We start from the raw sequence: 71,213 nt of genomic DNA, 5'->3' as shown, positions 1-71,213 counted from the left end.
TAGTTCACTGACACATCTACTCAGAAAATATATGTGAAGGGCATGACACGTAAAGCATTGAGCAGAGGTCTGTGTATAAATACTAACAAAGTGTGGTCCCTATCATCACAGCTGGATTTATTGAACTACTTGTAGGTGTCAGCACTTGTGCATTTCATGTAATCCTTCCAAACACCGTATGCTCAGCTTCACTTTACAGATGAGCAATCAGGACCTCAGAAAATGTATAAGATTTTCCCAAGGCCCCAGTGCTAACTTTATGCCTCAGATCAGTCCAGCTTAAACCCACGCCTACCCAAAGTCCACACCCCACACCTAGGCCATACTTATTAGCTTTTCTACAGGGATTAGAGGAACTAATTAGAGGAACTCCACAAACTTTATCTTACCGACTTTGTGTCTGGGGTGCTTTCCAGGGGTCCTCGCTTCTCTGGAAGGGGGCACTGGTTTCTGAGCCTGTTTGGAGCCACTTTTCTTCAGAAATTTTGCTGCTCCCGGCAATTTCTTCAAACTAGATACCTTATTTAATGGTCCCCTGGACAACCTCTTCCATGTGAGTAAAAGACAACATGTACTTCTTTAGTTCTTTAGGACTGTATGAAGTGTTTTTACATGCATGACTTTAGTTAATACTTTGACAATTCTTGGAAATACCTGGTGGAGGGGGGCTCTGAACACTGGAGTGTAAAAAAAGGACCTAAGTGGGTAGTGAATCAAAACTAGAATTCATATCTTAAGATTCTTTCTCTTCAACTTTCTGCATAAAAGTGAGAGCAACGCAGGGAGAATAGCTTGAGGTCAGGGAAAGAAGAGGGTAAGGGCTCATAGAGAAATCCGTGAGGTTTTCTACTAATTAGTGGACCTTTGATGGAGGAGGAAGTATGGAAAATTACAGAGGGGACAAAAGGCATCTGGAAAATAAAGTGACAAAGTAGTGAGATTGAGAAGAGAAAAGATGATCTGCAGAAACACATTCAGACAATAAAGAAAATGAGCTGAAAGTTTCAGGTTGCCATGTCCTAGAGACAATGTTTGGAATTAAAGTAGCTGGCCTCATCAATTCTCCTTGAAGAAGGCTGTACGACTAGTGGGCTCTCCTAAGTTTCCTGATCTATAAATTGGTATACATGCTGATTCTTAATGTTATAGTGGACATGAAGTTTAATAACATTCAACAAATCATTGTGTGAGCTCTTTAATACAGTATGAATGTGAGTGTGCATCCCTGCCATCAATATATCCCCTTGACTGCTTCTATATTTGAAGTCTAGCTCACAAATACCACCCTCAGTATTCCTTGACCTTCTTATTCCTAGATGAATGTTTAAATGTGGAGTCACTCATTCACAAAACATTCAGAGGGCCCTTAGGGGCTTTGAGCTGGGCCTGGACATCTGAGAATTAACAGGTATGGGCTACGCTCTCAAAGCTCACAAAACAGGGGCAGGCTAAACAAATGATTCCAAACAGGAGAGTTGTCTAATCAGAGCTCAGAGGAAGGACTTGTTACTTCCTCCTACAAGAATGAGCATTTGAAATCATGTCCAGATGATGAGTTTCTACTCAAAAGCTGGTAACCTATGTGAAGCCCTTCAGTTATTTTCTTATTTGTTGTTTTTGAGTCATAAACCTGAAGCTTGTCAGAGCTGCAAGTTACTTCCTCTTATTGGAGTAGGAGTCTCTGAGGTAGGGATCATGTCACCTTCTTCATCCTGGACCGTCCACTCTACAAACTACCCAACATGTCCTTAAGCTTCCCTTAGTCGGATATCCCTCACTAGCACAGCACAAAAGAACTGAGTTTGAAAACATCTCTCAGATGAATGATATAAAGATGTATGAAGAAACTTTATAGAACTATGGAAGTTCTAACGACTTTGTAAGGGGATTAGAGAAGGGGCTTTGCATTAGATTGTACCACCAGTGATACTGTGATCCCACGAATATAATCAAACATTTTTTTTACCTCAGTTTCTTGATCTATAATGGTGATAGCTATATACCTACTTATAGGTACTGTAGGATTGTTTTAAGGTTTAAGTAAGTTTATTCACATAAAATGCTTAAAGTCTGAAATATTGTGAAAATAATGTAACAATAGAACAGCCTACTATATTTGCTGTTCTTACTAACTATAAAGACGGTAATGATATCAGACATTGTGCTAAAGATTCAGGACAGGAAGGCAGCAGTCTCCAGGATCTCTGTGTTTCCTCCTATTCTCACCTGTGACTGGATCCGTGAGGAGGATTCTTTTGTCAACAGGATTTGGGAGACACTCACCTTCTGGTGTTTACTGGGCTCCCCTCTGAAGGCCATCCCAGAAGGTTTACCTAAAAAATGATGAGAATCAGTGTTTTGGTTGGTAAATGTTTCCAAACTCTGGGCATTCTAATTAAGGACACAAAATTCTGAGCCAGAGAGTGACAAGGACAAGGATTACCAAAGGAGGAATGGAAAGTGATTTCTGTATCATCAACTCCTATGCTTCCACTGGGAGCATAATATAATTTTATTAAAATTTAAAAAATATGAAACTTCATCTGTGCTTCATCTGATGCCCGTAAAGTATCTAATAAATTTACTAGACTTTCATGACAAAAATACTTAACAAAGTAAAAATAGAAGGAAGTGACTGCAATATAATAAAGGTCATATATGAAAAGTCTATCTCTAACATCATAGTCATCAATGAAAAGCTGAAAACTTCTACGATCAAGAGAAAAAGGCAAGGATGCCCATTCTCAATACTTCTATTAAATATAATATTAGAAGTCCTAGGCAGGGCATTAGATTAGAAAAGGAAACAAAAGGCTTCCAGTTGAAAAGAAAGAAGTAAAATTATGTCTGCTCACAGAGGACATGATTTTACGTGCAGAAAAAAATTTTTTTTCAATTTTATTTTATTTTTAAACCTGAAACACTGTATTAGTTTTGCCAAACATCAAAACGAATCCGCCACAGGTATACATGTGCTCCCCATCCTGAACCCTCCTCCCTCCTCCCTCCCCACACCATCCCTCTGGGTCGTCCCAGTGCACCAGCCCCAAGCATCCAGTATCGTGCATTGAACCTGGACTGGCAACTCGTTTCATACATGATATTACACGTTTCAATGCCATTCTCCCAAATCTTCCTACCCTCTCCCTCTCCAACAGAGTCCATAAGACTGTTCTATACATCAGTGTCTCTTTTGCTGTCTCGAAAATTTTTTAAATTACACACACACACACACACACACACACACACACAAAACCTGCACAGAAAGTTACATGGTAGAAAATCAACATTCAAATATCTTTCCATGCATGAACAACAACCATTCCAAAAAGGAAAATAAGAAAACAATCCTATTTGTGTTTTGTTTTTTAAACCTATAGTCAAGAGCTAAGTGAATTTATAGTCTAGGGTATGTTTAATTGCCTTTCATTAAGGATGTTTAGCAAAAATAATTCTTTTTACAAAGAATGATAAATTTTAAACATAAAACACTGGAAAACCTATACCTTCACCTTCATTCAGGCTCATGTCAATACTCAGCCACAACCACTTTAGAATGCTGAAAATTATGTTTTCTTTGCTAATGGCTGAGATGCAGTTGAGACCTAAGCCCAGGCTGGTTTCTTGAAGACACCTCTAAATCCTTCTGGCCCCTCACCTTGTTGCCTTGGTGTCCATTCTTCATCAGAATCCTCAGTGTCATCTACCTGGGGTTTGAGGACCTGCCTGCGGTGATGCATGAAACCTGGTTGAGTGGCTCTGAAAACCTGGAAAGAAGCAAAATATATGTTCTAAGAAGGAGGCACAAAGCACAGAAGCGATGGAAAGTGTCACATAGTCAGGGAAATCAGTAGGATGGGCTGGAAGAATGTAGAACAAGGCAAGATGTGAGCTCTGCACTGACAGGGTCAACCCCACTTTGGTACAAAACAATAAAAATTCCCTTCAGGTTAGTCTCCACACAAAAGGGACTGTGAGCAGAAGAAGCCACCTAAGAGAGGGCCAAGTAAACACTAAGGGTGAAGACCTGTTTCATGTTTCCCAGGCTCACAGGCACCCAGCACTTCGTGTTACCTATAGCAATCAGCGCTTCGTAGTTCCTTTTCACATTCCTATATCGGATTTTTTCCCATTCTCCCATCTCTGCCCATTCTTCCTTGGTGAAGTATATGGAAATGTCTTTGAAAGCATCTTTGGCTTAAGGAAAATAGTAGATTCCATCAGTGACTTACTAATATATGTCAGACCTTAGAGCTGACTTCTCCTCCACCTTTTGTGCAGGGAGTAGCCTGAAGCTACTGGATGGTCTCTTTGAGACAGGGATGAAGACTTTCCTTCCTGCCTGTGTCCTGCTTAACTGAACAAACACTGAGCATTTTCCTAACTCTCCCTGGACACAGAGCAGTTGGTGATGCTAGTGTCCTGTTTTGTCCCACTCCTCCCCACCATCTCAGAGAGGACCAGGCATTCCCATCCTGTGTACATTCACAGAGAAGTTCACTCAGCTGCCCAGGCAAGCAGTTTGTGATCCTTCAGGGACCAGCGCCATGTCCTTCCTATAGAGCTGGCTTAGAGCCCAGCTTTGCCACCTCCGCCTCTCACCATGGGCTTCCACTCTGTTCTCCCAGCATCTCCCTCAGTGCTGTTCTCTGGAGACCTGTTTGGGCTCATGGCCATGGGACTGCCTCAATGCCAAGGTGCCTGTGGGAGAAGAAGATGCTGAGATGGCCCAGACCACTGTCCAGAGCCTGGTCTGTCTTCCTTGGGTGGAGTGTCCAGGGCACGAAGGTGTGGGGAAAGTCGGAGTGAGGGTGTTGGTGAGAGGGACGGATCCTGACCAGCTATGACAGGCCAGCCTAAGGTGAACTAGATTTGGTTTCTATGGTTCCCTACAATTCAGGCCCTCTGAGGAAAGGCACTGGGAGGGACGTGTCTGTGGATGACAGAGGGAGTCCTGAGGAGACTTAGAAGCCCATAACTGCTGGACTGGGGTCAGGCTGAAATCAGGGCTCTGTTCCAGTGCACGAGAGGGAATATTTCTCCAAGAAGTGTTTTGAAGATCTCCGCCTGGGAACTCGGAAAAATCTGGGCATAACATGGGTTCTACGTTTCAGAGACAAGTCGCTCTGCTTGAGGAGATCTGCGACACAGGGGCTGAAGGAACTGGGATCCTCAGACAGAGGAGACTGGGGATGTTTTGGCTGATGTAGAATGTGCAGGGTGAGAGAACTTGGGATCTTTGAGGCTGAGGAAATTGGAGGTTTCTTATTAAGGGGCTTTAGGTCTCTGACAGGCAGGACAGTGGGAGTCTTGAGGATGAAGAGTTTTAAGAGCTCCCAGGCTGAGGTATTCAGGGTCTCCGAGGTCAAGGAAATTTAGTCTCTCTGCGGGTACTATTTTGAGGGTGCCTCATCCTGAGGGGAGGAGAAGGCAATGGCACCCCACTCCAGTACTCTTGCCTGGAAAATCCCATGGACAGAGGAGCCTGGTGGGCTGCAGTCCATGGGGTCGCTAAGAGTCGGACACAACTGAGCGACTTCACTTTGACTTTTCACTTTCATGCATTGGAGAAGGAAATGGCAACCCACTACAGTGTTCTTGCCTAGAGAGTCCTAGTGACGGGGGAGCCTGGTGGGCTGCCGTCTCTGGGGTCACAAAGAGTCGGACACAACTGAGGTGACGCAACAGCAGCCTGAGGGGAACTGGGGTTACTCTAGGTATTTGAGGGTCACAGCACTAGGGGATTTGGTGTTTCTGGGGGTGAAGGGACTTGTAGTCCCTGAAGCTGACGAGATGCGAGCTCCCTTCAAGTTAGGACCCAGGTTCTTCAAAGCTGATGGGATTTGGAGCCTCTCACCCTGGAATTTGAAGCCGTCAGGGTAAGGGTTTGTGAGGGTTGTGCAGGGTGTGTTCCGGTAAGTCTCCCAGCTGTCCTGCAGCGCTGCCAACCCCGGTCCTAGGCTCGTTCAGAGCTCGATGGCATGGAGTCCTCCCTCGTTGAGGCGAAATGAAGGGCGAGCAGCCGGCCTGTACCCTGTCAGGCACAAGCAACCAATCGGCGTTGTGATGGAGGCAGTCCTGCCAATAGGTGCTGGAAGGGTGTGGAGAGAGAAGGAGGCCCCACCCAACCGCTCAGGGATTGGCTGCTCAGGGGGCGTTTCTGTCAAGAAGCCTCCAGCGCACAGGCGCATTTTGGCCATTTTCTTTGCTTGTTTTCAGGCATTGCCTCTTAGGCCTGTATCCTCAAGTGGGAGGCATGTCCTCAGGCTGGATGTTTCCTTCCAGTGCCCTCAACTAGAATCTCAGCTCCACCAGATGGCAGTCATGCTCCTGGACTTTCTCCTAGGCCCACCTGTGCCCTACCTTGTCAAATCCAGTTTTGACAAGATCTCCTATGGGGTGAGTACCGCATTATTCAGGGGAAAACGGTGTAATTAACTAAATTCTGATGAGACACAAGATAAACAACGTATGGTCAAAGATTTAAATGAAACGCATGGAATAGGTATGTTAGAAAAAACTTGGAGGATTTTTAACCTCAAAGTAGAAGTGGCACTGATGAGTAATCTGTGTATTTAATGTAGGTATCAAAAGCGTTCAGAAATGAGATATAAATAAAACCTCAAAGTCTTGCAAGTGTTTTCTGTAAAACGAGGCATCGAACTGGAGGACAATGGATCCACAGAGCTGAGTTTGCTTGACACCTACTAGCTTCACGAGATAAAATAGGGACACTGTTTCTGGCCGTTAGGTAGATTTGCTCACAGAAAAATAAGCTGATTTCCATGTATTGGAAGCAAGACGACTGACTGTAGAATTAGTATCTAGTGGTGGTTGGGACTCTGGATGGAGAAATGTTACCAGAAAAGTGAGTTTACATCTTGGTGGGTGTTGAGCCAGAAGATACAACCCAGCCAAAGCTCATGGGAAGGAAAAGTGTATTACTTGCAGAACTATGGAGAACACCATGCAGCTTTCCAGAGCAGTGTCTCTCTAAACCGCAAAGGCGGGGAAGCTTTAATGTATGGGAACAGGCATGTTCAAGCTTCCATGGTAGCTCAGACGGTAAGCAATCTGCCCACAGCAGAAGACCTGGGTTCAATCCCTAGGTGGGGAAGATCCCCAGAGGAGGGCATGGCAACGCACTCCAGTATTCTTGCCTGGAGAATCCCATAGACAGAGGAGCCTGGTGGTCCATGAGGTTGCAAAGAGTCAGACATGAGTGAGTGACTAACACTGTAAATTTACAGACATGTTCATTAAGGGTCTTGGGCTGTGGCAGACTCCAAGCTTCAGCTGATTGAAGTCTTGAGGGTCAGAACCAGCCTCCATCAGCATCCTTTACATTTCAGCTGGTCTGGTACAGATATAGATATCTATTCTTCTTCATATTCTTTCCCCTTATCAGTTCAGCTCAGTCGCTCAGTTGTGTGTGACTCTTTGTGATGCCATGTACCACAGTATGGCAGGCTTCCCTGTCCATTAATAACCGCTAGAGTTTGCTCAACTCATGTCCATCGAGTCGGTGATGCCATCCAACCATCTCATCCTCTGTCATCCCTTCTCCTCCCACCTTCAATCTTTCCCAGCATCAGGATCTTTTCCAGTGAGTCAGTTCTTCACATCAGGTGGCCAAAGTATCGGAGCTTCAGCTTCAGCATCAGTCCTTCCAATGAATCTTCAGGACTGATTTCCTTTAGAATGGATTGGTTGGATCTCCTTGCTGTCCAAGGGACTCGCAAGAGTCTTCTCCAAGACCACAGTTCAAAGGTATCAATTCTTCGGCAGCTGGCTTTCTTTATAGTCCAACTCTCACATCCATACATGACTACTGGGAAAACCCATAGCTTTGACTAGACGGACCTTTGTTGACAAAGTAATGATTCTGCTCTTTAATATGCTGTCTAGGTTGGTCAGAGCTTTTCTTCCAAGGAGTAAGCATCTTTGAATTTCATGGCTTCAGTCACCATCTGCAGTGATTTTGGAGCCCAAGAAATTAAAATCTGTTAGTTTCCATTGTTTCCCCATCTATTTCCCATGAAGTGATGGGACCAGATGCCATGATCTTCGTTTTCTGAATGTTGAGCTTTAAGCCAACTTTTTCACTCTCCACTTTCACTTTCATCAAGAGGCTTTTGAGTTCCTCTTCACTTTCTGCCATAAGGGTGGTGTCATCTGCATATCTGAGGTTATTGATATATCTATAGAGGAAGTCAAACCATAAAAATAAAACCTGTTTTTCTTCCATCACTTCTATCAGAGTCTTTTCCCTTGCTGGGTGTCACAGTCCACCTCATCTCTCTAGGATGCCCTCCAAAACTGTGCTGATCTCTGGACTTGATTTGGGGGCAGCTCAGATTCTAATCTGGTCTGACTCCTATGTCTTCTTGCCTCCAGTGTTCACAGCTATCAGAACCAGTGCATTTTCTTTTTTGGGAGCTTTCAATGTCCTTTTATATATTCCATAGACACAGAGTCTGCCTACTTGATGGTGTAGACTTAATCTGCGGGTTTTACAGGGTCTTCTTCCTTAGCAACACTGCCCCTGGGTTTCAATTGTGGTTTTATTTCCACCTCTGCATGTGGATTATCCCCTGGGTTTTTTCTCCTGAGGCTACCCTGCAGGACTTGGATTTGCCCCTGTGAGGCCAGATGTGGAGGTGCAGTTGCTTGGGTCACAGGGGTTCTGGCAGCACAAGATACTCAGGGGAGTTGGCAGCTAGGGCAGCAGGAAATATAGTGCTCTAGAAGGGTATGTCAACCAGTATTGGCCAATATGCACCAGTATTCTTGCCTGTAGAAGCCCCTTCCCTGACAGAGAAGCCAGGCAGGCCACAGTCTACAGGGTCGCAAAGTGTCGGGCACTACTGAAGTGACCCTGCCCGCATAGGCGCAAGACTTTTTTGCCTGTGGCAGCTCTGCCCTAATGAGAGTTGAGCATGAAGGTGGCGCAGCTTCTTGGCTTGTGGGTACCCTGGAGGCGCCAACTGTGCAGGGACACGGACTGCCTCTGCTGCAGGAGTTATGACCCTATCAGAGTCTTTTTTCCAGCGTCTTGTAGCTGGTGCTCAGGAGGACTCTTTGGCCAGACTTTCTCCATAGTTCTGCTCTTTCAGGCATTTAGAGGGCTCCCTTGCCTGGGGTCATTCTCTGTTATTAGGGCACCAGGCACATAGAGGGGCCACCTGGCTGGGGTCCTACTCTGTAGTCCTGTGAGTCAGGTGCTTGATGGGCCAGCCTCTCTACTGTTTAGCTGCCAATGCTGACATGTAGGGAGAAAGAGGCTATGATGATGGCTGCACCCCCTAGACCAACTCAGCAGTATCGCCTTGCTTCCATTCTGCCTGGTAATCCTCCACAGGCATTTCCCACCCTGATCTCTTCCCTCACATCCCATTAATCTGTCTCTCCACAGTCAACAGCAGCCCTCGCCCTGGGATTGTTCCACCTTCCCCAAACACCAGCTCCAAGCTGCTGTGCCTTCTAGGGGACCTGTGTCCCTGTGTCTGTGGTGTGTTTGGCTGTGGTGAGGACTGTCTTATTCTCATTCAATTTAAGCTGCCACAGATCAGCTGGTTCACTCTCAGCCTTAAATGTTTCTCCTCTGATCCAGACAGTTGCTCCCATGTCGGGATCGGACATCTACTTCAGTTCTCCCACCCACCGAGGGCAGGTCCAGTCCTACTAACACTCCTGTTTTTCCCCCTAGTTCCTTCATCCTACTGAGATTTGTGGTTTGATATATTCTTTTCCACTGATCAGGTACTCCTGTCCACACTCAACTGGTGTTCTGCAAACACTTCTGTGTCTGAAGGTGTATTCCTGATGTGTGTGGAACAAGATGTATTCCACATCCACCTACCCCTCTGCCATCTGGTTCATCTCGACTTTTTGACTATTAGAAATAAGATTGTTATGAACATTCATGTACAAGTCCTTTTTTTTTCATTCTTGTTGGTATAAATGTAGGAGTGGGATTGCTGGGTCATATGGTAACCCAATGTTTAACTTTTTAAGCAACTTTGAAAGTGTTTTCCACCAGGGCTGTCCCATTTTGTATTCCCAGAAGCAGTACCTGAAAGTTCAATTTTTTTCACATCCTTATCACACTTTTTATCTGTTCTCTCATTAGAACCATCCTTTTGGTGTGCCCTGCATGCTGAATTGCCATCTGTATATCGTTTAGTGAATTTCATGTTCAAATTTTTTGTCCATTATTTGGCCTTGTGCCTTTCATACATTTTGTCAGTTTCTTAAGTTTCTCATACTCCAATGTTACTGTTATTTTTTAAATTTAATTTTCAATTATCCATCCTGCCATATAAAAAAGCAATTAATTAAATTTTATATATCATCTGTATATCTTGCAAGATTGCCTAAATTAATTCTTAGTTTTATTTATTCTGTTGTTGCTGTAGATTTCATTGGGTATTCTACATAAATGTCACTGACAAATAAAAACAATTTAATTCTTCTTTTCCAAACTGAATAACTTCATTATCATTGTCTTATAGGACTTCACGGACAGAAATTCAATATAATGAGAGGGGACAACTTTTGCTGATTCTGATCTTAGAAGTAAAACACTCAGTGTTCTAACATAAAGGGTGATGTTAGTTATACAGTTTATTACCTTCATCAGGATAAGGAAGTTTTCTAATTTTAGTTTGCTAAGAGTTTTTTCATAGTATGTGCTCAGTCGCTCAGTTGTGTCCAGCTCTTTGCAACCCCGTGTAGTGTAAGCCAAACAGGCTCCTCTGGCCTTAGGGATTCTCCAGGCAAGAATACTGTAGTGGGTTGCAATGCCTTCTTCCAGGGGATCTTCCCAACCCAGGGATGGAACCCAGGTGTCCTGCCTGCCAGGCAGATCCTTTACCAGCTGAGACACCAGGGAAGCCCAAGAATACTGGAGTGGGTAGCCTATTTCTTCCGCAGGGGATTTCCCAACCCAGGAATAGATGTTTGATTTTATCAAATTGTTTTTCAGCATCTATCGAGATGACCCTACTGTGTTTCATTTTTAGTTCTTTAGTAAGTTGAATTACACTGATTGATTTTCAAATGTTTAACCAATGCTGGACTCATAGGGGGACAAAAATCAATAGATTATGCTGTGTCATACTTTGTATGTATTAGTGTAGTCTGTGCTTCATTCTGGACACTTTCTATTGCTACCTCTTCAAGTGCACAATTTTCTCCAGCTGCCCTGTCTAATCAGTCATTTATTCTATCCACTGTGTTTGTCATCTGACTCTATAGATTTCATGTCTATAAGATGAAAATGCTTCTATTTTATTATTTCCATATCTCTACTTAATTTTATAATATACAAAACACAACTATTCCAAGTATTTTAATGTCTCTGTCTGCAGTCTCTAAAATCTATGCCAATTCTGGGTTAGTTTGGTTTGTCATGGGAATTTTAATATGATTGTTCTTACCGTAGTGAGATTAAATATATTTTTAATGTGGTTAGGTCTAGTCCCATATTTTTCTTGTCAATTGGCTGCTCATGTCTTTTAAACATCTCTTAATAAAGTGAATGGCCAGTGCTACATCTTTCTTAAAAATGTTTGCTCGTGTCTGTTTCACATTCTCCTATCATGTTTTAGGTTCTTCTAAAAAATTTTTAAGAGCTCTTTTGGGTTTGTTCTACCTCATAAAATTTTAAGCAGTGTGATGCATCCCGGGTGAATAAGCAACCCGTGGACACCATAAAGTAAGCACTTCACAGGAAACACAGGAAGCCCCACGAAGCCAAAAACTGTGTCCCCAGGGGCACACCTTAGGCTGGATGACCCTGCTTGTCAATTCATAACACAAGGACTGCGGTGAAGCACACAACTCCTTCCTCTTTCCTCCAGTACCAACCACCTCAATGAGAGACCGTGGGAACTGGATGGACAGGACGTGATTACTCAGTGTTTCCTCCAAGAAGCTGGAAACTTGTGGTAGCTCTTCATGGAAATGAATTCCATAGTGGTCTCGACTGTGAGGTTAGCTCCAATGGAGATGCCAGCAGGAAAATAAGATGAGAAAAGAGATGTGTGAGGGCACACGTTGATAAGACCTTTGCACACCAGGCTCACACACCTCTGGGCAAGCTCCACCCCTTTCCCGGGAATACTAGTCAGTCGCAGGTGGTCATTTCCATCTTGGGATCATCCAGCCCAACCTGAAGCATGCATTTATCTGCTTCATCCCCATCATCCTCTTAAAACCAAAGCCTGGGTAGCTACACCTAGTGAGATGACCATGAATCCTAGTCTTGAAACAAGGCAGCTCCAAGTGGAGGAAGGGCAAGTGTATTCAGTGCAGTCTCACGGCCTGAAGACTGGGGTTTCAGACTGGAAACGAGAAAACTGAGGAGAGCTATGTGAACACTGAGAAAAGGAGGTGGGATGGAAAAGGTTTCTGGAAGATGGCCCAGAATTAAATGGTCTTCAAGGTGCTTTAAGACCACCTTGTAGGAGGAAAGTGGAATGATTCTGATTTCTGCAAACACTTCAATACAGCCTAATTATCATGGAGGGATTTTAAGCAAGATATTAAAAACTAGATACTGGTGAAAGGTGAGAGAGAACAGAATGAAAGCCTGAGTACTGTGGCTGTGAGGCAAGGTTTGGAGGGGATGCATGCTCCCTGTCATGTAACCCATGAGAGTTGTCTGAGAGAGATGAGGATGAGGTGAGTTTGAAGGGCTCTTAAGGGGCATTAAAAATACCTCATTTCTCTCACAAAATCATCTGAATTGCTTCGCATCCCTTCCTAATGTTGTCAGGATGGGGCTTTGTGATGTCAAGTTTCACCCAGGGCCACCATTGCCTGGGGAAGTGACATGCTGACCTCATAAAGCATAAGGATATGCCCCCCTGGGTAGGGGTATATATAAGGGTGCTTGGGGGCTCTGGAGCAGACCACTGGGTGTTTTCAAAATGACTAAGGTGACTGGGAAGCCACAAGGCTCTACAGCAGTTATGGAACAGTGGACTCCGGATACCTAGGAGGAGAAGATGAAAACCCCCTATCAGCTAAGGTCCAAAAGATGTGTCAAGGTGACCTGAACCCACCCAAGCTCCTCTTGCCCATTGACACCTCCCCATAAGAACCCCTCCCCTGTCTTTGCCTGGCATATACCTCTTCTCTGCCCACACCCCTTCTCCTGAAGCCATCATTCCCATCCATCTTCACCCTCTTCCTCAAACCAGTGCCGTTCTGTACTCACTCTCTTGTTTTCTCCAGGTGGCCTGGGTAACCGTGAGGGTAAATAAGCACATTCAACCAAAGCTGACCAAGGAATCTTCTCAGAAACACCCACCTAAAGAAACTGAAGAAAATCAAAGGCTCAAAAATCTGTAGCCAGTGTTCCAAGGTGAATGAGGAGCTGAATCAGAATAACCGGAGGAGGTCCCAGGGATCGTGGGGACCCCTGCCATTCCAGCTAGACCAGTGGGCAGCCAGTGACTTCAGAGCATGGCTAGAGGCCTCAGAAATCTTCAAGGGTCTCGCCGCTGAGAAATGGCCAACAGTACAGACGTTGAATCTTATACCAACAGCATACATTAATAATGAACTTTAAATAAAATCAACCTAATGTGGAATTATCTGTCTCTGAGCTCTCTGATAAGCAGTGGAGGGGGGGGTGCGTGGGGCAGAGAGGACAGGGAAGGGATAAATGTGTGAAGAGGGAGGGAGATGTGTCCTGTGGAGTTGGAGATGGGACCAAAAGGTCCAGTTAGCCAGAAAATAGGAGGAAGAACTGGGTCCAGACTGAGCCCGAAAGATACACTTCCCATGGGAGAAGAGGAAGAGGACTTTGTGTTTCTGTGTGTGACTGCAGAGTTGGGAGCTTAGCTGGGGAGCTGTGCCATGTGAGGGGTGGCAGTGCTATTTGATAAAAAAGGCATACAAAGTAGTTGCCCCTTTGGCACCTACCTCACAGTAGTGTTTATTACACCTCAAGGTATGATGTCAGCAACTAGCAGCCTCAAAAACTCAAACTTGCTTGCTAAAAGGTAGTTCTTAAGAGTAAAATATTTGTGGTTTTCAGTACGGAGATTGTTGGGGGCCAGCGTGAGGCACTCTACCCGTGGCAAAGGTCATGAGGAAGGAGGCTCGACATACGCAAAGGCGGGATCGAGCCTGAGGAGTCCCCCTGTAAATCCTCGAGCATCTACCCCCATAACCAGAGCCTGCCTACTTTACTACTTTGTGCTCTCACCTACACCTCTGACTTTACGGGGGGCTGTCCCCCACCACCTCTTTCGGAGAAGGAGTTAACTTAGAGCTCCAGTTAATAAAAATTCCTGGGCGTGATAGGAGTGTTTCAACCTACAAACTCCTCTGAAGGTTCTCTAGCCTGCCTGACAGGCTTGTCCGGCCACGTGTGATTGCTCACAGCCTCCCAACCGTGAGAGGCACGAGATGCTTTAAACCTTCTAAAAACAGGTTCCTTAAAGAAGTTAGAAAATTATTAGTGTAAGTATAGTGGGCTGATTAGAAATTGTATTGGTGAAGGGTTTTTCATTTGTTGAGCCAATGTTTGTTGCTAAGTCTCCACATCCCCTGCCCTTACACACATTAATGAATATATAGAAATAAGTATAAACCTTTGATATTTATCACGTTAGACTTTAGGCTAAGTAAATTCTTTCCTTAACTAAAACCCACTACACCCTCACCCTATAGCAATGTAACTTTATTTGGGTGGCGTCTGTTTTAAGAATAATCACCCCTGGAGAAATGAGTGTCCTGGTTGACTGACTGCTGTCACAAGGAGAAGGTCATAAATTGTCAGCAGACCCCCTGGCCAGAAGATGATGTAACATCCCTAAGACCTCTGTATACATTTGTATGAAGCACCTGACTTTGATAAAAGTCAGGACTGCTGACCCCACGTGACTTTTGCATAACATCTCAGTGTATAAAAGTAGACCATGGAAAATAAAGAATTGGGATAAGTTCCTCAAAAGACTGGTCTCCCCATGTCTCTCTCTCTCTCTAACTCTGGCTGAGTCTCCATCTGGAGTGCAGAACCCGCCATGCTTACTAATTATGCCTGGGCTTCTAAGATCCGACCGGGGAGGCCTCAGTGTCTCTTCTCCTTCGGGAAAACGGAAGGACGCCTGTGGCCTACGTAAGTGGTGCAAACTTCTTGTCTTGAAGTTTTATTGGTCTCCCGCGTAAACCAAGCTACTCAGCCTCTTTTCTCCACTGAATTTTCCTACTGAGCTATCCTCATTCTATTACTCTTTATATCTCTAATTAATATCTAATTGAAGCTATTGTATCCTGATCCTCGCCAACGCTGTCCCCACTTCGAACTCCCTGGATCAGCCGGGGCTGGACCCCGGCAGGAGATTTCTCAAAAATGAAATATGTACGACCCAGAGGGATGGTATGGGGAGGGAGGAGGGAGGAGGTTTCAGGATGGGGAACACATGTATACCTGTGGCGGATTCATTTTGATATTTGGCAAAACTAATACAATTATGTAAAGTTTAGAAATAAAATAAAATAAAAAAAAAAAAGAAAAATGTAACAACACATGACCTAGCAGTGTCATTCTTGTATATTAAAAAAAAAAAGCACAATGTTAATTTAAAAGACACATGTACCCCAATGTTCCTTGAAGCACACCATTCACCAAGACATGGAAGCAACTTAAATGTCCATCAGATGATAGACAGATGAATGGATAAAGATGCGGTATATATATACTATGGGACAGTCGTTGTTGTTCAGTCACTAAGGGAAATCATTAAGGGAAGTCACTCACTCGTGTCCGACTCTTTGCGACCCCATGGACTGTACCCCACCGGGCTCCTCCATCCATGGAATTTTCTAGGCAAGAGTACTGGAGTGGGTTTTCATTTCCTTCTCCAGGGGATCTTCCCAACCCACGGATCGAACCAGGGTCTCCCACATTTTGGGCAGACACTTTACCATCTGAGCCATCAGGGAATCCCTATATATATACTATGGGACACTCATTGTTCAGTCACTAAGTCATGTCCCACTCTTTGCGACCCTATGGACCCTACCCCTCCAGGCTCCTCTGTCCATGGAATTTTCCAGGCAAGAACACTCCAGTGGGTTGCCATTTCCTTTTCCAAGGGATCTTCCTTACCTAGGGGTTGAACCCATATGTCCTTCTTGACAGGCGGATTCTTTGCCCTGGAGCCACCAAGGAAGACCTATGGAATGCTGCTCAGCCATAAAAGGAATGAAATAATGCCATTTGCTGCAACATGTAAGGTATAATACTTAATAAAATAAGAAAGAAAAATACTGTATGATATCACTTCTAGAACCTTAAAATACCACAAAGTAGAGAATATAACAAAAATAGGGGCTCACAGATAGAGAGAACAATCTATTGGTTATCAGCGAGGAGGGAGGAGGGGAAGGGGCAATACAGAGTTGGAGGAGTTGGAGGTAGAAAGTTTTAGGTGTAAGATGAGCTCACGGATGTATTGTGCAACATGGGGAATATAGCCAGTATTTTGTAATAACTATAAATGGAAAGCAATCTTTAACAATTGTATAATAAGAAAGAAAAGGAAAGAAAGAGGGGGCAGGAAGGAGGGATGAAAGCAAGGGAAATAATGGTGGTTTTTGGAGGTCACAAAGCCAATAATGATTAGGACCTTTTTAGCTAAGGAATTTAGAATGTAACAGTGGCCTTCCACAGGCGGGGCAGAGGGAGTGGCCCACATCCAGTGCAGGCAATACTGGGGGGCATTGCCCATGAAGAGTTTTATTACAAGAATAAAACCAAGTAAAAGCTGGTTCTATTTTTATTACCATCTCCATACTTCAGAATTTTTAAATAGTGTCAGTAATTAAATATTTTTCCCCTGCAAAACCAAATTTTGTTGGTTTAAGTTGTAAAAGTTTGTTGTGATATATGTCAAGTTTTAATATTTTATTTATTATTCACAAGGTACAAAATTTTAGTCTATATATATACACATATGCACACACATATGTGTAGATAGGTGTGTACATATATATGTAATTTCATATGGCCACAGTTTTAGTATTTATCTTTAAAAATTCACTGTCTTCTATGAGGGGGTTAATTAAGAGAAGACTCTGTTAAACATTTGTCGCCAACACAGGCTGCCATGTTACCATTTCTCCATTCCACAGAGCATCCTTAATGGTTTGAAAGGCCTTGGGACCACTTCCTGCACAGCCTGCAGTCCCTGAAGGAATGTACTAATATACACCCCACATTCAAACAGTTGATTCTAAATACATAGTGATACCACAGACAGTCAAGGTAAAGACACACGATGTGCTTTTATTTATGTCTAAATCAGTGAAAGAAAGTATTCACTGCAATGTACAAACTTTCTTGGCTTGAAAAGTACAAAATCTTTTTTATATTTGAACATAAAATTTCCTGCTGAATTTGGAAAAATATGCTTTAAAGTGAAATTCATTCTTACTTTTCAGTTATTTTGAGACTATGGAAAAAAGAAAATAAAATTACATTCATTGGTGTTTCTAAAACTGCATATTTTGCAAATGTTTTTTCTTAAAATTTCCCTTACACTCTTACAGTCATAATTAGACATAAAATGATCAATAAATTTTATACCATGTTTATTTTCTGAGCATTTTTGTTTCCTTTAATTTCTGAATGTGACTAGAAAGTTCTGTTGAGTGGGTATTAAAAATTACTCTTCTCTGTTGTGTGGATCACACTGCTTACACTACTGTTGGGAGAGATTTTATTGTCTAAAATCTTTTGTACTTCAGCTCTACTCTCTAGGTATTTTATAATTCAGTTCTACTGTCTAAGCATTTTGTTTTGCTTTGTTTAGGCTGAGAATTTTCTCATCTATGTCTCGTATCTTCAGAGTTACTTAGGAAGGTGTGTCTGTTGTTGTTTAGTTGCTCAGTCGTTTCCAACTCTTTTCCACCCCATGGACTGTAAGCCCACCAGTCTCGTGTGTCCACGGCGATTCTCAGGCAAGAATACTGGAGTGGGTTGCCATGCTCTTCTGTAGGGAATCTTCCCGACCCAGAGATGGATCTTGTGTCTGCTATGGCTTCTGCATTGCAGGGGGATCCTATACTGCTGAGCCAAAATATGTCTTATATACATGAAACCCATTTTAATTATGAAGATTCATAATCCGTAAAAAGTAAAGATGGAGAAGCCCAAACAAGCATTTATCCTTTACCAATTAATAATAAGAAAGAAACCTTCATTCCAATTTTCCTTCATTTATGCTTCTTCTAATTCATTTTTTCATTGAAGGATAATTCCAGAATTTTGTTGTTTTCTGACAAACTTCAGCATGACACTCTTTCTTAACTCATAGTTTCTCTTCAATATTATCTTATCCTGTGTAAATAACTTCTTGTAACATTTCTTACAGACCAGATATCTGCTGAGAATAAATTCCCTAATTTTTTTCCTATGATAATATCTACTTCTCCTTTATTTTTCAAGGGTAATATTCCAGGACATAGAAGTTAAGTTCAGCAGTTTTTTTAAAAACACTTTTTATTTATTGACATGTTGTCCATGTACCATGAATTTACCAGTTAAACTGTATAATTCATTGATTTGTTATTTATTCATAGGTTGCATAACCATAATCACTGCCTCATTCTAGAATATTTTCATCACTCCAATGGGAAACACTGTCCAGTTGGTAGACATTTTCCATTTCCCCCTTCATCTGGGCCCTGGCATCCACTCCTCTATTTCCTGTCTTCAGAGAATTATCTAATCTGGGACAAATGCATTCACATGAATGGGATAAGGCAACAGGCAGCGTTTTGTTCCTGGCTTCTTTTAATTAATGTAATCTTTTTGGAGCTATAGTATGTTATAGCATGTATAAGAACTCCACGCATTTGATGAGCGAATACTATTGCATTGCATGTTTTATTTATTCGATCACCAGTTGATGGACATTTGAGTCATTTCAACTTTTTCTCTTTTTTTAGTTTTATTTGTTTTTATTTAATAATTTTAAATTTTTAAATTTAATGGCTTTCTCTGCATCTATTTAGTTTATCATACGAATTTTGTCTTTCATTTAGTGAATATGGTCTATCACATTGATTGATTTGCATATATTGAAGAATACTTGCATCTCTGGAATAAACCCAACTTGATCATGGTGTATGAGCTTTTTGATATGTTGTTGACTTCTGTTTGCTAAAATTTTGTTGAGGATTTTTTGCATCTATGTTCATCAGTGATATTGACCTGTAGTTTTCTTTTCTCATGTTGTCCTTGTCTGGTTTTGGTATCAGGGTGATGGTAGCCTCATAGAATAAATGTGAAAGTGTTCCTTCCTCTGCAATTCTTTGAACTAGTTTTAGAGGATAGGCATTTGCTCATCTGTAGATGTTTAGAATTTCCCTGTGAAGCCATCTGCTCTTGGTCTTTTGTCTTTGGGGAAATTTTTGATCACTGCCTCGGTTTGGAACTTTTAATTGGATTGTGCCTAGTTTTTTTTTTTTTCTTCCTGGTTCAGTTATGGAAGATTGAGCTTTTTAAAGAATCTGTTCACTTCTTCCATGTTATCCATTTTATTGCCATAGAGTTGTTCATAATAGTCTCTTATAATCCTTTGTATTTCAGCTTTGTCTGTTGTAACCTCTTTTTTTTAATTTCTAAGTTTGTTGATTTGATTCTTTTCTCTTTTTTTTTTCTTTTTTTTAAAATTTAAATTTATTTATTTTAATTGGAGGCTAATTAATTTACAATATTGTATTGGTTTTGCCATACATCAACATGAATCTGCCACGGGTGTACACGTGTTCCCCATCCTGAACCCCCTTCCCACCTCCCTCCCCGTACCATCCCTCTGAGTCATCCCAGTGCACCAGCCCCAAGTATCCTATATCCTGCATCGAACCTGGACTGGCGATTCGTTTCATATATGATATTATACATGTTTCAATGCTATTCTCCCAAATCATCCCACCCTCTCTCTCTCCCACAGAGTCCAAAAGACTGTTCTATACATCTGTGTCTCTTTTGCTGTCTCACATACAGGGTTATCGTTACCATCTTTCTAAATTCCATATACATGCATTAATATACTGTATTGGTGTTTTTCTTTCTGACTTACTTCTCTCCATATAATAGGCTTCAGTTTCATCCACATGATTAGTACTGATTCAAATCTGTTCTTTTTAATAGCTGAGTAATATTCCATTGTGTATATGTACCAGGGCTTTCTCATCCATTCGTCTTCTGAAGGACATCTAAGTTGCTTCCAGGTCCTAGCTATTGTAAACAATGCTGCCATGAACATTGGGGTACACATGCCTCTTTCAGTTCTGGTTTCCTCAGTGTGTATGCCCAGCAGTGGGCTTGCTGGGTCATATGCCAGTTCCATTTCCAGTTTTTTAAGGAATCTCCACACTGTTCTCCATAGTAGCTGTGCTAGTTTGCATTCCCACCAACAGTGTAAGAGGGTTCCGTTGTCTCTGCAGCCTCTCCATTTATTGATTGTAGAATTTTTGATAGCAGCCAATCTGACCGGCATGAGATGGTACCTAATTGTGGTTTTGATTTTAATTTCTCTGATAATGAGTGATGTTGAGCATTTTTTCATGTGTTTGATAACCATTTGTACATCATCTTGGAGAACTATCTGTTTAGTTCTTTGGCCCATTTTTTGATTGGGTCGTTTATTTTTCTGGTAGTGAGCTTCTTGTATATTTTTTAGATTAATTCTTTGTCAGTTGCTTCGTTTGCTATTATTTTCTCCCATTTTGAAGGCTGTCTTTTCACCCTGCTTATAGTTTCCTTCGTTGTGCAAAAGCTTTTACATTGAATTACGTCCTGTTTGTTTGTTTTTGCTTTTATTTCCATTATTCTGGGAGGCGGGTCATAGAGGATCCTGCTGTGATTTATATCAAAGAGTGTTTTGCCTATGATTTCCTCCAGGAATTTTGTAGCTTCTAGTCCTACATTTGGATCGGTAATCAATTTTGAGTTAATTTTTTGTATGGTGTTAGAAAGTGTTCTAGTTTCATTCTTTTATAAGTGGTTGGCCAGTTTTCCCAGCACCACTTGTTAAAGGGATTGTCTTTTCTCCACTGTATATTCTTGCATCCTTTGTCAAAGATAAGGTGTCCATTGGTGGGTGGATTTATCTCTGGGCTTTGTATTTTGTTCCATTGATCTATATTTCTGTCTTTGTGCCAATACCATATTGTCTTGATGGCTGTAGCTTTGTAGTTTAGTCTGAAGTCACGCAGGTTGATTCCTCCAGTTCTGTCTTCTTTCTCCAGATTGCTTTGGCTAGTGGAGGTTTTTTGTATTTCCATACACATTGTGAAATTATTTGCTCTAGTTCTCTGAAAAATACCATTGGTAGCTTCATAGGGCTTGCATTGAATCTATAAATTGCTTTGGGTAGTTCACTCATTTTCACTACATGGATTCTTCAGGTCCATAAATATGGTATATTTCTCCATAAATTTGTGTCATCTTTGATTTCTTTCATCAGTGTTTTAAAGTTTTCTATATATAGGTCTTTTGTTTCCTTAAGTAGATTTATTATTAAATATTTTATTTTTTTCATTGCAATGGTGAAAGAGATTGTGTCCTTGATTTCTCTTTCTGTTTTCTCTGTGTTAGTGTATAGGAATGCAAGGGATTTCTGTGTGTTAATTTTATATCCTGCAGATTTACTATATTCATAGATTCGGTTCATTTCAGTGGCTCAGTCATGTCCAACTCTTTGCAACACCATGAATTGCAGCACACCAGGCCTCCCTGTCCATCACCAATTCCCGGAATTCACTCAAACTCACGTCCATCGAGTCGGTGATGCCATCCAGCCATCTCATCCTCTGTCGTCCCCTTTTCCTCCTTCCCCCAGTCCCTCCCAGCATCAGAGTCTTTTCCAATGAGTCAACTCTTCGCATGAGGTGGCCAAAGTACTGGAGTTTCAGCTTTAGCATCATTCCTTCCAAAGAACACCCAGGACTGACCTCCTTTAGAATGGACTGGTTGGATCTCCTTGCAGTCCATGGGACTCTCAAGAGTCTTCTCCAACACCACAGTTCAAAAGCATCAATTCTTCCGTGCTCAGCTTTCTTCACAGTCCAACTCTCACATCCATACATGACTACTGGAAAAACCACAGCCTTGACTAGACGGGCCTTTGTTGGCAAAGTAATGTCTCTACTTTGTAATATGCTAAAGATTAGCTTTAGTTATTTTCTGGTGGTGTCTTTGGGTTTTCTATGTAGAGGATCATGTCATCTGCAAACAGTGATAGTTTTACTTCTTCTTTTCCAATCTAGATTCCATTTAATTTATTTTTCTTCTCTGATTGCTATGGCTAAACTTCCAAAATTATGTTGAGTAGTATTGGAGACAGTGGGCACCCTTGTCTTCTTCCTGACTTTAGGGGAAATGCTTTCAAATTTTTGCCATTGAGGATAATGTTTGCTGTGGGTTTATCATATATGGCTTTTATTATGTTGAGGTATGTTCCTTCTATGTCTTCTTTCTGGAGGGCTTTTAACATAAATGGATGTTGACTTTTGTCAAAGGCTTTCTCTGAATCTATGGAGATAATCATATGGGTTTTATTTTTCCATTTGTTAATGTGGTGTATTACATTCATTGATTTGCAAATATTGAAGAATCCTTGCATCCCTGGGATAAAGCCCACTTGGTCATGATGTCTGATCTTTTTAATATGTTGTTGGATTCTGTTTGCTAGAATTTTGTTGAAGATTTTTCATCTAGATTCATCAGTGATATTGGCCTATAGTTTTCTTTTTCTATAGCATCTTTGGTTTGGGGATTATGGTGATGGAGGCCTCATATTATGAGTTTGGAAGTTTACCTTCCTCTGAAATTTTCTGGAAGAGTGTGAGTAGGATAGGTGTTAGCTCTTCTCTCAATTTTTGGTAGAATTCACCTGTGAAGCCATCTGGTCCTGGGCTTTTGTTTGTTGGGAGATTTTTTATTACAGTTTTGATTTCTGTGCTTCTGATGGATCTGTTAAGATTTTCTGTTTCTTTCTGGTTCAGTTTTGGAAGGTTGTACTTTTCTGAGTGTTTGTCCATTTCCTCCAAGTTGTCCATTTTGTTGTCATATAGCTGCTGATAGTAGTCTCTTATGATCCTTTGTATTTCTGAGTTGTCGGTTTTAATTTCTCCCTTTTCATTTCTAACTTTGTTGATATGATTCTTCTCCCTTTTTTTCTTGATGAATCTGGCTAAAGGTTTGTCTGTTTTATTTATCTTCTGAAAGAACCAGCTTTTAGTTTTGTTGATTTTTGCTATAGTCCCCTTTGCTTCTTTTTTATTTACTTCTGCACTAATTTTTATGATTTCTTTCCTTCTACTAACCCAGGGGTTCTTAATTTATTTTTTCTAGTTGCTTTAAGTATAAAGTTATGTCATTTATTTGATTTTTCTCTTATTTCTTGATGTAAGCTTGTATTGCTATAAGCCTTCCCCTAAGCACTGATTTTACTGAATGCCATAGGTTTTGGGTTGTCATGTTTTCATTTTCATTCGTTTCTATGCATATTTTGATTTCTTTTGTGATTTCTTGGTTATTCAGAAGCAAATTGTTTAGACTCCATATGTTTCTATTTTTAATCTTTTTTCCTATTCAGTTCAGTTCAATTGCTCAGTCGTGTCAGACTCATTGTGACCCCATGAATCGCAGCACGCCAGGCCTCCCTGTCCATCGCCAACACGCAGAATTCACCCAAACTCATGTGCATCGAGTCAGTGATGCCATCCAGCCACATCATCCCCTTTTGTCCCCTTCTCCTCCTGCCCCCAATCCCTCCCAGAATCAGGGTCTTTTCCAATGAGTCAACACTTCTCATGAGGTGGCCAAAGTATTGGAGTTTCACCCTCAGCATCAGTGCTTCCAATGACCACCCAGGACTGATCTCCTAAAGGATGTACTCGTTGGATCTCCTTGCAGTCCAAGGGACTCTCAAGAGTCTTCTCCAACACCACAGTTCAAAACCATCAATTCTTCAGCGCTCAGCTTTCTTTATAATGCAACTCTGACATCCATACATGACCACTGGAAAAACCATAGCCTTGACTAGACGGAACTTTGTTGGCAAAGTAATGTCTCTGCTTTTGAATATGCTATCTAGGTTGGTCATAACTTTCCTTCCAAGGAGTAAGCGTCTTTTAATTTCATGGCTGCAGTCACCATCTGCAGTGATTTTGGAGCTCCAAAAAATAAAGTCTGACACTGTTTCCACTGTTTATCCATCTATTTCCCATGAAGAGATGGGACCAGATGCCATGATCTTAGTTTTCTGAATGTTGAGCTTTAAGCCAACTTTTTCACTCTCCACTTTCACTTTCCTCAAGAGGCTTTCTAGTTCCTCTTCAGTTTCTGCCATAAGGCTGGTGTCATCTGCGTATCTGAGGTTACTGATATTTCTCCTGGAAATCTTGATTCCAGCTTGTGCTTCTTCCAGCCCAGCGTTTCTCATTATGTACTCTGCATATAAATTAAATAAGCAGGTTGACAATATACAGCCTTGACGTACTCCTTTTCCTATTTGGAACCAGTCTGTTGTTCCATGTCCAGTTCTAACTGTTGCTTCCTGACCTGCCTATAGGTTTCTCAAGAGGCAGGTCAGGTGGTCTGTTATTCCCATCTCTTGAAGAAGTTTCCACAGTTTATTGTGATCCACACAGTCAAAGGCTTTGGCATAGTCAATAAAGCAGAAATAGATGTTTTTATGGAACTCTCTTGCTTTTTAGATGATCCAGCAGATGTTGGCAATTTGATCTCTGGTTCCTCTGCCTTTTCTAAAACCAGCTTGAACATCTGGAAGTTCACAGTTCACGTATTGGTGAAGCCTGGCTTGGAGAATTTTAAGCATCACTTTACTACTGTGTGAGATGAGTGCAATTGTGCGGTAGTTAGAACATTTTTTGGTATTGCCTTTCTTTGGAATTGGAATGAAAACCGACCTTTTCCAGTCCTGTGGCCACTGCTGAGTTTTCCACATTTGCTGACATATTGAGTGCAGCACTTTCACAGCATCATCTTTCAGGATTGGAATAGCTCAACTGGGATTCCATCACCTCCACTAGCTTTGTTCATAGTGATGCTTGCTAAGGCCCACTTGACTTCACATTCCAGGATGTCTGGCTCTAGGCGAGTGATCACACCATCGTGTGTGATCTGGGTCGTGATTATCTGGGTCGCGAAGATCTTTTTTGTATGGTTCTTCTGTGTATTCTTGCCATCTCTTCTTAATATCTTCTGCTTCTGTTAGGTCCATACCATTTCTGTCCTTTATTGAGCCCAATTTTTCATGAAATGTTCCCTTGGTATCTACTTTTCTTGAAGAGATGTCTAGTCTTTCCCACTCTATTGTTTTCCTCTATTTCTTTGCATTGAGCACTGAGGAAGGCTTTCTTATCTCTCCTTGCTATTCTTTGGAACTCTGCATTCAAATGGGTATATCTTTCCTTTTCTCCTTTGCTTTTCACTTCCCTTCATTTCACAGCTATTTGTAAGGCCTCCTCAGACAGCCATTTTGCTTTTTTGCAATTCTTTTTCTTGGGGATAGTCTTGATTCCTGTCTCTTGTACAATGTCACGAACCTCCATCCATAGATCATCAGGCACTCTATCACATCTAGTCCCTTAAATCTATTTCTCACTTCCACTGTATAGTCATAAGGGATTTGATTTAGGTCATACCTGAATGTGCTAGTGGTTTTCTCCACTTTCTTCAATTTCAGTCTGAATTTGGCAATAAGGAGTTCAATGAGGTTTTTTTTTGGGGGGGGGTATACTGTGCTACATGTGCTGTTTGTATATTCTGGAGAATAATGCATTGATAACTAATGAAAACTGCTTTGATATCTAATGAAAACTATCTGTTTAGCACGGGCAACAATGTTCAGTGCTCCTTGGTGACCTAAATGTGAAGGAAACTTATGCACAACTGAAATACTTTGCTGTACAGTAGGAAGTAACACAACATTGTAAAGCAACTACATGTGTACATACTCTAGGCTCCATTTATAGAAAGTTCTAAATGAGGCAAAACTAATCTTTACTGAGAGAACTGAGAACAGGGGTTACATGGGGGAAGGGTAGTGTGGGTTAGGAGCCCAAGAGATTTTCTAGGCTGATGGGAAAAAGCTATTGCAGTGAACATCATATAGACAATATTGGTGAAATTGCATAAATTCTTCTGCAATGCAAATTCCAAGCAAGGTCTTGCCAATTGGCTCCATGCATTTATAAATTTACTAGATAGTGTCAACTTGTCCTTCAGAAAGTTGCATCACTTTATGCTTTCACAACACTGCATGAGCACTCATTTTCCAACCACTCATCCTCAATTTGATGGAAACATTTTGTATCACTCGATGCTTTCGTTGAACTTTTGTCAATTTGCATGGTGAGAAACCGCCTGTTGTCCTCTCACCCTCCCCCTTTTCCCCTGGTTCATCTGTCTGTGATGCTCAAAGCTTTGCTCCTTTTTCCATCTTCCTGCTTTTATTAACATCGTCCTTTAGAGAACCAAGAAGCCACAGGACTCTGCTGTCTGGATGTCCCCAAACTGCCCAATTCAAATAGCCCCCATCTTTGCTTCAGTCTGCTGGGAAAGATTGAAGGCAGGAGGAGAAGAGGACGACAGAGGGTGAGATGATTGGATGGCATCACCGACTCAATGGACCCGAGTTTGAGCAGGTTCCAGTAGTTGGTGATGGATGGAGAAGCCTGGTGTGCTACAGCCCTTGGGGTGGCAAAGAGTCAGACACGACTTAGTGACTGAGCTGAACTGAGTAATGTATACATGTAAAATCCTAATACAACCTCAAAATGGATGTACTATGCCAAGAGTGGTATACTAAACACTTTTAATAATATATACATGAAAATAACCACAGATGAATACCTCTATGTATGGTTTAAAGGATATAAGAATCTGTACAACTACAACAATAAGGCCATTTGAGGCAAGATGAATAGACTGAGAGATGATCATACTAAGTGAAGTGAGTCAGATGGAGAAAGACAGACACCAAATATCACTTAAATGTGGAACTGAAGATATGACACAAATGAACATGTATATGGCAAAGAAACTCATTCATGGACATAGAGAACAGACTTGTGGCTTCCAAGGCAGAGAGCACTGGGGGAGGAATGGAGTAAGAGATTGGGGTTAAGAGCTATAAACTAGAGTATATGGAATGGATAGACTAGTTCCTACTGTAGAGCATAGACAACTATATTCAGTATCTGATGATAAATCATAATGGAAAAGAATATATATGGGAGTTCCCTGGTGGCCCAGTGGTTAAGACTCCACACTTCCACTGCAGGGGATTCAGGTTCCATAGCTAGTCAGGAAGTTAATCTCACATGCTGCACAGTGTAGCCAAAAAAAAAAAAAAAAGATTAAATAAATGAATCTGTATATGGATACACACACACAATGTATATTACATATATATGTGTATAACTGAATCACTTTGCTGTAAAGCAGAAAATGACACAACATTGTAAATCAACTATACTTCAACTAAAAAATAACATGACTTAGAAAAAAAGATTGGTATAATTTATTGTATGTAAACTTTATCTTTCAAAGAAAACTGCTGTAAACAAATACAGTTCACTACTTAATGGTAGGCTACCTAAAATACCTAAGGAGATACATACTGATATCTGCAATTTACCACAAAATGTACCAGGGAATAAGATCGATTGATGGATGGATAGAAGGATGGACAAATGGACAGATATGTGACAAAGGAAGTATTGCAAAATAGTTGCAGTGAAATCTAAGTGGGAAATCTTTGTGTAATAGCCAGAAAAAAAATTTCCACTTTGTTGAATGTTTGGAAATTTTTATGATAAAATGTTTGGGAAAGTACAGAGCAAAGAACAATGGAAAGCAAAATGCACATGAAGTGTAATTCTAACTTTAAAAATGTGAGTTGAAAAATTATGGGGAAGAAGTAGGCTAAAATATGAACTGTGGTGAAAGTAATCGTGGTTTTTGCTTACTTTTTCACACTCCGTGCACTGACCAAGTTCTGTTCCCAATATCCACAGAGTACATTGTCCATAATGAAAGAAGCATCACCTTCCCTCTGGCCCAAGGGAGACAGGCTTACTGGCAGCATCATCGCCCTGCTTCTGCAGCTCCTTGTGACCTTGGCTTTGAGCACGTGCTGGGGCTCCCGGAGTCCTCCAATCACAGCTCTAGAGAGGTGTCCCTGTTGGCTTCACAGGGCTGACCAAGCCTATGGCTGACTCATCTGTTTGGAGTCCCAGGTGCAGCCCCACCCGTCCTGGTTTCATCTTGACCCATCATGGCGCCACCCACCTTCACTTCATTTTCTCTCTCTCTCTCTATATATATACATATGTGTGTGTGTGTGTGTGTGTGTGTGTGTGTATTTCAGGGTAAAGTAAATAGCTAATTGTAAAGTTCACGTGAAAAGGCACACAGGTGCACTGATAGAGAATTGCAACCCCCCCGCCCCCAATTCCTTTAACCTCACCTTCTAGCCTCCTGAACAACTTCTCAGTTATTTAAATTTCCTATTTTACCATGTCCTTTGTCCAGAAGCTAAAAAGGGAAAATTTACATACCTTTCTTTGTAGTAAAATTTCTGCGTGCCTAAATAATTAATAAGCAATGAATTATAAAGTGACAATTGAAAAATATTTGGAAGGTAGCTGACAAAGAGCACATTTACCTAATTTATGAAGAGTTCAAAAGTTAAAATAAGAAAATAAGATGAAAAACTCAATAGAAAACAAACATGAAATAAACAAAGGGTACAAAGATATACAAATTACTCAGAAGAAAAAAGGAAAAACTACCAAAAAACAGGAGGAAGTGTTGAACCCAAATGGTAATAAAAGAAATGCAAACCAAAACAATAATGGAATATGATTTCTCACCAAGCACATCGCCAAAAGTTCAGTGAAAGCTTTGAATGATACCAAATGTTTCCTCCACTTTGAGGATGAGGGATTAGAAAATCAGTGCTCATGCAGAATTGTGAAAGCATAAAATGATGCAAATTTCTGAAGGACAAGTGGACAATATCTAGTAAACTTACCAATGCATGGAGCCACTTAGCAAGACCCTGTTTGGAATTTGCATTACAGAAATATTTATGCAATTCCACCAAGATTATATATATGATGTTCACTGCAATATTTTTCTTTTCCCATCATCCTAGACAATCTCTTTGGGCCCCTTCCTCACACATCCCTTCTCCCATGCACAACCTGTTCTATCAGTATACATTAATTTTGCCTCATCTCAAACTTCCTATAAATGGAGCCTACAGTATGTACACATGTAGTTGCTTTACAATGTTGTATTACTTCCTGCTGTACAGCAAAGTAAATCAGCTGTGCATATGTGGTGTGTGGTATGTATATCCTTTTTGTAATTTCTTTCCCATTTAGATCACCACAGAGCACCGAGGACAGTTCCCTGTGATGCACAGATGGTTCTCATTAGTTCAGGTCAGTTCAGTTCAGTGACTCAGTCGTGTCTGACTCTTTGCAACCCCATGGTCTGCAGCATGCCATGCCTCCCTGTCCATCACCAACTCCCGGAGCTTACTCGAACTTATTTCCATCCCGTCGGTAATGCCATCCAACCATCTCATCCTCTGTCATCCACTTCTCCTCCCGCCTTCAATCTTCCCCAGCATCAGGGTCTTTTCCAATGAGTCAGTTCTTTGCGTCACTTTTGACTTCAGAATCAGTCTTTCCAGTGAATATTCAGGACTGATTTCTTTTAGGATGCACTGGTTTGATCTCCTTGCAGTCCAAGGAACTCTCAAGAGTCTTCTTCAACACCATAATTCAAAACCATCAATTCTTCAGTGCTCAGCTTTCTTTATAGTCCAACTCTCACATCCATACATGACTACTGGAAAAGCCATAGCTTTGACTATGTGGACCATTATTGGCAAAGTAATTTCTATGCTTTTTAATATGCTGTCTAGATTGGTCATAGCTTTTCTTCCAAGGAGCAAGTGTATTTTAATTTCATGGCTGCAGTCAACATCTTCAGTGATTTTGGATCCCAAGAAAATTAAGTCTCTCACTGTTTCCATTGTTTCCCGTCTACTTGCCACAAAGTGATGGGACCAAATGCCATGATCTTAGTTTTCGGAATCCTGAGATTTAAGCCAACTTTTTCACTCTCCTCTTTCACTTTCATCAAGAGGCTCTTTGGTTCTTCTTTGCTTTCTGCCATAAGGATGATGTCATCTGCATATCTGAGGCTATTGATATTTCTGCCAGCAATCTTGATTCCAGCTTGTGCTTCATCCAGCCCAGCATTTCATGAGATGTAGAATACTTTGGCCACCTGATGTGAAGAACTGACTCATTTGAAAAGACCCTGATGTGGGAAAGATTGAAGGCAGGAGGAGAAGGGGATGACAGAAGTTGAGATGGACATGAGTTTGTGTAAACTCTGGAAACTGGTGATGGACAGGGAGGCCTGGCGTGCTGCAGTCCATGGGATAACAAAGAGCCGGACATGACTGAATGACTGAGCTGAACTGAACTCTGCATATAAGTTAAATAAGCAAGGTGACAATATACAGCCTTGATTTACTCCTTTCCTAATTTGGAACCAGTCTGTTGTTCCATGTTCAGTTCTTACTGTTGCTTCTTGACCTGCATACAGATTTCTCAGGAGGCAGGTCAGGTGGTCTGGTATTCCCATCTCTTTCAGAATTTTCCAGTTTGTTGTGATCCACACAGTCAAAGTCTTTGGCAGAGTCAATAAAGCAAAAGTAGATGTTTTTCTGAAACTCTCTTGCTTTTTTGATGATCCAACGGATGTTGGCAATTTGATCTCTGGTTCCTCTGCTTTTTCTAAATCCAGCTTGAACATCTGGAAGTTCAGGGTTCACATATTGTTGAAACCAGGCTTGGGGAATTTTGAGCATTACTTTGCTAGTGTGAGATGAGTGCAATTGTGCGATAGTTTGAGGATTCTTTGGCATTGCCTTTCTTTGGGATGGGAATGAAAACAGCTTCTCCAGTCCTGTGGCCACTGCTGAGATTTCCAGATTTGCTGGCATATAGAGTGCAGCACTTTCACAGGATCATCTTTTAGGATTTGAAATAGCTCAACTGAAATTCCAACACCTCCACTAGCTTTGTTCGTAGTGATGTTTCCTAAGGCCCACTTGACTTCGCATTCCAGGATGTCTGGCTCTAGGTGAGTTATCACACCATCGTGGTTAAATGGGTCATGAAGATCTTTTTTGTACAGTTCTTCTGTGTATTCTTGCCACCTCTTCTTAATATCTTCTGCTTCTGTTTGGTCCATTCCATTTCTGTCCTTTATTGTGCTCATCTTTGTGAGATATGTGCCCTTGGTATCTCTAATTTTCTTGAAGAAATCTCCAGTCTTTTCTATTCTATTTTTTCCTCTATTTGTTTGCTTTGATCGCTGAGGAAGGCTTTCTTATCTCTCTGCTACTCTTCAGAACTCTGCATTTAAGTGGTTATAACTTTCATTTTCTCCTTTGCCTTTTGCTTCTCTTCTTTTCTCAGCTGTTTGTAAAGCCTGATCAGACAACCATTTTGCTTTTTTGCATTTCTTTTTCTTGGGGATGGTCTTGATCACTGCTTTCTCTACAATGTCATGAACCTCATTAGCTATCAAGGCATTATTCTCCAAAATATACAAACAGGTCATGTAGTCCAGTATAAAAAAAAAAAATTCAATCAAGAAATGGGCAGATCTAAATAGACATTGTTCCAAAGAAGACATACAAATGGCCAACAAACACATGAAAAGATGCTCAACATCACTAATTATCAGAGAAATGCACATCAAAACTACAATGAGGCATTACTTCACACCAGTCCAAAGAGCCATCATCAAAAATTATACAAACAATAATTTCTGGAGAGGGTTTGGAGGAAAAGGGACCCTCTTTCACTGTCAGTGGACATGTAAATTGGTACAGCCACTATGGTGAACAGTATGGCAGCTCCTTAAAAACTATAAATAAAATTACCATATGACCCAGTAATTCCACTCCTGGGCACATTCCTGGAGAAAAACCTGAATTCCAAAAGATACATGCACTCCAATGTTCATTGCAGCATTAGGTACTGTAGACAAGACATGCAGCATTTTTCAATAAAAGCAGAAATGGAAGAAAAAAAAAAAAAAAAAACCACCTTGAAGCCAACAGTCTCTAAACAGGGGATCAAATTACTAGTTATTTGTAACGGTAAAGGCTTAAAGATAAGCAAACAAAGCAAAAATCAACTATCAAAACCAAGTTCTATGTTAGCATACAAATAGCTGAAATGATGATTTTATACTAAAAGAAGTAGCACACCATCATCGCCCCGAGCCAGGAACTCAGAATTCTGAGCCAATGGTAAAGTGAAATCATGGGTGATTTTTTTTGTTTCTTTCTATTTTTTGGAAACTTTATCTCTTCTGTTATGAGTATATATCATTTAATAAAGCAATACAGTATCTTTTCCAACATGTGAAGAATACATCTGGATTTTATAAATTGCATTCATAAGCTTTCTTCTACTTCTCCACCAGAGGGCAGCAAAAGCACAGTAAATATTTATTCATACACACATATATACGAGAGTATACATCTGAATTTTATAAATTACATTCATAAGCACAACAAATATTTATTCATATCCACATATACTCTGGAGAGTCCCAAGGAGATCAAACCAGTCAATCCTGAACGAAATCGGTCCTGAATATTCATTGGAAGGAATGATGCTGAAGCTGAAACTGCAATACTTTGGCCACCTGATGTGAAGAACTGACTCATTGGAAAAGACCCTGATGCTGGCAAAGACTGAAGGCAGGAGGAGAAGTGGACAACAGAGGATGAGGTGGTTGGATGGCATCACCCACTCAATGGACCTGAGTTTGAGCAGGCTCCGGTAGTTGGTAATGGACATGGAAACCTGGCATGCTACAGTCCATGGGGTCACAAAGAGCCAGACACGACTGAGCGACTGAACATATACATATAAAATGCCAATACAGCCTCAAAATGGATGTACTATGCCCAGAGTGGTGTACTACAGATGTTTTCATAATATATACGTGAAAATAACTGCAGATGAATACCTGTATGTATGATTAAAAGGATACAAGAGTCTGTACAGCTACAACAGTAAGGCCATTTGAGGCAACATGCATGGACCGAGAGATGATCATACTAAGTGAAGTGAGTCAGAGAAAGACAACTACCAAATGATATTACTAAAATGTGAAATCTAAGATATGACACAAATGAACATATGCCTGAAACAGAAACACACGGACATAGAGAACAGACTTGTATCTTCCAAGGCAGAGAGAACTGGGGGAGGGATGGAGTAAGAGACTGGGGTTAAGAGCTATAAACTCGAGTACATGGAATGGGTAGACAAGTTCCTACTGTAGAGCACAGAGAACTATATTCAGTATCCTATGATATATCATAATGGGAAAGAATATATATGGGACTTCCCTGGCAGTGCAGTGGTTAAGACTCCACACCTCCACACACTTCCAGCTTCAATCCCCGGTCAGGGAACTAATCCCACATGCTGCACAGTGTAGCCAAGAAAGAAAGATTAAATATAAGAATGCACACACACACAATGCATATATACACATATATGTGTATAACTGAAACAATAATTCCTATAGAGGTTGTGGAGAAAAGGGAACCCTCTTGCACTGTCAGTGGGCATGTAGATTGGTACTGCCACTGTGGTGAACAGTATGGCAGCTCCTTAAAGAACGTAAACTAGTATTACCATATGACACAGTCATGCTACTCCTGGCCATATTCCTGGGGAAAACCTTAATTCCAAAAGATACATGCACCCCAATGTTCATTGCAGCACTATTTACCATAGACAAGACATGCAAATTTTTTAAAATCTTACCAAAAGCAGAAAACAAACAAACAAACAAACAAACAAAAACAACTTGAAGCAAACAGCCTCTGAACAGGGGCTCAAATTACTAGGTATTTTAAAAAGTAGAGGCTTAATGATAAGTAAACAAAGCAAGAGTCAAGTATCAAATCCAAGTTCTATGTTAGCGTTCTAACAGCAGAAAAGGTGATTTTATTTTAAAAGGACTAACGCACCATCGTCTTTTTATCTCCCTGTCCCAGGAACTCAGAATTCTGAGGCAACGGTAAAGTGAGATCATGGGTTTTTTTTTTTTCTTTCTTTATATTATTCTGTCGATTTTACCTTTTCTCTTATGAGCATGTATTAATTTTTAAAAAGTTACGCAGTATCTTTTTCAACATGTAAAGAATGCATCTGGATTTTACAAAATTACATTCATAATCATTCTTCTATTTCTCCACAAGACGGCAACAAATGCACAGTAAATATTGATTCATACACACATATACATATAAGAGAATACATCTGAGTTTTATATATTACATTCATAAGTATTCTATTTCTCCACAAGAGTGAAGCATATGCACAAAAAATATTTATTCATACCCACATTTACTCTGGAGAGTCCCTTGGACTGCAATGAGATCAAACCCATCAATCCTAAAGGAAATCAGTCCAGAATATTTCACACTACCCCACGTCCAGGGACAGAGAAGCCCCAGCAAGACAGCAGGATGGGCAAACTGCATTTAGAATCAAACTCCATATCTGCCAGAGACACTCAGGGGGCTCAAACAAACCTTGTGTGCACTGGAACCCAGACACCCCACAGAGACTGAGACAGAAGTGTGTTTGAGTGTCTTCTGTGGAGGTATGGGTCAGCAGTGGACTACTGCGGGTGCAGGGGCTCTGCTGCAACAGAGTTGCATATGGCATAAGCCCTCTTGGAGGAGGTCACCATTAACCCCACCATAGAGCTGCCAGAACTTACACAGGACTGGGAAACAGACTCCTGGAGGGCACAAACAGAACCTTGTGCACACTAGGACCCAGGAGAAAGGAGCAGTGACCCCACAAGAGTCTGACTCAGACTTGTCTGTGAGTGTCCAGGAGTCTCTGGCAGAGGTGTGGGTCGGCGGTGGCCTGCTGTAGGGTTGGGGACGCTGAGTGTACCACTGTGTGCATGGGACCTTTGAATGAGATTGCCATTATCTTCATTACCTCCACCATAGTTTGGCCTCAGGTCAAATGACAGGGAGGGAACACAGCCCCATCCATAAACAGAAAGGTGGATTAAAGATTTACTGAGCATGGCCCTGGCCATCCGAACAACACCCAGTTTCCCCCCTCAGTCAGTCTCTCCCATTAGGAAGCTTCCATAAGCCTGTTATCATTCTCCATCAGCTGGCAGACAGATGGAAAACCACAATCACAGAAAACTAACCAATCTGATCACAAGGACCACAGTCTTGTCTACCTCAATGAAACTATGAGCCATGCCCTGCAGGGCCTCCCAAGATGGAGTGGTCATAGTGGAGAGTTCTGACAAAGCGTGTTCCACTTGAGAAGGGAATAGCCAAATCCCTTTGGTATTCTTGCTTTGAGAACCCCAGGAACAGTATGAAAAGGCACAAAGATAGGACACTGAGAGATGAACTCCCCAGGTCTGTAGGTGCCCAATATGCTACTGGAGATCAGTGGAGAAATAACACCATAAAGAATGAAGAGATGGAGCCAAAGCAAAAACAGCACTCAGTTGTGGATGTTACTGGTGATAGAAGTAAATCTGATGCTGTAAAGAGCAATAACGCATAGGAACATTTGATGTTAGGTCCATAATCAAGGCAAACTGGAAGTGGTCAAACAGGAGATGGCAAGAGTGAACATCGACATTTTAGGAATCAGGGAACTAAAATGGACTGGAATGAGTGAATTTAACTCAGATAAACATTATATCTACTACTGTGGGCAAGAATCCCTTAGAAGAAATGGAGTAACCATCATAGTTAACAAAAGAGTCTGAAATGCAGTACTTGGATGCAATCTCAGAAATGACAGAATGATCTCTGTTCGTTTCCAAGGCAAACGGTTTAATATCACAGTAATCCAAGTCTATGCCCCGACCAGTAATGCTGAAGAAGCTCAAGCTGAATGGTTTTATGTAGACCTACAAGACTTTGTAGAACTAACACCCAAAAAAGTTGTCCTTTTCATTATAGGGGGCTGGAATGCAAAAGTAGAAAGACAAGAAACACCTGGAGTAACAGGCAAATTTGACCTTGCAGTACACAATGAAGCAGGGCAAAGACTAATAGAGTTTTGCCAAGAGAACACGTTGGTCATACCAAACACCCTCTTCCAACAACACGAGAAGACTCTACAAATGGACATCACCAGGTGGTCAATAATGAAATCAGATTGATTACATTCTCTGCAGCCAAAGACAGAGAATCTCTATACAGTCAACAAAAAGAAGACCAGGAGCTGACTGTGGATCAGATCATGAACTCCTTGTTGCCAAACTGAGACATAAATTGAAGTAGGGAAAACTCCTAGACAATTCAGGTATGACCTAAATCAAATCCCTTATGATTATACCCTGGAAGTGAGAAGTAGATTCAAGGGGTTACATCTGATAGACAGAGTGTCTGAAGAACTGTGGACAGAGGTTCATGACATTGGACAGGAGGCAGTGATCAAGACCATCCCCAAGAAAAAGAAATGCAACAAGGCAAAATGGTTGTCTGAGGAGGCCTTATCAATAGCCGTAAAATGAAGAAAAGTGAAAGGCAAAGGAGAAAAGAAAAGATGTACACATTTGAATGCAGAGTTTCAAAGAATAGCAAGGAGAGATAAGAAAGACTTCCTCAGTGATCAATGCATAGAAATAGAGGAAAACAATATAATAGGAAAGACTAGAGATCTCTTCAAGAAAATTAGAGATACCAAGGGACATTTTATGCAAAGATGGGCATAATAAAAGACATAAATTGTATGGACTTAACAGAATCAGAAGATATCGATAGTGGTCTTTTTGATTTCTCAGTAGTGATATCCCCTTGCAGTTTAATTTTTCATATCACTGACAAAAAAACCAAATGAGGCACATTTCCAGACGCATCTTTCTTCATTGAATTGCCGTTACCTGTTGATGTTTCCTTCCTGATCGTGTGGTTTGTTCTCGTTTTTATTTCGGTGTGCAAACCCTGGCCATTTTGTAAGGGTAGGTGTCATTTATTGCCCGGCCACCTCGTGAATAGGCAGTGTCCATCAGCCCAAGGTTTAAGGTTGCCATTCCCGAATACGGCCACAAGGTAGCAGCATTTCTTTGGATTCTCCTCTTGTTACCATGGGAATTGCATCTTTAGAGGTATTCGCCATTTCTGATTGTAAATGAGAGCAGAATGAGTTAGAGGAAGCCCCCGAAAGCTTGTGTCTCCTTCCTTCTCAGTTTTATTGTAGTTGATATTTCTTGTTTGACAAAGCTGATGTACAGAATTGCCTTTGTTGTAGCTATACCTATTCTTACTCCCTTACATGGATGAACAGAGGCATTCAGGAGCAGTTTATTTCCTCTGACCTGCTCTCAGAAAATGTGTAGTACATCAGTCTTGCTAAGTCGGTCCCTGTGGATTATGTATTTGACAGGTATTTCTGGGAATCCATGATTTTCAGACTTCCAATGTAAGCCTTCCTCTCACCCATCCCCTTTGTTAAGCATCAGTGTGTTCCCAGCACTGGGTGTCCATTTCACTTTGGATAGAGAAAAATTCAGAGATCATCACACTGAGTGAAGGAGGGTCGATTCAAGTTACATCATGGGATGTAACGGAGAGGTGGGATACAAAAATCCACAGCAGTGAGCACCCAGACAAAGGTTAAATGGATATCCAATCTGGCAAGAAACTTATGGGAAGCAGAGGACCCTGGTGGATGGAGGGGATATGTATGGAGCCTGGAGTTAATTTCTTCCCAAAGATACGTATAAAATATGGAATCCACGTTAAACCTACTTCAACAAGAGGAGCAGTTGAAATACTTTCTAATCTCATGCAGGTGAAAACAAGCACAGCTGAATAGATCTGGTACTCTCAGTGCCATGGAACAAGAATCTGTACACATAAGACAAAAGCATCCTTGCCAGTCAACTTAAATAGAATAGAAACTTTAAGTTAAAATAAAATCCAAGAGTGAGGAGACACCAGGTTTGGTGGCATTCTCTGGCTCATTCTATTCTAATGTATAACAAGGCTTGACAAAAGCTCCAAGGTGGCAGAGGCCAACCTAAAAGAGGACGGAATAAGGAAACTGCAGCATGGAGGCTGTTCTCTGTAACCACAGCCTGAAACTTATCACTGATGGACATCTGATATTCACAAGGATGCTGGACTGGACATGACACCTATCCTTGAACATGTCAGGAGTCACACATCCAAAAGTGAATAAGTAAATTAAAAAAAAGAAAAAAAAACGGAAACTCTCAGAAGAAAACATCAACAGGTAAATACAACTCAAAATGCTTTCCAAAAGCCAAAAGCCCATCAACAGTGCTCCATAGGATTTCTTATCAGAGATACAAAAGCTAAACGGCCATGAGCCATCAACTCTTAGCACTGGAAAAGGCCACCATGGACAACACTCCAGACCAGAAATGGTAGGTTGACATTGGTCAGGGGGATCATTTTATAGTAGTGGGGGGAATATCAGTGGGAGGAGCCAGTATAAGAATCACTGTCCAAGTGCCTTTATAGATAAAAAGAGACAGAAAGTATGACATGGCCTCTCCATTCCAAAGACATCTCAGAAATACACAGATTTTTAAAACCACACGCCCCAGAACATGCACTGCAGGGGCATTCCCATTGATAAGAGATTAAAGTAAAGAAAATACACAGGGACAGAGAGATCAGTGGATCAAGAAATGGGACACAGGTTCACGATGGAATATGACTCAGGTATTGAAACAAGGAAATAATGTCATTGTCAGAGGTACAGACAAGTGTAGTGATAATCAGAGTCAGTGAAGAAGGGCAGATTAGAGCTATGTCATAGGATTTACCGTTCAAACGGGAAAGACAATACTGCTGGCAGTGAGTACCCTGACAGAGGTGAGATGGACACCCAGTGCTGGGAACGCCCTGATGCTTAGCAAAGGGGATGGGTGAGAGGAAGGCTTACATTGGAAGGCTGAAATTCACGGATTCCCACAAATGCCTGTCAAATACATAATCCACAGGGACTGACATAGCAAGAATGATGTACTACACACTTTCTGAGAGCAGGTCGGAGGAAATAAACACTGCTGAATGCCTCTGTGTATCCATGTAAGGGAGCAAGAATCGGTAGAGCTACAACAAAGGCAACTCTGTACATCAGCTTCGTCAAACAAGAAATATGAACTACAATAAAACTGAGAAGGAAGGAGACTCAAGCTTCCATGGGCTTCCCCTAGCTCATTCTACTCTCATTTTCAAGCGGAAATGTCACATGCCTCTAAAGATGCAGTTACCATGGTAACAGGAGGAGAGCCTAAAGAAGTGCTGCCACCTGTTGGTCGCTCTCGGGAACAGCAACATTAAACCTTGTGCTGATGGACACTGAAGATTCACAAGGCGGGCAGGCTCTAAATGACACCTACCTTTATAAAATGGCCAGGGGTCATACACTGAAATAAAAACGAGAACAAACTACACGATCAGGAAGGAAACTTCCACAGGTAAATGCAATTTAATGCTCAGAAAGAAAGCTCTGGAAATGTGACTCATTTACTTTCTTAACAGTGATACGAAATTTTAAACAGCAAGGCGATATCAATACTGAAACCAAAAAGGCCACTATCCAAAACTATACAGACCAAGAAGGAGTAGGGCAGTATTAGTAAATGGGACCCTTATATTCTACTGGTGGGAGGTAAGCAGTCAGAGCCTTTATGAGCATGACTGTCAAAGGGCCTGGGAATCAAAAATGAGACAAATGATGTCGTATGTCAATTCTATTCCTAGATTATTTGAGAAATCAACAGATCATGGAAAACACAGGCCACCCCCACAAACATGCACTGCAGCAGCATTCACATCGCCTAAGAGATGAAAGGAAAGAGAATTGTTGAGTGCAGACAAAAAGAGAAAGAAATGAGACAGAGATACCCAGTGAAATATGACTCCAACCTTATGAAAATGCAAAAAACTTCCATTTTTTCCTAAATGAAATTTAGAGCGAAGCCCAATAAGCAAAGAAGTGTGGATTAAAGAGATATCACATCATGTACCTTCCAGGGGGGATTAAAAAAGGAAAAAAAAAACATTGATGGCGATGAATACCTAAACAAAAGTGAAATGTACTTACACTCCTGGTAGGAAAATTACGGTTAGCAAAGGGAGTCTGTGGGTGAGAGGCCTAAAGGTGAAAGCTGGAATAAAGCTATACCCACAAATACCTGTGCAATTCATAATCCAGAGGACCTCCTGTATCAAGAGGCATGTGCTTAACAGATTCTGGAACCATTGCTGTGACGGTAACAACAGCTGAATACCTCCAGTTATGTGTGGAACGGAAGGAGAAACTGTCTCCCTGCAAAAACTACAACAGTGTAAATAGTCTTAAATAAAAAACAAAATGTCATTTGTAGACTTAAGGAAGCAACCTAGATGTCCATTGGCAGACAACTGGATAAGAAAGCTGTGGTACATGCACACAATGGAATATTACTCAGCTATTAAAAAGAATGCATGTGAAGCAGTTCTAATGAGGTGGATGAAACTGGAGCCTATTATACAGAGCAAATTAAGTCAGAAAGAAAAACACCAATACAGTATCTTAACACATATATATGGAATTTAGAAAGATGGTAACGATGACCCTATGTGCGAGACCGCAAAAGAGACACGGATGTACAGAACAGTCTTTTGGACTCTGTGGGAGAAGGCGAGGGTGGGATGATCTGAGAGAACAGCATTGAAACATGTATATTATCATATGTGAAACAGATCGCCAGTCCAGGTTACATGCATGAGACAGGGTTCTCAGGGCTGGTGCAGTGGGATGACCCTGAGGGATGGGATGGGGAGGGAGATGGGAGGGAGGGTCAAGATGGGGACACATGTACACCCATGGCTGATTCATGTCAATGGATGGCAAAACCACTACAATATTGTAAAGTAATTCCCCTCCAATTAAAATAAATTTTAAAAAATAAAAGAATATATATCACTTAAAGAAAAGCCTCAAAGAATACAGAGACAAAAGTTTTTGGCGACTTCTTGTGTATCATTTTACTCTCATTTACAACCAGGCCCTGGATAACCACCCAGGTTGCTTTTACCATAGCCACAAGAGGAGGGAATGAAGAAATGCTGCCGCCCTGTGACATTTTCTCTAACAGCAACTTTAAAATGCCTGCTGATGGACACACTATTCACAGAGGTGCTGTGAATAGTGTGAACCCTTAACGAATTGCCAGGGCTCATATGGGGGAAAAAACTCAAGTAAACACAGGGGAAGCTAACAGGAAGAGGATATGCACAGGTACACACAATTATGTGTTTCTTTAAAAAAAAACACATGACAATTTACACATAGGGTGAATTCGAAGATACAAACATGTAAGCTGCAAGGACATTATCACCTCTGCCTGAGCATGAAAAAGGCCACTGTTGAAAGCTGGACCTGGCATCAATGGTAGAGTAACATTAGTACAGTGGACGCATTAGGGTACTGATGGGATGGACCTGGTAAGAGCCACTATGAGCATGACTAGAAAAGTGCACTCCCATGAGAGATAAATAAATAATTGAAGAGGTAGAGACAGTATGATAAATCAGGTCCTCTCCTGGAATATTTCAGAAATGAACGGATTTCAAACACCACACACCCCAAACCGGGTCCCACAGCAATGTTCAGAACATCGAAGAGATGAAAGTAAAGACAGCATACCTAGACAGAGGAATGGATATAGAAATGTGATACAGGTCTAGAATGAATTATGAATCAAGGGTTGAAATATGAAAGTGGCAGTCTTCAGAGATAGAGATAAATGTACTGGTCATCATACTGAGTGAAGGAGGGTCAACTCAAGAAATATCATGGGATGCAATCAAGAGGTGGGATACAAAAAGCCACAGCAGCGAGCACCCACACAAAGGTGAAGTGGACATCCAACCTGGCAAGAAACTTATGGGTAGAAGAAGACCCTGATGGATGGGATGGAAATATTGTAAAATAGTTACAGTAGAATCTAGGTGGGAAGTCTTTGTGTATTAGGTAGAAAACATGTTCAACCTCGTTGTATGTTTGGAAAATTTTATAATAAAGTGTTGCAGAATGTACAGAGCAGAGAACAATGAAAACCAAAATGCACATGAAGCATAATTTCATATTTAAAAATATGAGCTGAAAAAAGATGCCGAGGAGATAGGGTAAAATATTGTGTGCTCAGTCACTCAGTCATGTCTGATATTTTTGCAACCCCATAGACTGTAGTCCACCAGGTTCCTATGTCCATGGGATACTCCAGGCAAGAATACTGGAGTGGGTTACCAATCCCTTCTCCAGGGGATCTTTCTGACCCAGGTTTCTAATTCCTGACTCCTGCATTGGCAGGCGGGTTCTTTACCAGTGAGCCACCAAGGAAGCCCCAAAATATGAACCGTAGTGAGAGTAAACATGGTTTTTATTTACTTTTTCACACTCCATGCCCTGACCAAGTTCTTTTCCCAATATCCACAGACTACATTTTCAATAATAAAAGTAGCATCACTTTGCCTCTGGCCCAATGGTGACAGGCCTCCTGGGCAGCATCATCGCTCTGCTTGTGCTCCCCTCCTGGTGATCTTGGCTTTGAGCACCTGCTGGGGATCACAGGGTCCTCCAATCACAGCTCTAGAGACGTGTCCCCACTGGCTTCACAGGTCTGACCAAACCTATGGCTGACTCCTATGTTTGGGACACCAAGGTGTGGCCCCTTCCGTCCTGGCTTCATCTTGGCCCATCATGGCGCTACCCACCTCCACTTCATTTTTTCTCTTTATATATGTGTGTGTGTGTGTGTGTGTGTGTGTGTGTGTGTGTGTTTCAGGGTAAAGCAAATAGTTCATTGAAAAGTACATATGGAAAGGCATACAGATAAACCCAGAGAGAGTTGCCCCACCTCCCTGCAATCTTTCAACATACACCCTCTAGTTCCCTGGAGTTTTTCTCAGTTATTTAAATTTCTTAATTCAACTGATCTTTGTCCAATAGCTAAAAAGGGAAAATTAACACTTTGCAGAAAAATTCCTGCATGTGTAAATAATTAATAAACAAGGAATTATAAAATGGCAATTGAGAAATATTTGGAAGAGAGCTGACAAAGGGCACATTTACCTAATTTATGCAGAGTTCAAAAGTTAAAATAAGAAAAGAAGATGAAAAACCCAATAGAAGACAAACACGAAGTAAACAAAGGGAAGAAAGAAATGCAAATTACTCAGAAGAAAAATAAAGATTACCAGAAAACAGGAGAAAATGTTGAACCTAATTTGTAATAAAAGAAATGCAAACCAAAACTATAATGGAATACGACTTCTCACCATGAAAACTGACAAAAGTTCAATGAAAGCATTGAGTAATACCAAATGTTTCCTCTAAATTGAGGATGAGAGGTTGGAAAATGAGTGCTCATGTGTTGTTGTGAAAGCATAAAGTGATGCAACTTTCTGAAGGACAATTTGACAGTATCTAGTAAATTTATCTGGAGAAGGCAATGGCACTCCACTCCAGTACTTTTGCCTAGAAAATCCCATGGACGGAGGAGCCTGGTAGGCTGCAGTTCATGGGGTCGCTAGAGTCAGACACGACTGAGCGACTTCACTTTCACTTTTCACTTGCATGCATTGGAGAAGGAAATGGCAACCCACTCCAGTGTTCTTGCCTGGAGAATCCCAGGGACGGGGAAGCCTGGTGGGCTGCCGTCTATGGGGTCGCACAGTCGGACACGACTGAAGCGACTAAGCAGCAGCAGCAGCAGTACATTTATCAACGCATGGAGCCAATTAGCAAGACCTTGTTTGGAATTTACATTGCAGAAGTATTTATGCAATTTCAAGAAGATTATATATATGATGTTCACTGCAATATTTTTTCCCACCATCCTAGAAAAACTCTTGGGCCCCTTCCCCACACTCCCCTTCCCCGATGCAACCCCTGTTCTCAGTTCTATCAGTAAACATGAGCTTTGCCTAGTCTAGAACTTCCTGTAAATGGAGCCTACAGTATGTACACATGTAGTTGCTTTACAGTGTTGTGTTACTTACTGCTGTACAGCAAAGTAAATCAGTTGCATGTATGCGTGTATTTGTATATATATGTATGCATCGTCCCTTTTCAGTTTCCTTCCCATTTAGGTCACCACATAGCACTGAGGACAGTTACCTGTGCTATACAGAGAGTTCTCATTAGTTATCATGGCATTACTCTCCAAAATATACAAACAGCACATGTAGCCCAGGATTAGAAAAAAAAAAACAAACACTCAATAAATGGGCAGATCTAAATAGACATTTTCCAAAGAAGTCATACAGATGGCCAACAAACACTTGTAAAGATGCTCAACATCACTAGTTATCAGAGAAATGCAAATCAAATCTGCAATGAGGTATTACTTCACACCAGTCCAAATAGCCCTCATCAAAAACTCTACAAACAATAATTTGGAGAGGGCGTTGAGAACAGGGAACCCTCTTGCATTGTCAGAGGGCATCTAAATTGGTACCACCGATATGGTGAACTCTATGGCAGCTCCTTAGAAAACAAAAAATACGATGACCATATGGCCTACTCTGGGGCATTTTCCTGGAGAAAACCTTAATTCAAAAAGATGCATGCACCCCAATGTTCACTGCATCACTATTTACCATAGCCATGACATGCAACATTTTTTTAATTATAGCCAAAATGGGAAAAACAAAACAACCTTGAAGCAAACAGTCTCTAAACAGGGAGTCAAATTACTAGGTCTTTGTAAAAGCAGAGACTTAAAGATAATAAACAAAGCAAGAATCACGTATCAAAACCAAGTTCTATGTTAACATTCTAATAGCAGAAAAGATGATTTTATAATAAAGGAACTAGCACACCCTCATCTTTTTATCTCCTTGTCCCAGGAACTCAGAATTCTGAGCCAATGTTAAATGAGATCATGGGTGATTTTGTTCTTTCTTTGTACTTTTCTACCAACTTTATATTTTCTGTTATGAGCATATATTAATTTTTAACAGTTATACAGTATCATTTTCAACATGTAAAGAATACATCTGGATTTTATACATTCACAATCATTCTTCTATTTCTCCACGAGATGGCAGCATAAGCACAATAAATATTTATTCATACACACAGAGAGGGCAATGGCAACTCATTCCAGTACTCTTGCCTGGAAAAATCCCATGGACGGAGGAGCCGGGTAGGCTGCAGTCCATGGGGTCGCGAAGAGTCGGACATGACTGAGTGACTTCACTTTCATGCATTGGAGAAGGAAATGGCAACCCACTCCAGTGTTCTTGCCTGGAGAATCCCAGGGACGGGGGAGCCTGGTGGGCTGCCGTCTATGGGGTCCCACAGAGTCAGACATGACTGAAGTGACTTAGCAGCAGCATACATATGAGCTATTTCAAATCCTGAAAGATGATGCCGTGAAAGTGCTGCACTCAATATGCCAGCAAATTTGGAAAACTCAACAGTGGCCACAGGACTGGAAAAGGTCAGTTTTCACTCCAATCCCAAAGAAAGGCAATGCCAAAGAATGCTCAAACTACTGCACAATTGCACTCATCTCACATGGTAGTAAAGCTTTGCTCAAAATTCTCCAAGCCAGATTTCAGCAATACATGAACCATGAATTTCCTGATGTTCAAGCTGGTTTTAGAAAAGGCAGAGGAACAAGAGATCAAATTGCTAATATCCGCTGGATCATGGAAAAAACAATAGAGTTCCAGAAAAACATCTATTTCTGCTTTATTGACTATGCCAAAGCCTTTGACTGTGTGGATCACAATAAACTGTGGAAAATTCTGAGAGATGGGAATAGCAGACCACCTGACCTGCCTCTTGAGAAATCTGTATGCGGGTCAGGAAGCAACAGTTAGAACTGGACATGGAACAACAGACTGGTTCTAAATAGGAAAAGGAGTTCGTCAAGGCTGTATACCGTCACCCTGCTTATTTAACTTCTATGCAGAGTACATCATGAGAAACGCTGGACTGGAAGAAGCACAAGCTGGAATCAAGATTGCCGGGAGAAATATCAATAACCTCAGAAACGCAGATGAAACAACGCTATGGCAGAAAGTGAAGAGGAACTAGAAAGCCTCTTGATAAATGTGAAAGTGGAGAGTGAAAAAATTGGCTTAAAGCTAAACATTCAGAAAACAAACATCATGCCATCCAGGCCCATCACTTCATGGGAAATAGATGGGGAAACAGTGGAAACAGTGTCAGACATTTTTTTGGGCTCCAAAATCACTGCAGATGGTGACTGCAGCCATGAATTTAAAAGACACTTCCTCCTTGGAAGGATAGTTGTGACCAACCTAGATAGTACATTCAAAAGCAGAGACATTACGTTGCCAACAAAGGTCCGTCTTGTCAAGGCTATGGTTTTTCCAGTGGTCATGTATGGATGTGAGAGTTGGACTGTGAAGAAGGCTAAGCGCCAAAGAATTGATGCTTTTGAACTGTGGTGTTGGAGAAGACTCTTGAGAGTCCCTTGGTCTGCAAGGGCATCCAACCAGTCCATTCTGAAGGAGATCAGCCCTGGGATTTCTTTGGAAGGAATGATGCTAAAGCTGAAACTCCAGTACTTTGGCCTCCTCATGCGAAGAGTTGACTCATTGGAAAAGACTCTGATGCTGGGAGGGATTGGGGGCAGGAGGAGAAGGGGACGACAGAGGATGAGATGGCTGGATGGCATCACTGACTCGATGGACGTGAGTCTGAGTGAACTCTGGGAGTTGGTGATGGACAGGGAGGCCTGGCGTGCTGCAATTCATGGGGTTGCAGAGTCAAACATGACTAAGGGACTGAGCTGAACTGATACATATGGGAGAATACATTCAGATTTTATGAAGTAAATTCATAAGCATCCTTCTATTTCTCAATGAGAGGGCAGCTAAAGTACAGTAAATATTTATTCATACCCACACACTTTCGCCACCTGATGTGAAGAACTGACTCATTGGAAAAGTCCCTGATGCTGGGAAAGATTGAACACCGGAGGAGAAGGGGATGACAGATGATGAGGTGGTTGGATGCCATCATGGACTCGATGGACATGAGTTTGAGTAAGCTCCGGGAGTTGGTGATGGACAGGGAAGCCTGGTGTGCTGCAGTCCATGGGGTCACAAAGAGACAGACACGACTGAGCAACTAACATATACATATGAACTGACATATACATATGAGAGAACACATCTGGATTTTATAAATTACATTCATAAGCATTCTTCACGAAAGGGCAGCATAAACACCGTAATTATTTATTCATACACACATGTACATATGAGAGAATACATCTGGATTTTATAAGTTACATTCATTAGCATTCTTCTATTTCTCCATGAGAGGGCAGCATAAGCACAACAAATATTGATTCATACACATATATACTCTGCAGAGTCCCTTGATCTGCAAGGAAATCAAACCAATCAATCCTAAGGGAAATCAGTCCTGAATATACATTGGAAAGATTGATGCTGAAGCTGAAAATCCAATGCTTTGGCCACCTGATGCAAAGAACTGACTAGTTCTTTGACTGAATGCAAACTAGTGCAGCCACTCCAGAGAACAGTGTGGAGAGTCCTAAAAAAAACTGGAAATAGAATTGCCATATGACATAAACACCGAGGAAACTAAAATTGAAACAGACATGTGCACCTCATTGTTAATCGAAGCACTGTTTACAATAGTCAGGACATGGAAGCAACCTAGATGTCCTTTGGCAGACAAATGGATAAGAAAGCTGAGGTAAATATACACAATAAAATATTACTCAGCAAATAAAAAGAATGCATTTGAATTAGTTCTAATGAGGTGGATGAAACTGGAGCCTATTTTACAGAGTGAAGTAAGTCAGAAAGAAAAACACCAATAGAGTATATTAACGCATATATATGGGAAAAATGGCAACGATGACCATATATGCGAGACAGCAAAACAGACACATAGAAACAGACTTTTGGACTCTGTGGGAGAAAGCCAGGGTGAGATGACTTGAGAGACTAGCACTGAAACATGCATATTACGATATGTGAAATAGATCACTCATCCAACTTTGATACATGACATAGGGCACACAAAGCTGGTGCACTGGGAAAACCCTGAGGGATCGGATGGGGAGAGAAGTGGTCGGGGTTTCAGGATGGGGAAGATATGAACACCCATGGCTGATTCAACTCAATATATGGCAAAACCCACCACAATGCTGCAAAGTAAGTAGCCTCCAATTAAAATAAATATATTAATTTAAAAGAAAAAGACCCATGTACATGCTGTCTACAAGAAACCCACTTCAGACCTAAAGACACATATAGACTGAAAGTGACAGGATGGAAAAATATATGCCATGCAAATGGGAATCAAAAGAAAGATGGAATAGCAATCCTCATATCATACCTTAAACTAAAGAAGATTACAATAGTTAAAGGACACTACATCGTGATGAAGGGATCAATACAAGATGAAGACATAGCAATTGTAAACATCTATGCCCCCAACACAGGAGCACCTCAATACATAAGACAAAAACTAACAGACATTAAAAGAGAAACTGACAGTAAAACAATCATAGTCGACTTTAACACCCCATTCATACCAATGGACAGGTCATCGAAAGAGAAAATTAATACAGAAACACATCTCTTAAATGACACATGAGATGAGATGAATCTCATTGATATCTTGAGGACATGCCATCCAAATGGAGAAGAATACACCTTCTTCTCAAGTGCACATGGAACATTCTCCAGGATAGACCACATCTTGGGTCCCAAATCAAATCTCAGTAAAATTAACAAAATTGAACTTGTATCAAGCATCTTCTCTGACCACAACACTATGAGACTAGATATCAAGTAGAAGAAAAAAAAACTGTAAGACACACAAACACCTGGAGATTAAACAACATGTTTCTAAATAACCAACAGGTTACTGAAGAAATAAAAATGGAAATGGAAAACTTTCTAGGAAAAAATGACAATGAAAACACTACAACTGAAAACCTATGGGATGCAGTAAAAGCAGTTCTAAGAGGGAAGTTTGTAGCAATACGACCCTAACTCAAGAAACAAGAAAAGCATCGAATAGACAACCTCAATTGACTCCGAAAACAACCGATAAAGAAGAACAACAACAACAACAAAAATAGCCAAAATTAGTACATGGAAAGAAATCATAAAGATATGAACAGAAATAAATGAAAAATATATGAAAGAAACAATAGCAAAGATTAATAAACTAAAAGCTGGTTCTTTGAGAAGATAAACAAAATTGATAAACCTTTAGCCAGACTCATCAAGAACAATAGAGAGATGAACCAAATCAACAAACTTAGGAATGAAAAAGGAGAGGTTACAACAGAAAATGCAGAAATACAAAGGATTATAAGAGACTATTATGAACAACTCTATGGCAATAAAATGGATAACCTGGAAGAAATGGAAGAAATGGACAGATGTTTAGAAAAACTCAATCTTCCAAGACTGAACCAGGAAGAAATAGAAATTATGAACCACCCAATTACAAGCTCCAAATCGAAGCTGTGATCGAAAAATTCCCCAAAGCCTAAAGCCTAGGACCAGGTGGCTTCACAGGTGAATTCTATCAAACATTCAGAGATGAGCAAATGCCTATCCTTCTAAAACTCTTTCAAAAAACTGCAGAGGAAGGAACACTTCCAAACTCATTCTGCAAGGCTACCATCACCCTGATATGAAAACCAGACAAAGACAAGACTAAATAAGAAAACTACAGACCAATATCACTGATGAACATGGAGGCAAAAACATCCTCAGCAAAATTTTAGCAAACAGAATTCAACAACACATCAAAAACCACGATCAAGTTGGGTTTATTCCAGGGATGCAAGGATTCTTCAATATTTGCAAATCAATCAATGTGACAGACCATATTAACCAAAGGAAAGCTAAAAATCATATGATAACCTAAATGGATGCAGAAAAAGCCATTAAATTTAAAAAATGTAAATTATTAAATTAAAAATAAAGTTTAAAAAGAAATAAACTAAAAAAAGTTTAAAAAGTGTAAATAACTCAAATGTCCATCAACTGGTGATCGAATAAATAAAACATGCAATGCAAAATTATTTGGCCATCAAATGAATGGAGTTCTTATACAAGCTAATACATGTTAGCGCTCTGAAATGATTATGTTAATTAAAAGAAGCCAGGAACAAAAGGCTGTGTATTGCATTATACTGTTCATGTGAATGCATATGTTCCAGATTAGGTAATGCTCTAAAGACCGAAAACAAAGGAGTGAATGAAAGCGCCCAGATGAAGGGGCAAATGGAAAATGTCTGCCAACTGGAGAGTGTTTCCCATTGGAGGGATGAAAATATTCTAGAATGAGGCTGTGGTAATGGTTATTTAACCTATGAATAAGTTACAAATCAATGAATTATACAGCTTAACTAGTAAATCCATGGTACAGGTACAACATGTCAATAAATAAAATGCTTTAAAAAAAAAAAAAACTACTGAAATTAACTTCTACGTCCAGGAATATTATCCTTCAAAAACAAAGGAGAAGGAGATATTCTCATATCAACAAAAATTGGGGAATTCATTCTCAGCAGATACCTTGTCTGTAAGAAATGTTAAAAGAAGTTATTTACACAGGATAAGATGATATTGAAGAGAAACTATGAGTTAAGAAAGACTGTTATGTTGAAGTTTGACAGAAAACACCAATATTCTGGAAAGCAATCATCCTTCAATGAAAAGTTAATTGAAAAAGTAAAGGAAGACAAATTGAAATGAAGGGTTTTTTTCTTGTTATTAATTGATAAAAGATGAATGCTTGTTTGGGCTTCTCCATCTTTGCTTTTCACCAATTATGAGTCTTCATAATTAAAGTGGGTTTCATGTATACATGATCTCTTTTCACTCAGTGGTAAAGAATCCGCCTGCAATGCAGGAGCCGTAGCAGGTGCGAATTCCATCTCTGGGTCAGGAAGATCCCCTGAAGGAGAGCATGGCAACCCACTCCAGTATTCTTGCCTGGAGAATCCCCGTGAACAGAAGAGACTGGTGGGCTTACAGTCCATGGGGTGGCAAAGAGTTGGGACATGACTGTGCAAGGAAACAACAGCAGACGTATGCCTAACAGAGACTCTGAAGATACTAAAAATAGATGAGAAAATTCTCAGCCTAAACAAAGCAAGACAAACAAACAAAAAAACCTAGATTGTAGAGCTGAATTATGAAAGGTTTTAGGCAATAAAATGTCTCCCAACAGTAGGGTAAACAGTGTGTTCCACACAGGAGAGAGGAGTAATTTTTAATACTCACTTAATAGAAAAATATTCCAGTTACATTCATAAATTAAAGGAAATGAAAATGTTCAGAAAACAAACATAGTATAAAATCTACTGATGATTTTATGTCTAATTAAGACTGTAAAACTGTAAGGGAATTTTTAAGAAAAAAAAATCTGTGAAAGTTCAAGCAGCCCCCAATGAAAAGAGTTGGACACGACTGAGCGACTGAACTGAACTGAAGCAGCCCCAATGAACGTAATTTTATTTTCTTTTTCCCCATAGTCTCAAAATAATTGACAATTAAAGAATTTCACTTTAAAACATTTTTCAATTTCAGCAGAATATTTCATATTCAAACATAAGATTTTTCATGATAAAAAAGTTTGTACTTTGCAGTGAATATTTTGGTTCACTGATTTAGACATAAATAAAATCACATTTTGTGTCTTTGCCTTGACCATCTTTATGGCATCACTGTGCATTTAGAATCAACTGTTTGAATGTGTGTCTCGTATACAGGGTTTATTGTTACCATCTTTCTAAATTCCATATGTATGAGTGAGTATACTGTATTGGTGTTTTTCTTTCTGGCTTACTTCACTCTGTATAATAGGCTCCAGTTTCATCCACCTCATTAGAACTGATTCAAATGTATTCTTTTTAATGGCTGAGTAATACTCCATTGTGTATATGTACCACAGCTTTCTTATCCATTCATCTGCTGATGGACATCTAGGTTGCTTATTTCGATATATGGCAAAACCAATACAATATTGTAAAGTTAAAAACTTAAATTAAATTAAAAAAATGAATGTGTGGACTGTGAAGTTCTCAGGTCATATACTCTTGAAGCCTAGCTTGAAGGATTTTGAGCATTACCTTCCTAGCATGTGAAATGAGTGCAGTTGTGCAGTAGTTTGAAAATTGCCTGGCATTGCCCTTCTTTGGGATTGAAATGAAAACTGACCTTTTCCAGTCCTGTGGCCACTGCCAAGTTTTCCAAACTGGCTGGCATATTGAGTGCAGCACTTTAACAGTACCACCGTTTAGGATTTGAAAGCGTTCAGCTACAATTTAATCACCTCCACTAGCTTTGCTGGTACTGCTGCTTCCTAAGGCCCACGTGTCTGCACTACAGGATGTCTGGCTCTAGGTGAGTGATCACACCATCGTGGTTATCCAGGTTATTAAGGTTTTTTTTAACAGTTCTTCTGTGTATTCTTGCTACCTCTTCTTAATCTCTTCTGCTTTAGTTATGCCCATAACGTTTCTGTCCTTTATTGTGCCTGTCTTTGCATGGAATGTTCCCTTGGCATTTCTCATTTTCCACTGTATTGTTTTCCTCTGTTTCTTTGCTTTATTCAAATCCCTTGTGAGTATACTTTGGAAGTGACAAGTAGATTCAAGGGTTAGATCTGGCACACAGAGTACCAGAAGACCTATGGATGGAGGTTCCTAACATTGTACAGGAGGTGGTGATCAAAACCATCCACGAGAAAAAGAAATCAAAAAGGCAAAGTGGGTGTCTGAGGAGGCCTTACAAATAGATGAGAAGAGAAGAGAAAGGCAAAGGAGACACAGAAAGATATAGTGACCTGAAGGCAGAGTCCCAAAGACTAGCAAGGAGAGATAAGAAGGCCTTCTTAAGTGAGCCACCAGGGAAGCCCCTTATCTAATAAAAGGGATTTCTCAGTGGGATCGCTATGCGCTCAGTCCCCTCCTATGGACACTATGTCATAGTGCCTCCTCCCCTCCCCAGCTGGGGGGTCACCGTCTGCTAGTCTCAGTGCCCAGGGGGAGGCGGCCACCCCAGCCTCTCCCATGGGGAAGCCACAGACCCGAGAACCAACAAACCCGTTGGCCCAGATGAATTTGCCTGCGACGGTGTTGGTACGGCCGGTGGCTGACCCTGGGCACTGGCCCCGCACCCATGCGCAAAAGTAGGGGAGCCCCCACTGGGTCAGCTTCTCCAGGGACTAGGCCGGGTGGACGCGGACAAACTCCAGGTTCTCTGAGTACACTCACCTTTAATCATCACCTCACACCCTGCAGTCACCGAGAGACACACGGAGGACCGAGGAGACCATGGACCCTGCCACCTGGCCCACCTCGGCAGTCACCCACATTCAGTGGACGCGCGGACGGATGACAAGCCCCAAAGGACAGGGCTGAGAATGGCCTCCACAATGCCCAGCTCCTCAGCGTGCCAACGGACAGCCCCGAGGCACTTCCGGTTCAGGCCGGTGACGTCACAGGACGTGACTGAGACGCAGCCTCCATGATACCCAGCTCTACCCATGTGCCGTCCCTCAGCCCCGAAGCAGCTTTCGGTTCAGCCCAGTGACATCACAGGATGTGAACGAGGAGCTGCCTCCGCAAGGCCCAGCTCCTCGGTGCGCCATCCCTCAGCCCCGAGGCAGCTTCCGGTTAAGGCCTGTAACGTCGCAGGACATGACTGAGACGCAGCCTCTGTGATGTCCAGCTCCACACATGCACAGTACGTCAGCCCGAAGCAGCTTCCAGTTCAACCCGATGATGTCGCCAACCTGTTGGCCCAGATGAATTCGCCTGCGACGGTGTTGGTACGGCCGGTGGCCGACCCCGGGCACTGGCCCCGCACCCATGCACAAAGGTGGGGGAGCCCCCACTGGGTCAGCTTCTCCAGGGACCAGGCCGGGTGGATGCGGACAAACTCCAGGTTCTCTGAGAGGTTGATGCCGGCCACCATCAGCCTGCCTGGGACAAGAGAGGGGCTGCTGTTCATGGTGCCAGCTGTGGGGTCAGCCGCCCACGTGTGCAGCCACTAACCCATGGAGTCATGTGGCCAACCAAACCGTGTGGGCACTGACTCACGTGGTCACCCACCCATGGGGTCACTACCCCAAGCAGTGATCCCTCCACTGGCCACCAAGCCCCGTGGGCACCCACCCATGTGGTCACTAACCTGCGAGGACATGCGCTCACCTGTCCACATGATGACCCACTCACACCGTCACCCGCCCATGGGGTCACCCACTCTCCGGGTCAGCAACTCACATGGTAACCCACCCTGCACTCAGCAACTCAAACCGGTCACCCACCCACACAGTCACCCACCCACGCAGTCTCCAACCAACATGGTCTCCTGCCCATGTGACCAGTAACCCATGGGGTCACCCACCCACACAGTCACCCACCCATGTGACCCCTAACCCATGGGGTCACCTGCCCACGCAGTCACCAAGCTGTGCCATCACTCACCCAGATTCTGGCCTCCGCAGAGGTCAGAGATTCAGATGTCCGACAGAGACCAAAGTTCAGACAGCAGGGGCTCACAGGGGTGTTGATTCATGAATTTCTCCTGTTACAAAGGGCAGGTGGGCTGGACAGTGACCCCAAAGATGTCCATGTCCTGGCCCCGTGTGGTGGACACAATAATGTCCACATGGATGTCCACATCCTGCCTACATCCTGACCCCCTGTGGTGGACACAGTAACGTCCCCAAGGATGTCCATGCCCTGGTCCCCATGTGCTGAACAGAATAACGTCCCCTAATACATCCTGTTCCATTTCTCCACGTGAACCCAAAGCCAGCCCCATGCGCTAGGACATGCATGTGGCCAGGTGTCCCGGTTTGAAAGCAGCACTCCCCTGGGTGGCTTCAGCTCTTCATGAGCTCCAGGTACTGGACGAGGTCTCAGGGCTTCACCTGGTTCCCCCACCAGTAGGGGATACCGGGCCACAGTTCTGCATGCTGACTCATGGATGCCTCGTCCTTGTACGACAGGATGACCTGCTGGCCCTGGGACCCCAGCTGGTGCAGAGTCAGCACCTCCTAGGGGGAGAATCATCCGGGTGCCCATGAGACATGTGCACAGGGGTTATTGGGTGCCCTGTGACACAGTGTGTCAGTTATTGGGGGTGTCCGAGAAGCTACAGTGATGTGTGGATTATTAGGGTGTCTATGAGCAGTGATGGGCTGGTTATTGGGTTCTCTGTGAGAAGAGACAGTCATGGGTGGGTTATTGGCATGTCTGAGTAGAGACACTAGTGGGTCGATTACTAGGGTGTCTGAGTGGAGACGGTGATGGGTGGGTTATTGGGGTGTCTTGAGCAGTGATTGGTAGATTTTGGGGGTGTTTGAGTGGAGACAGTGGTGGGTAGATTACTTGGGTGTCTTGAGCAGTGATGGGTCGATTATTGGGGTGCCTGAGTGGAAACAGAGGTGGATGGATTATTGGGGTTTTTGATAGAAAACAGCAGGTGGATTACTGGGGCATCGTGAGGCATGATTGATGGATTTTGGGGGTGTCTGAATAGAGACCAGGCAGGGTGGATTATTGGGGGTGCCTGTGACCAGTGATGGGCTGGTCATTGGGGTGTTTGAGTGGAGACAGTGGTGGGTGGATTACTGGGGTTCCATGAGCAGCATCACCTGGTGCCTGAATCAGCCTCACACAGCGAGCAGATAGTCTGATTACAGTGAGGCCTAGTGCTCCCACCACCCCCGCTTCCAAGAGCATGGGGAGCCTGTGGCCCCTGCTCACACTCCACGGGGACACAGCATGTCCCCAAAGATGTTCTTGATGCAGCCCATCAGGTACTCGTGCAGGTCCTGTATCATGCCCTCGAAGTTCCTGCATGCCAGGATAACCACTTCCTGGGGGTGCTTCTCCAGCCACTCAGATCTCCATGATCATGTCCTGGGTGGGGTGGGGTGAAGGGCCTTGTAGTGAGAAACAGAGGGTCATGGGTGGGGAATTCCCCCAGCACAGCCACTCTACAGTCAGGTTGGGGTGTCCTGACACACAAAGACATAAAGCATGTCTTTATGTCATGCTCCCAAGGGACCCAGCCTCTCCTGAGTGGCAGTGGGGAGCCGTGGCATTGCTCTGGTGTGCTGGTGTGTGTGTGTGTGTGTGTGTGTGTGTATGTACACACTCCAGTAGGTACAGGTGCACACACAGGTGTGCATGTGTTCAGGGTCTGTGTGTGCACGGATATGCATGTGTGTGTGCATGCACAGCAGCAGAGAGCATTGCTTATCATACTGTGTGAAGTCTGTACTCCAGGGAGCGTACGAGGCCAGGAGGGTACATGTACACTGAGGCCCAGGACAGAACCTCCAGACCCCAAGGGTCTTTAGGTTCTGTGGTGGGGGCACTGGGGTCTGAGGCCAGAGTGAGACATTGAGTGATTTGGCCAGCAGCCAAGAGAATGGACTGGACACTCCAAAACTGGACACAGGAAAAGATGTGTCAGGGACCTGGTATAGCCAAATTCTGGGAAACACCCCAGAGGCCAGGGGTGCAGTTGTGAGTTCAGAAACGCACGTTGGTCGGGAATTCTGAGTGACTGATGCCAGAGGTCAGCCCTTTCATGCCTGGAGTGGACGTGTGTCTGTCCCATTAGAGGTTGTCCCCTTAGAGGTCAGCCTCTCCTGTCTGGAGTGACTGTGTGTCCATCTGAGTGGACGTGTGTCCGTCTGAGTGGATGTGTGTCCGTCCCCTTAGAGGTCAGCATCTTCTAACTGGAGTGGACCTGTGTTGTCCCCTTAGAGGTCAGTGTCTTCTTACTGGAGTAGACCTGTGTTGTCCCCTTAGAGGTCAGCCTCTCCTGCCTGGAGTGACCACATGTCCACCTGAGTGGACGTGTGCCCATCCCCTCAGAGGCCCTCCCCCTCCTGCCTGGACCAGACGTGGGTGTCCCTGGCTGGCTGACCCCCCCCGTCCGTACCCCTGCCCCCACCCCCACCTCCATGAGGGCCGTCATGTACACCATGTGGCCAGAGTGCAGGTTCCTCTCGGTAGCCTCCTCCATGTGCGGCATCTGCAGGTCCTCACGCCAGCATCCAGGTGCTTCATGATGCTCAGCACCTGCACACAGAGGTTGGTCATCTGTGCTGGGCACAGAGGGCAGCCCCCAACTCAGGGGCTGGGCATACACTGAGGATGCCCAACTGAGGGCCACATCGGCCACTGTGAAATCAACCATGTTGGTGCTGCTGGGGTTGAGGCACTGCTTCTGGGAACAGGGTCCCCAGGGTCAATGGTCATGTGGAGCACAGAGCCCGGGTCGAGATTGTGGTCTTGGGGGGGTGTTCCTGCAGAGTCCAGCCTCACACTCCTTCAGGCAGTCCCTGGGTGGAAGCTCCCTGTGGGCTCAACGCCAAGGCTCCATGACACCCAAGCTGGACCCTTGGACATGAGGACACACTAGACCCACAGAGATCTGTGCCCACCCCCACAAACAGCACTAGGAAAGGCAAAAAGGAATCAAGGGAAGAGAACAAAAGGACAAAACATCTGTCCATGACACAAATAAGACAGGAAAAAGCAAAAAATAACTTTAACGTACATTGAAAATTGAAAGTTGCTCAGTTGTTTCCAAGTCATTTTGATCCGGTGGACTGTAGCCCACCAGACCCCTCTGTCCATGGAATTATCCAGGCAAGATTACTGGAGTGGGTTGCCTTTCCCTTCTCCAGATCTTCCCAACCCAGGATCGAACCCACATCACCCTCATTGCAAGCAGATTCTTTACCAACTAGCCACCAGGGAAGCCCTAATATAAATTTGTAACAGAAAATGTACTGTGTCCTCTACGAGGAGTCATAATGGAAAAAGAAAAAAAAAAAACATAAGGATAAAAAAGTGGGGAAGAAAATAATAGATTCTCTCTATCCAAAATAAAAGAAAAAGCAAAAACTAATATTAACATAAACTAGTAGCAGAAAATGGTACTGTATTCTCTATACAGAGTCATAATAGAAAAAGAAAAAGATATAAGGATAAAAAATGGGAAAGGATGTCACAGCCCCACCCCCCAATCCAAATTAAAAGAAAAAACAAAGACTCATATGAATATTGTCAGCTATTGTCAGGCACTTGCCATCCACTACAAGGATTAAATGAAGTGCTGCTGCAGCCGCTGATCTTAAACACCCCCTGAAAGACCACCACCTGTGCCCCCCACCCCGCACACACCCAGGTCTCTTTGGGAGCCATACCACTTGAGACCATGGCACCGAGGTCCCCCAGTATGGAGGGGACCCTGCCCTGGAGGGATGCAGAAGAGAGGGACCCAGCACCAAGGGGCCCTCCGAGCAGAGGGACCCCAGTCCTGCAGGACTCCTGGGCTCTGGTGGACCCCCTGCTGCTTGCTCCCTTCTCTGGGTGTGAGCTCTTAAGGCCAGGCTTAGGCACCTGATGCAAGCAAGAATGTAGTTGTTCCCATTCCAGCCCTGGCTCTCTGCCAATCAGATCCCCTGAGGAGGATTCCAGCAACCGGGGACCTCCCAGGAGGAAGCAATCACACAGGTAAGAGCTGTGCTTGACAGCCTCTTGTCCTCTTGGGAGGACCAGCCCAGGAGCAGAAAAACCAGGAATATGAGTGCCCCTCAAGTGCGGGTACAGGAAGGCAGGGGCCATCTGTCCTGCCCAGGTGGGCCCCTGCTCCTGAGGGCACCTGAGCCCAGATGGGTTTTCTACCCCATCCTGCATCCACCCCCTGGGCAATGTGTGTGCCAGTGACAGGACCACTGTCAATTGGGTGCCCCCTCCCCACAGACAGGGCCCCCGCCATTGACTCCTCTCCATCCTCCACAATGACTGCCTCCCACCCTGGCTTCTCTGTGCCCCATAAAACCCCCGATCCACCCAGGAGAAGCACTACAGGGGAGGGGTGTGAATGCGTGCATGTGTTCTCAGTCACTTCAGTCGTCTCGACTCTCTGTGACCCCATGGACTCTAGCCTTCCAGGCTCCTCTGTCCATGGGACTTCCCATGTGAGAATACTACAGTGGGGTGCCATTTTCTCCTCCATGGGATCTTCCCGATCCAGGGATCTAGCCCAGGTCCCACGCATTGCAGGCTGATTCTTTACCATCTGCACCAGCAAGAAAGTCTCCCTGGAGGGGGTGCTGGGGTGCAAACGTAAACCCACCTCAGAGGACATGGAAACTCAGCTATTGCTTATCTGGGACCAGGAAGGAGCTCTAGTGTCAGCTCAGCTGCACAAAGGGTGGGACCCAGCCTCCCCCTTCCCCTCCCAGCTCCCCCGGCCTCTGTGACTTCAGAGGGTGATGCTGTTAGTCCATGGGTCCCTGTTCTGGCTTCAGGCTGGTTCTACAGTAAAGCTGTGTCCTTTCCTACCTTTCTGGGAGGCTCTCTGGGTTGGAAGATCTCCTGCAGGAGGACATGGAAACACACTCCAGTATTCTTGCCTGCAGAATCCCATGAACAGAGGAGCCTGGCAGACCACAGTCCATGGGGTCGCAATGAGTCAGACATGACTGAGTGACTAAACAGCAATTCTGCTTTACAGCAGGTTTGTTCTCAATCCCATTTCCCCAAGAGGGATAAGGAAACTGCCCCCTGTGGGTGACACTAGCGGCTGGAGCTGGGTCCAGGGCCCGGGAGTGCCCGCAGACCCTCACCTGGGTGGTGGACCTCTTGAACACCACGGGCAAGGTGACACATGGCAGCACTTTGCCCAGAAGCTGCAGCAGCCTCGACTCCTTGTGAGAGATGGGTGACTTCTTGTTCAGGCAGTAGGTCATTATGCTGTGGCTCCCTGCAGGCAAACCAGGTGGGGGACACATCACCCCCTGAGCCTGTCCTCTGTGCCCCCAAGCTGCCCTAAGGATGCACAGCTATAGCACCGCGGGGTATGGCAGAGTCCCGAAAGTCATATCCACTGAGTCCTGGGAACTGAATCTTGTCTCGAAATGGGGGTCTCTGCAGAAGTGTGAAAGTGAAAGTCAATTTATTTAAGGAATCCCGTTTTGGGACAGGAAAGCCTTAAGATGGCTTTTGATTTTATGGTTTGTTGTTTCCCAGGTGGTGCTCGTGGCAAAGAGCCTACTTGCCAAAGCAGGAGGCATAAAAGATGCAGGGGAGATCCCTGGGTTGGGAAGATTCCCTGGGAAGGGAATGACAACCTACTCCATTATTCTTGCCTGGAGAATCCCATGGACAGAGGAGCCTGGCGGGTACAGTCCATGGGGCTGCAAAGAGTCAGACACAACTGAGCACAGGCAGACCCTCTCTAGTTACAAGTGCTTTGAAATTATTCATAGTATTTTCAGGCTCTTTATGACGCCAATGTTGTGGTCATTTATGTGTGGTTTTACTTATTCTTTTCCCTTTTAAATCTGTGTGATCTGTTTCAGAGACAGTGTGGAGAGGTTCATACTTTAGCAGTCACCTGGGGACAATCCAGAAATCTTCCCTTCTGTCTCTGAACATAGGTTTGGACTAGCTTTATTTCTTTCTCTTTTTTTCTTTTCTTATTTATTCTCAGGGTCAAGGGATGGGAAGGAGGATTTACAAGTTCATAATATAATTTGATTTGATGATGTTATGGAAGAGTGGATGGATGGGTGGATAGATAAGTGGATGGATGGATGGATGGATGGATGGATGGTGAGTGGGTGGATGGATCAATCAGTGGATGGGTGGATGATGGATTGGTTTGTGGATGGGTGGATGGATGGATGCTGGATGGGTGGATTTATGGATGGATGAGTGGGTGGTTGGATGGATGAGTGGATGGATAGGTGAGTGGGTGGATGGACAGATAGATGAGTGGATGGATGGGTGGATGGATGGATGGGTGGGTCAGCAGCATGTGGTCCATGCACACAGTGGTGTATGAGTCACCATGAAAAGGAGTGAAGTTCTGACACAGGCTACATCGTGGATGGACCTTGAACACACGATGGTCAGTGAGAGAAGCAGACACAGAAGGACACATTTTACCTGTCCATTTATAAGAGATGTCCAGAACAGGCAAATTTTCAAAGACAGAAGCAGATGAGTGGTGCCCGGGCTTGGGGGAGAGGCATCATGAGTTATTTTGTAAGGGGTACGGGAAGGAGAGCGGCCAAGGACCCCTCTGTGGTCCTGAAGACTCGGAAGCCTCCTCCTTGTGGGGCCCCCACAGCTTTCCCCACGGGGAAGCACCCGGAAGGGCCGAGAGACTGGGTCCACAGTTCCCTGTCTGCTCCACACTCTCAAGGGAAGAGCCGTGTGGGGCCCCTCCTCCCAGGCAGGGTGGGATGGCCGGCATAGAACCCCACAGCTGTCGAGAGGGTGAGAAAGAGTCTAAAGCTGCCTTCCATAGAAAACAGCACTTCCTGTTTGTCCAACTGTCCATGTGTGCTCCCAGCGGGCAGTGTCCAGTGTCACAGAGCCAGGGCAGGGCCCAGTGTCTGCACGGCCAGAGGAGTGCCGGTGGAGAATGGGGCACGTTTGCACCTTGAGGAGGTGAGCAGGGTGCTGTCTGGCAGGGACCCTCCCCTCCCAGGCCACGGTGTCTGGTGGCCACCCCTCAGATGGCCTGAGCACAGCAGTGTCACCCTGGAAGTGCCCGCCACCCTGGTCACCACTGGCCATCCCCAAATCCAGATGCCCGCCTATAGCTGAGCTTTGCAGCACTTTTTGCAACCAAATTGGCTGGAGTCAGAGGTTCCTCATTTTAATTAGGTAGTTCTGGTATCACTTATCGAGTTGTTTTGGGGGCGGGTGGCCCCCTTAAACTTTGGGTCCTCCAGGCTCAAGTGCAGAAGGTGCTGCACAAGCTCTGATGGAAAACGTGGGTGGAAAGGTGAGGGGTCCCCAGGAGTAGGACAGAGTGGCTGAGAAAACACAGTCCCGCCCCCCAGGGAGGCCAGCATGTGTCCTGAAGGCAGGCTCTCGGGGGTTCTCGTACCTTCCGGGTTGAATGGGATAAAGTGGACAGACAAGGGAAGGTGCTGGTGTGTGTATGTGTGTGTGTGCAGTATGTGTGCATGTGTGTTTGGTGTGTGTGTGCATGTGTGTTTGGTGTGTGTGTGTGCATGCGTGTGTGTGTTCAGTGTGCCTGTGTGTGCCTGCATGTGTGCATGTTTGGCTCTGAGGCTTCCCACACTTGGACCCGTCTCGCAGCTGCATCCCCTCTGAGCCGAGCATGCGGGGCCTCACCTGGGATGGAGAGGTGGTGCGGGGGCATGTCCCAGAGCCGAGAACTCAGTGCCGACATCCAGTCTGCGTTCACCTTGGTGGCACAGGAAGGATCCGGGCAAGCTCACCTGCCAGCCCATCGGAGGCCCAGCCTGGGCAATCTGGGGGAGGAAATGGGGTGTTGCATAATTAAAACAGGACATACAGAAGACCTGGTGCTGGTGGCGTGGAGGCGTGGCTCTGAAAAACTGGTACCTGTGGACTTCTCTCCAAGAGAAAGGAGGATGGGGTGGTGGAGAGGGGAGAAGTGCTCTAGAGACAGAGAAACAGACACAGAGAGAAATGGACAGAGACATGAAGAGAGACAGACAGTAGGGCGAGGGGGCAGAGAGACACAGGAGGTTAAGTGGGGGTTTGAGGAGGAGCAAGGGAGCGGGGAGACAGGGACCAACAGACAGACCCCAGCAGCTCAAGTCTGCTCTCCCTGAGGCTAGAGCTGGTGACCCCATCCAGAGGGTCCCCCTTTCTGTCACTGTGCACCAGCCCCCTCCTCTTGGGGCTGAGAGGGGCCCAGTCGAGCCTGTGGGCTCCAGGTATGGGGGCTTCCATCCTAGGTGCAATGGAGCCCAGGCACAAGGTCACACGCCCTTCACTCCCCAGAGGCGGTCTCTCCATCTGGTGGCTGTTGCTGCAGTAAAAGTGACTGCACAGGCTCCCAGGATGAAGCACCGACCTGAGCAGCTAAGAAGCTGGGAATGCCTCCAGTTAGGGTCTGAGTGTCCCCTCTCTCCTGTTATGAGTGGGTGTTCTGTTGGTCTGCATGCCATCAGGACTCCTTTCATGGCAAACACATGCCTGGACCTTTGTATTTGTGTTTACTGCTCTCCATGGACAGGGGTTGTCTCTATTCTTAGGGTCCCCTCTCTATAGTAATAGTCCCCTTCTGTTGTCATAGTCCCCCCTCTACAGTAATACTCCCCTTCTATTGTCGTACTCTCCCCTGTACAGTGATAGTTCCCCTTCTATAGTAACAGCCCCCTCTAATATCATAGTTGGAGAAAGGCATGGCAACCCACTCCAGTATTCTTAGCTGGAGAATCCCATGGACAGAGGAGCTTGGTGGGCTCCGTGCGGTCAGTCCATGGAGTCACAAAGAGTCGGACACGACTGAACGACCAACACTAATGTCATAGGGTTTAGAGTAATAGCCCTCTATTCTCAAAACTTCACTTCTACAGTAACTGTGCTCCGCTACTGTCATAGTCGCCTCTCTGTAATAATAGTCCCCCTTCATTGTATTACTCCTCTTCTATTGTCATAGCCCCCCTACAGTAATGGTTCCTCTTCTACAGTGTTAGCTCCTCTCTGTTGTCATAGTAACAGTTCTCCCTATAGGGTAACAGTTCTCTATTAGAGATCTAATAGAGTAATGAAAGTGAAAGAGAAATTGCTCAGTCATGTCTGACTCTTTGCGACCCCGTGGATTGTAACCTACCAGGCTCTATGGCAACCCACTCCAGTGTTCTTGCCTAGAGAATCCCAGGGACGGGGGAGCCTGGTGGGCTGCCGTCTATGGGGTCGCACAGAGTCGGACATGACTGAAGCGACTTAGCAGTAGCAGCAGGCTCTTCCATCCACGGGATTCTCCAGGCAAGAGTACTGGAGTGGGTTGCCATTTCCTTCTCCAGGGGATCTTCCTGACCCAGGGATCAAACCCGGGTCTCCCACATTGTAGGCAGATGCTTTTAGTGCCTGAGCCACCAGGGAAGGCAAGAGTAATAGAGTCATAGTTCTCCTTTACTGTCATAGTCCTCCACCCCATACACTAATAGTCCTGTCTCTATTGTCATACTTCACTTTCTGTTGTAATAGTCCCCTCTCTGCAGTTAAAGTATCTCCTCTACTGAAATAGCCCCCCCTCTAATGTCATAGTCCTACTATATAGTGATAGTCCCCCCTCTATTGTCAAAGTTCCCCTTCTAGTACTGTCATAGTCCCCTCTCTGGAATAATAGTCCTCCTTGATTGTGGTAGTTCCCTTAAATTATAATAGTCTGCCTCTAATATCCCCCTTCTAGAGTAAAAGTCCTCCGTTGCTATAATCTGCCTCTACATAAACGTCCCCCTCTACTGTCATAGTCCACTCCCTATTGTAATAAGTCTGTCTCTGTGGTAATAGAGTAATCTATTCTAGTAATCTCCCTCCATCTAGTAATCTCCCTCTGTTGTCAGTATTCCCCTTCCATAGTCAAGTCCCCCTTCTACTGTAACAGTCCTGCCTCTATTGTCATAGTTTCCCCTCTCCACTAATAGTCCCCTTCTGCTGTCCCTAGTGTATATTAATAGTCCCTTTTCTATCTTAGTAGTCCCCACTCTATAGTAATAGTCTTCCTCAATTTCAGTAGTCCCTTTCTATTGTAATAGTCCCTGTCTGCAGCAATAGATGCCCATTTATTATAATAGTCCCCCCTAAGGTAATAGTCCTCTTTCTGTTATAATAGTCCCTCTCTCTTTGTCGTAGTCCCCTCTGTTCAGTAATAGCTCCCCTACAATGATAGACCACTCTTTACTGTAATAGTCTCATATATGCTATAATAGTCCTCTCTCAACAGTGAGAGTCCTCCTCTATTGTAATAGCCTCCCTCTATGGTAAGAGTCTTCCCTTCATAAACAGTTTTACCTCTTCTGTAATACAGCAAAGCAGAGACATTACTTTGTCAACAAAGGTCTGTCTAGTCAAGGCTATGGTTTTTCCAGTGGTCATGTATGGATGTAAGGGTTGGACTATAAAGAAAGCTGAGCGCTGAAGAATTGATGCTTTTGAACTGTGGTGTTGGAGAAGACTCTTGAGAGTCCCTTGGAGTGCAAGGAGATCCAACCAGTCCATTCTAAAGGAGATCAGTCCTGGGTGTTCATTGGAAGGACTGATGCTAAAGCTGAAACTCCAATACTTTGGCCACCTGATGCGAAGAGCTGACTCATTTGAAAAGATCCTGATGTAGGGAAAGATTGAGGTCAGGAGGAGAAGGGGACGACAGAGGATGAGATGGTTGGATGGCATCACCAACTCAATGAACATGGGTTTGAGTGGGCTCTGGGAGTTGGTAATGGACAGGGAGGCCTGGCGTGCTGCGGTTCATGGGGTGGCAAAGAGTCTGACACGACTGAGCGACTGAACTGAACTGAACTGAACTTCTGTAATAGTCCCCCTCTACAGAATGGTCCCCCTCTATTGTAATAGTTCCCTTTATTATGATAGTTCTCTGTATTGTCATAGCCCCTCCCCTGTGTAAGAGCCCCCATGGTATCAGAGTCCCTCTATTATAAATTTTCCCCCTCCACAGTAATAGTCTCCCACTACAGTAAGGGTCCTCCTTTATTATGAGTCCCCTCTCCATAGTAGGGCTTCCCTGGTGGCTCAGCTGGTAAAGGATCCACCTGCATTGCAGGAGACCTGGGTTCGCTCCCTGGGTTAGGAAGATGCCCTGGAGAAGGGAAAGGCTACCCACTCCAGTATTCTGGCCTGGAGAATTCCATGGCCTGTATAGAGTCAGATACGAATGAATGACTTTCACTTTCTCCACAGTAACACCCCCCCTACATGGTCATAGCCCCATTTATTGTTGTATCTCCCCTCTATCATATTAGTCACCTCTCTACAGTAATATTGCCCCTAACTTTATGTAAGCATGCCCTCTCTAGAGTAGTAGTCCTCCCTGAAGGACTCTTATCCTCCTGTAATAGTCCCCTTTCCTCTTCACAATAACCCCTCAGAATAAAAGTCTCTTTCTAATCCAAATATTCAATGAGATGCAAGTAGAACACGCAGCAAAACAGTATGTCAGAACCCTGAACACGGCACCATGGGGAGAACCTGTGGGTGTGTGTGCCCCGTCACGTAGGGCTCCTTTGGTGCGTCTGTGTCACCATCCTGGGGACACCTGTGGGTGTGTGTCTGTCTTCTCCTCACAGAGGAGACCTCCCCATAATACAGGTCACCTGCCCACTGGGTGTCCTGTCCACAACTCTCCCCATAACACGGGTCACCTGCCCACTCCTGAGCCCTCTTGTCTCCACATCCCTGGACCTCTGTTCCATCAGAATCCAGGTCAGTGTGCCACAAGCCCTTCATCCTCCCATTTGCGCTGGCCTGAGATGGTGGTGGGTTCACTGTGATGGGAGGAATAACGTCCCATCACCTGTGGACACCAGTCCTGTACTTGCAAGACACTCTCCCTTCCCCCAGGTACATAGGTGTGGGTCACCCACCCTCTTTTCCTTGTCTGTGAACCCAGCTGCCTGGTTTCCAAGTGCAGATTCAGGAGTGCTCGGCAGGAGTGCCACCCAGCCTTGGGGCCTCGGAAAGCACCCCAGGGAGCAAGCCGGGTGCACCTGAACACCCCGGTGGCTTCCGCTCTGCGGGGCACTTCCTCCTGTGGGTCTGCCGCGCCCTCTGTGTTCTCAATGCACTCAGGTGAGCAGGTGGGGTGCATGCCAGTGAGGTCAGGTTCTGCCCCCGTGGGCCCACAGTGAGACACTGGAGGAGGTTCCGTGTCACCTCACACACATCTGTGGGTGGGGATTGGCACAGAGGCGCTCAGGGAATCATTCTCAGGTGAACGAATGGATGGAGCCATGCAGGGCCACTTCACGAACACCAGGCTCCTAGACCTTTGCTCAGGCCCCCAAACTCACCAGCCCCCTGAAACGCTCACCGGGTCCCCTAAACTCACTGGCCCCCTGAAATGCTCACTGAGTCCCCCAGATACTCATTAGCCCCTGAAACACTTACTGGGTCCCCCAACACTCACCAACCCCCTGAAGCACTCACTAGGTCCCCCAAACTCGCCAGCCCCCTGAAACACTCACTGGGTCCCCCAAGCACTTTCCGGGCTCCCAAAATGTCCATCCACTCCGACAAGCCCATGGTCCTACCCCGTAAATATAAGGGCAGGACACAAGGCCTGGGTCATCAGGTGTCCTTCCCCAGTGGCACTGGCCAGTACAGGGTCAGCACCAGCTCAGGACTCGTGAGGGGCTTGTCACTGTGCCCGGTGAGCCGCAGTCCAGGGGCTCCCTCAGGGTCCGTGCTCTGACCCAGAAGGACTCAACTTCCACGTGGAGATGCCGAGTGGCCACCTCCCTTCCCCTAGGTGGTCCCGGCCCTCCAGCCCCTTCTGTGCACAAACACACACACGCATACATATATGATGCTGGGAAAGATTGAGGTCAGGAGGACAAGGGGTGGGTGACAGAGGATGAGATGGTTGGATTGCATCACCGACTCCATGGACATGAGTTTGGGTAAACTCCAGGAGTCAGTGATCGATAGGGAGGCCTGGACTGCTGCAGTCCATGGGGTCATGAAGAGTCAGACACGACTGAGCAACTGGACTGAACTGAACACAGCTTTTAGAGTTGCTGTTAACAAAAAAATGGCCACAAGGAGTCAGCATTGCTTTTGCGTCACACTCCACTTCTAAATTTCTTTTTATTAAATTAATTAATTCATTTTAATGGGAGGCTGATTACTTTACAATATTGTAGAGTTTTTTGCCATACATTGACATGAATCAACCATGGGTGTTCATGTGTTCCCCATCCTGAACCTCCCACCCACCTCCCTCCCCATCCCATCCCTAAGGGTCATCCTAGTACACCAGCCCTGAGCACCCTGTCTCATGCATCAAACCTGGACTGCAATCTATTTCATATATGGTAATGTACATGTTTCAATGCTATTCTCTCTAATCATCCCACTCTCGCCTCCTCCCACAGAGTCCAAAAGTCTGTTCTTTACATCTGTGTCTCTTTTGCTGTCTCACATACAGGGTCATTGTTGCCTTCTTTCTAAATTCCATATATATGTGTTAGTATGCTGTATTGGTGTTTTTCTCTCTGACTTACTTCACTCTATATAATGGGCTCCAGTTTCATCCACCTCATTAGAACTGAGTCAAATGCATTCTTTTTAATAGCGGAGTAATATTCCATTGTGTATATCTACCAGAGCTTTCTTATCCATTCATCTGCTGATGGACATCTCGGTTGCTTCCATGTCCTGGCGATTGTAAGCAGTGCTGCAGTGAACATTGGGGTTCTCATGTCTCTTTCAATTCTGGTTTCCTCGGTGTGTATGCCCAGTGGGATTGCTGGGTTGTATGGCAATTCTATTTCCAGTTTTTTAAGGAATCTCCACCCTGTTCTCCATAGTGGCCTTACTAGTTTGCATTCTCACCAACAATGTAAGAGAGTTCCATTTTCTCCGCACCCTCTCCAGCATTTATTGCTTGTAAACTTTTTGATAGCAGCTATCCTGAGTGGAGTGAGATGGTAGCTCATTGTGGTTTTGATTTGCATTTCTCTGATAATGAGTGATGTTGAGCATCTTTTCATGTGCTTGTTTGCCATATGTATGTCTTCTTTGGAGAAATGTCTGTTTAGATCTTTGGCCCATTTTTTTGATTGGGTCGTTTATTTTTCTGGAATTGAGCTGTAGGAGCTGCTTCTATATTTTTGAGATTAATTCTTTGTCAGTTGCTTCGTTTGCTGTTTTTTTCTCCCATTCTGAAGGCTGTCTTTTCACCTTGCTTATACTTTCCTTCGTTGTGCAAAAGCTTTTAAGTTTAATTAGGTCCCATTTTTTATTTTTGCTTTTATTTCTATGACTCTGGGGGGTGGGTCATAGAGGATCCTGCTGTAAATTTCTTTTTTTGTGCATTCATTCTTGTTTTATTTTGAAGTAGGGTTGATTTCTGTCTGTCCAGCAATCCCTGCTGGAGAAGCAGCATGTACTGATCCAGCAGCACAAGGATGCCAGGGAGCTGAAGAAGAACCTGAACCGCTGGGAGGGCATCGTCTTCGACAACCTTCCTGGCCAGCTACCTGGGTCCTGAGAGCCTGGCAGACTATGAGCACGTCAAGGTGAAGTCAGTGCTCATCATCGAGCAGCACGAGCTGGAAGACAAAATAAACCTGGGTGAGGAGCAGCTGAAGTGCCTGTTGGACAGCCTGCAGCCCGAGAGAGGCAAATGAGGGCACACCCACCCCCCACCCCACCCGGCCTTCCCTGGAGGAGAAGGAAGATGCAGATGGGGTTGGCGGAGTCATCAGCTCCAGTCCTGTGGATGCAGCTGAAACCCGCAGCCTATATTTACCTCCTGTCAATGGGGATCGGGGGATGGGGGTGGGATCCTCTCACGGCCAGGTGGCGGTCAGCAAAGCAATAACTTCCATGTGTGCATTTGGGATGAGTTATTTAATTCTTAGGTTCCCTTTTGAAATGCTGAGCAGAGCGGCTCCCCTTGCCCCTTCCCCGGCGTGGCCCTGAAGCATCCCCACGTGGTGTGAGGGCTCAGGTGTGCCCTGCATGCCTGCACACTGGGATCACCCCTGTGGTCTCTGCCGGCCCTTCGTCCAGGCACTGAACCCCGTCCTCCGCGCGGGAAGGAACCAGCGCGTCTCTAAGAAGGTGCATGTGGGTTGGGGGCGGGGTGGGGAGGGGTCTCCTGGTGCACACGAGCTGTCCCGTGAATCGCGGGAGGCGCCGGGCAGCTGTTCTTTGGTGTGTCCGGAAGTGTTGCGCCGTTCGTTGTGTCTGTCCTGTAAGGATGACCCCTGACCCAGGAAAAAAATCCTGAGGATGAGCATTATTTGAAGTCGCTCAGTCGTGTCCGACTCTTAGCGACCCCATGGACTGCAGCCTACCAGGCTCTGTCGTCCACGGGATTTTCCAGGCAAGAGTACTGGAGTGGGGTGCCATTGCCTTCTCCGATTAGTGTGTTAGAAGGGAGAATAGTTGTCCCTGCGGTTTAAAGACCAGCGGTGAAATGACGAGCATTCAGCGGGCTGGGCTCACTCATGGTGAAATCCCCACTTGCACAGTGTGCATGCTTTAAGGCACAGGCAGAAGGGACATACTGGCTTCTGTTTTTCTGGGATGACACCCGCGTGCAAATGGTATTTTTCCTGCAAAGTGAGATTACCTGATTGAAAGTGTGTCCGGAGGGTATGTGCTTGCGAGGTTGTTTTTTTTTTTTTTTTTCTTTTTCTTAAGGCCCCTGAGATATTTTCCTCATTTACTTTCCCCTCCGCCCCCCACCCCAGAGCATTTCTTTGTGCCCTGATTGTATTTCTGTGTGTATATGATTGTGGATTATAATTGGCAGCTCCTGTCTTGTTGCTTCTCTGGATTAGTTATGGCAGTGTTAAGGCCACGTTTCCTCTAAGAACCCGTGGTTCTGGCTTTCCAGAGGTCCCAGTGGACCACACAACTCCCAGACCTGGTCTTTATCTGCCACAGAGTTGACCACTGTCTGTTCCCTGTTTTATCATTTGATGTTGCAAGGTGGTCCAGAGAGTCTGTTCACTAAAGAAAACACTGTCGAGCTGTTGTTTTCCAGTGCCCGAGTCATGACTAGGAGAAGATAACTTGCAGATCCGGTGTGCTGCATTTGCATCCAGAACATATAAACAACTTTCCAAGTTAACAGTATGAAAACAGACAGCCCAGTTAAAACATGAGCCAGAGATTTAAATAGACACCTCACGAAAGAGGCTATGTGCATGTCAGTAGGCACAATAGATGTTCAGCCCCTCGTGGCTTGGTTCTCATGGTCTGATTTTTAACCTGATCATCTGTGTTCCGTCCCAGTTGGGTGAGATGCCTGCATAATGGCGGGAGAAGTCCTAAGATAACTTCATGTCAGGGTGATATTTGGAGGCCAGATCATGTTACTCCTTGTCTCCTTTTATGTCTGTGAAAGGAGTTTTCCGACAGGTAGGGAGATAGCCCTTTGTCACCAGTGGCCGGCACCTTCCCAAAGGCAGAAGGACACAAT

The 71,213-nt window shown here is 43.8% G+C and overlaps 1 pseudogene; it reads right to left on the bottom strand.

Annotated features, from left to right (window-relative positions):
* Window positions 1-53,345: 53,345 nt before the first annotated feature.
* Window positions 53,346-62,514, bottom strand: LOC112582810 (annotated as a pseudogene).
* Window positions 62,515-71,213: the final 8,699 nt, after the last annotated feature.

Source organism: Bubalus bubalis, chromosome X (assembly GCF_019923935.1).
Source record: "Bubalus bubalis isolate 160015118507 breed Murrah chromosome X, NDDB_SH_1, whole genome shotgun sequence".
Taxonomy (NCBI): domain Eukaryota; kingdom Metazoa; phylum Chordata; class Mammalia; order Artiodactyla; family Bovidae; genus Bubalus; species Bubalus bubalis.
This window is presented reverse-complemented; position numbering and strand designations above follow the sequence as displayed.